This window comes from Gobius niger (genome assembly GCF_951799975.1).
Source record: "Gobius niger genome assembly, chromosome: 1".
NCBI classification, from domain to species: domain Eukaryota; kingdom Metazoa; phylum Chordata; class Actinopteri; order Gobiiformes; family Gobiidae; genus Gobius; species Gobius niger.
Window position 1 is genome coordinate 39,026,085 of NC_136852.1, and position 60,530 is coordinate 39,086,614.

General features: G+C 42.5%; 4 protein-coding genes across 6 annotated transcripts; 2 read left to right on the plus strand and 2 right to left on the minus strand.

Moving 5' to 3' along the window:
- Window positions 1-2,712: 2,712 nt before the first annotated feature.
- LOC306969803 (arrestin domain-containing protein 3-like) lies at window positions 2,713-5,743 on the plus strand (the record flags this gene model as incomplete). Its single annotated transcript, XM_079565491.1, has 2 exons — window positions 2,713-3,637; window positions 5,682-5,743. 2 exons carry the CDS (start codon window positions 2,713-2,715, stop codon window positions 5,741-5,743), a joined length of 987 nt encoding a protein of 328 aa, XP_079421617.1.
- Window positions 5,744-10,418: 4,675 nt separating this feature from the next.
- On the minus strand, window positions 10,419-17,881 carry LOC306969867 (natterin-3-like; the record flags this gene model as incomplete). Its single annotated transcript, XM_079565640.1, has 5 exons — window positions 10,419-10,675; window positions 10,763-10,857; window positions 13,798-14,142; window positions 15,951-16,373; window positions 17,776-17,881. 5 exons carry the CDS (start codon window positions 17,879-17,881, stop codon window positions 10,451-10,453), a joined length of 1,194 nt encoding a protein of 397 aa, XP_079421766.1. The 3' UTR covers window positions 10,419-10,450.
- A 9,477-nt stretch (window positions 17,882-27,358) lies between these two features.
- LOC306969452 (natterin-3-like) lies at window positions 27,359-47,895 on the minus strand. 2 transcript variants are annotated; one of them, XM_079565071.1, is made up of 5 exons: window positions 47,798-47,895; window positions 35,092-35,191; window positions 34,466-34,992; window positions 33,205-33,505; window positions 27,359-27,631 (listed from the first exon to the last, which is right to left on the minus strand). In XM_079565071.1, exons 2-5 carry the CDS (start codon window positions 35,189-35,191, stop codon window positions 27,372-27,374), a joined length of 1,188 nt encoding a protein of 395 aa, XP_079421197.1. In that variant the 5' UTR covers window positions 47,798-47,895; the 3' UTR covers window positions 27,359-27,371. The 2 variants fall into 2 exon arrangements, with proteins under 2 accessions (XP_079421197.1, XP_079421198.1); XM_079565072.1 differs by lacking the exon at window positions 47,798-47,895 and adding an exon at window positions 40,079-40,150.
- Window positions 47,896-51,606: 3,711 nt separating this feature from the next.
- fam163b (family with sequence similarity 163 member B) lies at window positions 51,607-57,024 on the plus strand. Of its 2 annotated transcripts, none has more exons than XM_079573036.1 (3): window positions 51,607-51,782; window positions 55,042-55,167; window positions 56,289-57,024. In XM_079573036.1, the coding sequence occupies exons 2-3, from the start codon at window positions 55,075-55,077 to the stop codon at window positions 56,958-56,960; spliced, it is 765 nt and encodes a 254-aa protein (XP_079429162.1). In that variant the 5' UTR covers window positions 51,607-51,782; window positions 55,042-55,074; the 3' UTR covers window positions 56,961-57,024. The 2 variants fall into 2 exon arrangements, with proteins under 2 accessions (XP_079429162.1, XP_079429163.1); XM_079573037.1 differs by having other exon boundaries at window positions 55,051-55,167.
- The last annotated feature ends 3,506 nt before the right edge of the window (window positions 57,025-60,530 follow it).

Below are 60,530 nucleotides of genomic sequence, written 5' to 3' on the forward strand. Positions count from 1 at the left end.
ATGTAGGAATTGCTCTCAGAGCTGCATTCACATCTTCTAGGAGACTTTCTGACAGTACTTCTCTCAGCCTCTGTAATTGGCTTCGGGGTTGCCTGCTGGACATTTTTGCCATGATCTTATTTTTCAGGTCAGTCGCTGCCTCGTTCAGCGTGATCGCGCTTATTGGGGCTTCGTACCCAATCTCCATTGGGAGGGCTGGTGTTAACTCCCCTCTGACCTGGTGTCCTGGCTCCCCGTTGCCGGAGCATTGGTGTTGTACCTCGTCAATCTCAAGTTGTGATAGCAGTTGCCGTTTGTGGATGTTGGAACACTGAGCTACTAGTTGTTTCGCCGTGAGTTTGGACTGTGGGTTTCGAAGTAACCATTTCTCCCACATCCTCTGCATGTAGCCCCTCTGGCTAGGGTTACTGGAGTAGTAGCATTCCATCAGAGCCCTGTTCTCGCATCTCTCCCATTTCCGCCTTGTTCCAGTAGCCCATTTTACATCGAGGTGCTCTGGTTCCCCAGCACCTGACGCAGACCTTGTTTGGCCGGGCGACGTCTGAGCCGGCATGTCATTCATTTCATTGTCTCTCATCATTGTATGAGGTAGGCAGTAGCGTGAAGGGTCTTGCCTAAGGACCCACACTGGCAGCCCATTCGAACCGGGGTCTACTGTGTGCAAGTCGGGTGACTTACCACTTGAGCTAGCCAGCCGCTAGCTGGCTAGCTGGCTATATATATATATATATATATATATATATATATATATATATATATTTGTAAGCGAAAACTCTACACAAATTAATATAATACAGAGCGTGGTAATGACAACTGGGAAGTAGCAAGATCACGGAGTATATGTGTACTGATGTGCCTCTTTAACCCTCGTGGTGCCTTCGCGGGTCTTTTTGACCCACTGGTATGTTCCTGGCATTTGGATGCAAGGTGACACAAGGGGGCGCCCTTCCAACCTTCTCTGTGTAAATGTGAGTTGACTTTCTTCAGAGTGAGACTTTAGGTCAGACACCATGAGTGACAGTAACATGACGCTAAATACAGTGAGCTCTTTGTTTCCAGTAAAAAGGCTGAGGCCTCATTGCTCTTCAGTCACAGACTGAGAAGTGAAGAAGGAAGTCATGGAGCTTCTGCTTTAGACAGAACTTCAGACTTCAGCTGCATGTAGGGGTCATATTATATCAAATCAAATGTTGTAATCTGTAAAGCACTTTGTGATGCCTTTTGGTATGAAAAGTGCTTTATAAATAAAGTTTGATTGATTCATATTCTGAAACACAAATATGTAGTAAATACATAATATAGGGAAAATAATTACAATTACAAAAATGCTGTATATAATAAAAAAATATATATATTTTTTTTAAATTTACTCTCATTCTAAAAGAAAACCCAAACAAACCCTAACCATTCATATCTGCTGTAAAGTCATGTTTGTCCCAGTTCCTCTGAGTCGTGGTGCAGCAGGACTGACTCATGAGGTTAATTTCTTCAACAGTTACTATAGTAACTATTTTCTCCAAAGTAAAAGTAGATCTACCACAGTCCTGTCCACATCTGTCATGGTCCACCATGACCCACCACGACTCAGAGGAACTGGGACAAACATGACTCTACAGCAGATACAAATGGTTACAGTTTGTTTGGGGGTTTTTTAGTTTTTTTTTTTTTAGAATGAGAGTAAATAAAACAATTTTTTTGATTAGATATATGATTTTCAAATATGTTTTCTTTATTATTATATTTTATTTTTGTAATTGTAATAATTATTTCCATATATTATGTTTTTACTACAGATTTGAGTTTCAGAATATGAGCAATCAATCTTTATTTATAAAGCGCTTCGCATACCGAAAGGTATCAAAAGTGCTTTCAGATTACAACATTTGATATGATATGATATGACCCCTACATGCAGTAGAAGTCTGAAGTTCTGTCTAAAGCAGAATCTCCATGACTTCCTTCTTCACTTCTCAGTCTGTGACTGAAGAGCAATGAGGCCTCTGACTTTTTACTGCAAACAAAGAGCTCACTGTATTTAGCGTCATGTTACTGTCACTCATGGTGTCTGACCTAAAGTCTCACTCTGAAGAAAGTCAACTCACATTCACACAGAGAAGGTTGGAAGGGCGCCCCCTTGTGTCACCTGCATCCAAATGCCCGGAACATGACAGCGGGTCAAAAAGACCCGCGAAGGCGACACGAGGGTTAACATAAAACTAGTGACTTTGGGTCATGTTGACGGTTGTCATTGTATGAGGCAAATGAAAACATGATTGTATTGAAAAATGACTATGGGATAAAGCTAAATCATAAACATGTATGTTGTGTGTATGTGTGCATGCTGTGTTCCTATGTTCCATGTACTATGTACTTTGTAATATGTGACTTTGTACTGTTGTGATATGAACATTTTGTATTGTAATGATTTTGGGGGTGGGCTCTCATAAGCTTTTGCTTCGGCCCACTCCTTTTGTGCAGAATGTTAACTGCTCAAATAAACAAATAAACTAAACTAAGTTTTCAAAAATGGTGGTAAGTTCTTCCTCTGAGAGTGAGTAAAAGACAAGAGAGAGGGAGAGAGTTTGGTGTGTATTGATTACAAACCGGTTTGACTGCTCGCGCTCAGAATCTTTGGTATAAAAGAAAGCGCTATATCTGTGTCAGATTTCCTCCTCCAGCATTATTCATTCTCTCATGCTGCTAAACAGAGCCATGCCTTCCATAACAAGCTTTTCTCTCTATTTTGACAAAGTAAATGATTCGGGAACGTTTTCAGAGGGAGACACCATCAGTGGGAAAGTTTCCTTGGAGCTGATCAAATGGACCCAGATCCTGAGTCTGTACGTCAAAGCTAAAGGAGACGCTGACACCGCGTTTAAGGCAGAAGTTAGTGATGGTGACACAGGCACATACGAAACTACCGTGACTGGTCACGAAAGGCTTTTTAAGGTAAAAGAATATTTCATTTCGACCAAAGTGAAGCTTTCTCCAGGGAGCTACTCGTTTCCGTTCAACCTCCGAATCCCTTCCAAGTGCATGCCTTCATGTTTCCACTGCGCCAACGGCTCCATCGTCTACACACTCGAGGCTAAACTCTGTCGGAGAATCCTGAGCGACCGCACGGTTCACCAGACCTTTGAGTTCCGCTCCAAGTGTGCTCCAAACTGCGTCCAGATGTGTCGCCAAATGGTGTCCATGACGGAGAGAGAAATTTGGTCTGATGAGAGCGGGACAGTTCAGATGGAGGTGCGGCTGCAGAAGAACTTTTTTTCTCCTGGTGAAATTGTTCCCATCACCACAAAAGTCATCAAATTCCCCAATCGCATCATGACACTGGAGTTCGTTTTGAGTTGTCTTGAACGCTACTGCGCAGTTGGATCGTATATACGTATCACAAGACAAATTATGAGCATCGACCGGGTACAGTCGGAAGAAGAATTAACGAATTGTCAGATTCTTATGCCCCAAACGCTGCCGTCTGTTCACAACTGTAAGATCATTTCAGTGGAGTACAAGCTGGAGGGGCAGCTGCGTTTTCACAGGAACATTTCTAAACTTCTAGGCAAGGCGCTCCCCGTGATGGTCGTCCACACAGACACTCCTTCAGGAGCACACTCCAAACCAACGGAGAGCAAAGGTTGGTGCAGAAAACTGACACGAAAAATGACAAATATTGTTTAAAAACAAGATGTTTGGATCCACTCACAGACAGTCTTTATCAAATCACAGCTGTGATTAGGCCTCCTCCCAACGCGCTGTGCTCTCTCTGAGAAACAGGTGAGGGAGGAGCGAGTTGGGCTCATGGGGCCGTTTCAGGGAGTGTGGGACGGCCAGTTGTCGTTGCACTTTGTCACTGTATTCTCTTGGTAGTGATGGGCTAGTGGAGCCTTGTAACACTTTGAGGCAAAAAAGTGTCATTCACTTCAAAGTCCCAGAGCTGTTTCATTCTGTTTGAACACCGACCTCTTGTGGACAAACTTTATTAGTGCAACTTCTCATAAACACGACTGAGGCACCAACACAATGAGAAGTTTCAAACAGACGTGTGGCAGTTTGATTATGACAGCCTCATGTTGATGTTTGAAAGATTAAATCAATCACAGGCCGATCAATAAGAGTCATTTTCTTTGTAACCTGGGTCCAGTGTTCATTTTGTCGACTAAAATATTTAGTCTTAATTTTAGTCAAAGTGTTATTTTTGACGACTAAAATTGAACTAAAACTAAATTAAAAGTTGTTCATGAGACTAAAACTATGACTAAAATGTCCAGATATTTTAGTCGACTAAAATAAGTCTAAATAAAAATGAAAAGGAGAGACTAAAATCATCCAAACTTCTATTGACCGTCTGAAAGAGCCTCATTCATGTAAATTCTCTGCCAAAGGATCAGCTCTGAGCTTTGTTCATGTGGAGCAGCTCCATGAAGCAGAGGAACAAGATTAAATATGATTATAATGAATATTATCAATGCAAAGTCCACTAAATTGGTCTTAAATTTAGTCGACTAAAAGTAGACTAAAATTGAAAAGATTTTTTCGACTAAATATCGACTAAAATTAAATTACATTTTAGTCAAAAGACTAAAACTAAAATAAAATATGATGTCAAAATTAACACTGCCTGGGTCTGTGGGCGGAGCTCCAGTGGGCGGGGCCTCAGTCACCTGTGGCTCTGCTGCTATAAAGCAGGACATCAATGTACGATCTTTCTACTTGATTCAGTCAGAGTTAATGTTGTCACTGTTTGCTGTAGATGGACTGTAGATTTACCTTATGTTTCCCTCGTCTGATCAGCTCCACGCCTTTAGTATCTGTTCAAAAGCAGGACTTTGTAAAGAATAAGAAAATATATGACATATAAAATATATTCTGGCCCACAGCCACTTTCTCCACATGAACGTGGTTAAATACAGCACATTTCTTTATCTTTCACTAATGATTTACATCACGACATGGACGTGGTTTAGCGCCTCGCTGCTAAAGGCGGCTCAGTGAGACACTCTGAGCCGATGACCCGCTTTGAGACACGATACACAACTCACAGAATGAAGCAGTTTTCCAGACAGTCACATGACCAGGCGTTACTGAAAGAGGCTCCAACGCAGTGTTTCCAAGCATCTGCTTCAGGAAGAGCGATACAAGCTCCGGAGCGCCCAGTTTTTTGGCCATGACTATCTCTTGGTCATTTCTTTCAAATCTGTTAGCCCTCTGGGGGCCCCTGCTGGCTTAGGGGCCTCAGGCAGCTGCCGGTCACGTTGACAAAATGAGACAGTCATGACAGTGTGAATACCTGACAGGGAATGACAGGCAAGTCTGAGACTCATTTTGAGGCTCATCCTGTGTCACTCCCTTTTCTTCTCGCTGCCTATTGAAGTTCTACTTTGAACTTTGTTAAGATCCACCAAAGATCCAATTTGTATTTTCATTTGAACTCATCTGAAGTGGAGATGTGAGGCCTGTGTGAACATTTCAAACACTTTTTGGAGAATGATCTTTTTAAATAGGTTTATGTCGGCGCTTAACTGTGTGAATAAACAAGTTTGACAGTTGTTTTTGCCTTTACGTGTCGTTTGTGCCTAAAGCAACGTCTGCAGGAAAAAAGGAAACTGAAGTGTTGAAAGTTAAATGCGATTAACTTCGATTCATATTTTCAATCGCACTAAACTGTCCCCTTCTGGTAGGAGCTGGAACTGCAGAGGCTTTGCTGGACCGCGCCACAGGCTTGCTCTACACCGACGTGTGACCCGGCTCTGCTCAGGCCTAAAAGAGGAGGTTCTTCTTGGATTTTCATTTTAATTGAGCAGACTCAGACGCCATGTTGTCAAAGTGTCTCACTTTCTTCTATAGCTGATATTGTCTGTGTTCATGCCAACACTTTAAGAGGGTCAGATGAAAGGGATTTTTTTTTTTTTTTACTGATCTCAGTGTGAACCTTTTGCAGTAGATTTCTGACATACATTTCAAATTAAAATAAGTCTTTAACTGAAGATGATTTTCCTGATTATCCTGCTCTAGTATGAGATTTTATGTAAATGTAACTTATGTACAGTGGATCTGTAAAGTTTTCACACCTCTACACTTTTCTCACATTTTATGTTACAGCCTCATTCCACCATTGATTATGTAGCGCCCTTAGAGTGGACCAGTATGAGAAGCACTAACATCTGCTAGGTACGTCCAAGAGAGAGATTGGAATGATTTGCCAAGATTTAAGAAAAGATGAACAACCTGTGGTTTATTGCTCAACCAATATGGCAACCACATTAACAGATACAATGTGTATACAATAAAATAAAACAAAGAAAAGAAAATAGAGCTCTTTCCCCCCCAAAAAGGTGTAAAGTTCAGTTTGTTTGGTTCTAAGGTTTGGTTGCAACGTTGCTACCCGGGTAGTGTTGTGACCAATGTTTCAGTCTTGTCTCAATCCAATGGATAGGGTCCAGTCTCGGTTCTTCTGCAGCGGAATGCGTCTGGCTGGCCACACCATCACACTCGCGTGCATGGATCATGGGCTGGGCTCGCCATCACTTTTCAGGGCTCACTATCAAACCAGTCTACACAAAGTGCAGAAAGTAAATTAATTCCTGTTCTTTTACCTACGAGACCTCATTCGATGTTCTCCAATAAAGGTCATTTCAATTCTTTACACAATTGCTAGGGACAAGTGCATTAAATGAACAATTTCTTTAGATTTTAGCTTAAAGGAACAGGCCACCGTTTTTACATACTAAGATATGTTCTTACCTAACCTTAGCCGAGTTAATATATCCCCGTCTGGTCTTTGTCCGTGCGCTCTGCCAGGCAAACGGAGCACATACGCAGCCTCTCCCACATGTCACATAGCTCCAAAAAAGCTCACGATAGAAGCTACCAAGCTCTTCCACGTGTTCCCTATTTAAATAAAGTTACGTGAAGTGTTTTCATGCGAAGTATATTTACACAGAAATGTAACATGTCGATTTTATAAGCAGATAAAAAGGGGGACTATATTGTGAGGCGTAATGATACGAGGAGTAAAATGTCCGCGCAGTAACTCCTAAAGACTTCCCCCGCTCACTTCCGTCAATAGAAGCTGCGTGACTTGTAGAGAGCTCACAGAGAACAGTTGAAGAAGCGTGGATAACTTGTGAACAATGCCTTTTACGTGCATCGTGCCGGGCTGTGATAACAAGCAGAAAGTATATAGTGTAGTAATGTTTCACAGATTTCCAACTCACCCCGGACGACGACACAGGACTCTGGTCCTCGACCATGAGGTAGGAATGCGCCAGCACTTTCCCAAAATATATATTTTCTGCTTGTTGTAAAAGGCTCTGTACAAGTCACGCAGCTTCTATTGACGGAAGTGAGCGGGGGAAGTCTTTAGGAGTTACTGCGCGGACGCTGTGCTCCTGTATCATTACGCCTCACAATATAGTCCCCCTTTTTATCTGCTTATAAAATCGACATGTTACATTTCTGTGTAAATATACTTCGCATGAAAACACTTCACGTAACTTTATTTAAATAGGGAACACGTGGAAGAGCTTGGTAGCTTCTATCGTGAGCTTTTTTGGAGCTATATGACATGTGGGAGAGGCTGCGTATGTGCTCCGTTTGCCTGGCAGAGCGCACGGACAAAGACCAGACGGGGATATATTAACTCGACTAAGGTTAGGTAAGAACATATCTCAGTATGTAAAAACGGTGGCCTATTCCTTTAAGCAGCCAATAAAGAATTACCACATTTTTAGCAGTAACACATAACAATGATGAAATTACATTTAAACACATGAACTTCTTTTTTAAAATAAAACATTCAAATGGTCAGCATTGCTTATATCTTTTTTAACTTGTATTTTTAATGTATTTATCAAAACTAATGAACTGACCTTTTAAACCAAAATTGTACAATGTTTGCCATTCTAAACCAAAATAATGTATTGTGATTTCAAATATGCAGTATTTATACCAAATACAAACATTTTGCTCCACTAAGAGCATGTGCTTTTGCAATGTAGTGCTAACACTGGCCAAGAAAACCATGACCACGTTAGCCGTTAGCAACAACAGCTAGCATTAGGCGCGTAGCATTTTCTAGAACATTCCGATGAATTGCAATGATACAAGTGTACCAAAGCAGGCAAAACATTGGGCTTACATCATAAAACACCCGACTGGTTTTTTATACGAAATATCTGGTTTCAGTGTTCTCAATTTATCTGACTGAGTACACATTAAAGCCTCAAGCTAAACATGAGCACTCACCGGGGTTTTCTTCATAGATTTTTCAAAGGAGTCACTCCTGCAGCACACAGACTTGTACCTTTAGCCTGTCATCATAATAATCATATTTAGTTGCTATTTTTAGTACTTACTCACACACGAGGAGCATGCTTTGAGTGAAGTGACAGTGACCGCATGGGTGAGGCTGAAGTTATTTGAGGCGCTGTGGCACACTCTAGTGGACAACTAGTGCAATTGCAGCTTAAACAACATGTCTAGTAGCCCATTGTTTCATGTGGGTTACAATTACATTTGTTTTTGTTTGTTTCATGGAATGTTTTGCAAATTTCTTCAAAATAAACTGAAAATGAAATATTGCATGTACATAAGTAGACACACCCTTCGCTGTGACGCTCAAAACTGAGCTCGGGTGCATCATGTTTCCATTGATCGTCCTTGAGATGTTTCTACAACTTGACTGGAGTCCACCTTTGCCAAGTGAAATGGAATTCACTTGATTTGGAAAGGTATTAAAGGTCCCAAAGAGCAGAATTCAATCAATTATAAATGGACGACGTTCAGGAGCCACCAGGATTCTCCGGACAACCATCACTCGCGCACTCTGCTGCCCTTCTACCCCAACGGCTCAGTTTGGACGGGCCCAGCTCCAGGAAGAGTCCTGGTGGTTCTGAGTTTCTTCCATTTATGAATGATTTGAAAGCTTCAAGGCTGCAACAGTTTTTCTGTACCTTCCCCAGATCTGTGCCTCGATACAAACCTGTCTCTGCTCTGGCATGCTCTGTCAGCTGTGGGACCCTATACACTGCGTTCCAAATTATTATGCAAATGACATTTTTCTAAGATTTTCTAAATTGTCAACTCAAATGAAAGTCTGCATCATTTTCAAGTCTTTAACTGGTAGAGGATCATTTAAATGTGGTATTTAAAAAGTATATATACTGTATATAGTAAAAGCCTCAAAATCCACTGTTCCAAATTATTATGCAACTCATCGTTTCAATACATTTTAAAGCTTGTAATTAACTGAAAATGGTCATTTGTTGAATTTGCAGCATTAGGAGGTCATATTTACTGAAATCAAAAGCTATTTCAATCCAAAAAATATTAACAGGTCAAGTTATATTTTAACATAGAGCCCTTGTGTGATAGCAGCTTCAAAATTCTTAAATCCATTAAACTTGTGAGTTTTTGGAGAGTTTCTGTTTGGATTTCTTTGTAGGATGTTAGAATAGCCTCCCAGAGCTGCTGTTTGGATGAAAACTGCCTCCCACCCTCAGAAGGTTTTTTTTGTTGAGGCTCCAAAGGTTCTCAATAGGGCTGAGGTCAGGGGAGGAGGGGGTCCACATCATGAGTTTCTCTCATTTTATGCCCATAGCAGCCAGTGATGCAGAGGTATTCTTTACAGCAGGACATGGTGCGTTGTCATGATGAAGAGGATGCTCTTCTTTTTGTAGCACAGAAACGTTGTTTTTCAAAGGTCATTTTCACAACTTCAGGGATCCGAAAGGGCCTAAAGGGGCCGGCCAGCTCTCTCCCCATGATTCTGGCCCAAGACATGACTCCGCCCCCTCCTTACTGACGTCACAGCCTTGTTGGGACATGGTGGCCATTCACCAACTCTCCACTACTCCATCCATCTGACCATCCAGGGTCACACGGCCTCATCAGTGAACAAGACTGTTTGAAAATGAGTCCTCATGTATTTCTGAGCCACTGCAGCCGTTTCTGTTCATCAGCTTCAATTAACCGTTTAGGGGAGGCCGGATAGAAGGTTTATGCACAACTGCAGCCTCTGGAGGGTCCTACACCTTGATGTTCGGGAGACTCCAGAGGCACCAGCAGCTTCAAATACATGCAGTCTGTTTGTAGAAACATCTCTTGACCAGCAGGAAAAGGATGCACCTGTTCTCAGTTTTGAGTGTCATGTGATATTTCAGAGTTTAATTTTTAACACATTTCTGTCCCAAAATTATGTCCGAAAGATGTTGTAGATGGCAGGACCTTAAAAACATATTAAGCACAATTCTCAATGAGTTTTATCCTGGTTAAATAAATAAATAAAACTTGCAATTTAACATAAATAAGCCATTGTAGGTGGATATTTTTGGACACACAATCTAAATAACAGACAGAGCCAGGTTTAAAGGTGTGGTTTTATTTTTTGCGTCACAAAGATGTGCTCAGAGGGATTTTGGATCTTGTGGAAGTATAGGTATCTGTTGGGTCAGTACTCCGGGGCGCAAGGCAGGGCGCCGGTCACTGGCTGGCATCTCTCCACCACGGCGTTGATCTCGCCCACGTTGACGCCGCCGTACGTCCCGGTGATGGACGTCCAGTGCGTGTCCCCGTTGTGGTTGGTGCGACTCAGGCGACCTTTGAAGGGGATGTCCGCCGTCATCTTCCGGCCCTCCATCCGCACGGCGCACGAGTGGTTCGGCGGCACCAGGATCTGCAGACGAGACAGCAGATGTTTGACGTCAGCTTCTTCAGGACTCGAGGTGGCGACTGCACCACATATTCAGCAGATCCTCCTCACCTGCACTTCCACCATGTGGCTGATGCTCTCGCTCGTCCGGGTGCCCTCGGAAAACGTCACCGTCTGCTCTTTGGTGAAGTCCACGTTCCCTGGACCTGAACACCACATTAATCAGAGTTAGAACATCCATCGGATTTCAGCTCAAACCACAACCGCCACTGATTTATACTTTAATATATAAGCCATGATCTCAAAAACAAAATGGCAGATATTAATGGACAGTGTGGTTTTATTTTGTGACATAACGTGAGAGTTAGAGAAACACATGAAACTTTTCACTATGGAGGAGAGGGGCACTTTTAAAACTCACCTCACTTTGGCTTTCACAGCAAAGACAGAGACCTGTATTATTACGAGACACCAGCTTTGTGCATATTTGGCTCTGTACCGCCGCGATTTACCACACAACACAGCAAAATGGATTTACCTTCGTAGCAGTTTGTGCTAACGCATAAAGAAAACAAAAGGAGAGAGCTCTGTGCTTCGTAGTCACGGTGATGCCCATGTTTTCATTATGTTCCTGATCTAATGCGAAGATGAGCCTCAGAGATGAGTGACACTAGCTGTGGAGTAGATGCTCCATGTGAGCGATGGTGTATGGCTGTATATATTTATTGTTTTGGTGGCTGCCAAAACAATAAATATATACAGAAATAAATAAATAAATGCAAAAATAAATAAATAAATAAATAGAGAAATAAATAAATAAATAAATAGAGAAATAAATACAAAAATAAATACAGAGATAGAGAAATAAATAGAGAAATGCAGAAATAAATGCACTTATTCTCATAATTGCATGCATTTCTTTGCAATTTTTTTCTTTTTTAAGTGTATTTATTTATTTATTTCTGTATATTCATTGTTTTGGCAGCCACGGTCCTCCATAATGGTATATTTTAATGGATGAAACAGACTCTAACTTCTGTTATTACTGATCGCTAAGGACTCCTAACTATAGAGCTCCACAGTCCCAACCACTCCTGGTCACATGTCGGGTCCGACACAAAAAAAAAGCATTGATTTTTCAAAAAAGTCAATGAAAGGGGGGGTATTATGCAAAATGGACTTTTTCAAGCTTTCCATCATGTTATTATGTCATTCCCTCATTAAAAACATGGCTGAAGTGTTGCCTTGGCACATTCATGTATTTTTGAGTAATCTGTAAAAACTCTGATGGCGGCCATTTTAGGGATAGGTTTGCCTGAGTCCTCCTAGGAACGCCCCCACCTCCTGGAGACGCCTCCGAGCTTTCGTCACCAGCCCAGTAACCAACCACTGCTCCTCAGCAGAACCCCCTCCCCACTGATGCCACAGACAGCGTGTGGAGGGGGCGTGTCCGAAAGAGTCAGAGGTTCTTAAAGAGACAGAGGCCTATTTCAAGACATTCACTACAGCCATTTTGAGAGAGACATTTTATACAAGGCAGTTATTCTAATTTACTGCATTTACAGACCAACAGAAGGTTTGGTCACCATTGTAGTGTGATATAGACTGGTGCAATGTGACTGAAAAAAGCATAATACCCCCTCTTTAAGTGTTTAATGGCACGCTATGTGCTAACTACCGACACTTGCGCGGGTATTTTTCAAGAAAGAAACAAACAATACTTGAAAATACAGCAAAATTACTTTTATAATTTTGCAGTTTATAACGTTTTAGACAAATCTTGAGTTTGACCTTGTATGTTTCATGTCCGTGAGTTTAGCTCATGGCTGATTATCTGGTGTTGTGTCATTAAACTCTTGATAATTTACTTTTTCGTAAAGTCACACTAAAAATACATGGGATTTTTCGGGTCAGACCCCGACACGTGACGGGACTGTGGAGCTCTATAGAATACTAGAAAACGTGCCTCCCCAGGTTAGTTAGTTTCATTTACGAGGCTTCTAAGAATCTGTTTTACTTCCAAAGATATAGTCACCATAGAACACCACAGTCACATGCACATAAGTGAAAGGTATTTAAATGATATAGTATATACAGAGATACAGTATAAAGAGAGATGGACAGATAGATTTATAGATGGATAAAATGTATTTGATACAAATCTAATGAAGGTATTCTAGTTTACTAATTAGTTGTTTTCAATGTATTGAAATAAATCGACAATACCGACTGATGGTCAATGCAATGAGTGCGTTAAGCAGAGTTTTAAACCTTGTATGAAACCTATATTTAGCTTGGAACATTAAAACAAGGCTATTATTGTGCAGAATTATAAAACTTGTAGTAAAAAGTACCATCTCTGGGTACGTGATCGCCTGAGACTAGGCAATACACACCCCTAATGGGAAGTAAAAAACTCAGTTTGACGACAATGCACAAAATTTGGCAGAAAATTCCATTTGTTTGTTCCGATCAATAAAGTCAATAACACCCATGTCATTTTGTTCATGGTGCTGCGATCGCAATGACCAGAACTCACACGTTTCTGCATGAACATCCCTTTGATCGTTAGGTTGTTCATTCCAGTCCAATGTACTCAGTCACTGTGAGCTGACTCTGTTCAGAGTTACCATGTAGGTCAGACCCCATGACTGACAAAAAGAAAGGCTTAGGCCTCATGCAAGGAACCCAGGGTGCTGAGGGCGCTGCAGCACCCCCTGGTGGATAGTTTGCGAACTGCAGGCAATATTAATAAATAGGAAATATGCACAGATATGGTGAATTTTGTCCCTCAGCACCCCCTAACTAAAATATCTTCCCACGGCTCTGGCCTCATGGCACTTCAGTCTGTCACTGATCGGCAGGTGAAGAAAGAAGTCATGGAAATTCTGCATTTGACTGAACTTCAAACTTCTGTTGGATATAAGAATTAAATATTGAACAAGTTTTTTTATTCAAAAACTTGTTGCAAGAGTGGAATGAAACTCCCATTTGGAGAAAATAACCAGAAAGTTTTGTAACATCTGAATATCCCTGCGGACTTTGGCGGTCTTTAGATTGTCGACAAAACGTCCTCAAACAAACATGGGGGAGTTTGTTCCGTTTTTTCTTCTGACTTTGAACCTCAGATGTTTTGCTGGACTCACCGAGGATGGGCACTTTGGCCTTCATGGTGCTGACAGAGCCGTTCCTCGTCTCGCGCCCGATGTCCCAGTGCTTCTCCAGCGCAGTGGTCTTCTCCAGCCGCACCGTCTTGGTCACGCTGCTGCACTCCAGGTTGGTGACGCGGGCCAGCTGCAGCGCCTCCGGGGGATGGTGGAAGAGCTCCATCTGGTCGATGCCGTACTCCACGTGGGAGATGTGTTGGCTGTAGCGCTCGCGGTTGATGGCCAGGACCTGGTAGCTCTTGTACCAGTACTCGTCTCCCTCCCACGGCAGGAAGAAGGCCTCGTGCTGCGTCACCACTTTGCCCAGGCCGTACTTGTTCTTACCTGTGGGCACCACATAGGAGCAAAAGTAAGGACACAAACACGTTAACATCAGTCCCATCAGTTTCAGATTCTTTTAATAAAAAAGATCCATCTATAAAAGGCACTTTTTGATTTAAATGAAAGCATTGAAGCATGTGTTGCCACAATGCCACAATGAATAAAAATAGGCGGCAACTGTCTAACAAATCATTTTAGTGCATTTAGCTTTGACTTTAGAGCAAAAAGCTTTCACTTGTGTCGCCTGCTCCGTTGCTGGGCTGATACTTGTGCTCGTTCAGAGGAATTCTGGGTAAAACTGACTGAAAGATCCGTCTCTTTTCACAACAGAGAACTGGTTCAAACCATTCCCCTTAAAGAGCCGTTCAAACGTCGCATCACAAGTATCGATAAGAGTAGTATCGATACATCCTTAACGATACCCAGTGAGTTCATTAAGCAGAGTTTTAAACCTTGTATGCAACCTATACTTAGCTTGGAACATTAAAACAAGCTAATTCCCACAATAAAATGTTAGTATTTGAGGTTATATATTAGGTTTGGGGTTACTTGTTGTAAAAAGTACCATCTCTGGCGATGCTTGTCATCAGAACAGGCGGAAGATGGGACATGGTGGGACAGGAGTAAATGAGCTGTAGAAATACTCAATTTATCATATTGGGTCACGCTGTGAATCCATACCATCTCCGTAGAACAGTCATGATAATGAATAAACAGGCTAATTGCAACACATTCGCTAATGCAAACGCGGCTAGTGCTAACGTCCACAGCAGCTTTTAAATCTGTACCTGCTGAAACATCATTATTGTTGGGAAAGACTTACCTTTGCAGTGCAAACATGTCGCCTTTAGAGCAGAGTCAGACTTTGGCAGAACTACGTTGATCTACATTCTTTAAGTAGCCATGTGAGCCTACAGCTGTTTATCTCGATTCTACCAAAGTTCTGTCGACTCTGCTCTAAAGGCGACATGTTTGCACTGCAAAGGTAAGTCTTTCCTCACAGTAATAATGTTTCTCAGTGAGAGGATTTATAAGCTGCTGTGGACGTTAGCACTAGCTAACTATTAGCAAACAGAGGCGTAGCTCGTGAACTGACCCATTTTTTATAAAATTGCATGAAACACTTGATATACACAGTCTTCCTAAGACTTTGGAGCTGCATTTACACCATGTGTCCACCAACACACTGTGGCGCTGTTTATCCCCATCCTGCTGCTGCTTTAGTGAGTCATGGTTCTCTAATGTTAAATTATAATGACCAGTGGACAGACTTTTTACTCATCTCTCCACCAGATTATATTTCTAAAGTGAAAGCAGTTTATTGTGACACTCATTATGACCTAAAGAACCTCAGCTTCTGTTCTGAGAGAAACTTATGCAGAGAACTGCATTGTGGGAGTTGTCAGGTGACCCGCTCCTGCCCACGAGACGTCCTCTCCCCCAGTGAGCAGTACACAGGGCGGCCACCAGAGGGCCCCCCACCGACATTCTTGCTTGGGGCCCCTTGGTACCTTTGCTACACCACTGTTAGCGAATGTTTAACGATTAGCCTGTTTATTTATGGAATCATGACTGTACTACGGAGACAGTATGGCCTTATGGCGTGACCCAATATGATTAATGAAGACTGTGATTCCCCTCACACAAATGTGTCTACAGTTCTGGCTCATTTACAATGATGTGAGACGGACGCCTGGTCCAACTTCCGGCCGTTCACACTTGTTTGAGGCTAGCTGCGCATGAGCAAAGTAACCTAATACACATTTCGGAAATGAGGAATGGGCCACCCTTGGTCTAACTTAACGACTGACCCACAAAGATGTCCACGTCGGGGCAGGTCCTCACGGAGAACTGCGGCGCGGCCCCGTACGAATCCTCCACCCACTCCAGGAACTCGAAGTGGTCCACGTTCACCAGCACCTCGAACGTGGCGGAGGCGTACTCGCTGTCGGCGTACGGGTAGAAGCAGAGCTCCCCCTTGGCGGCAGAGTAGAAGCCCGCCTCACAGTTGACTTTGCACACGTAGTCGGTGCGCTCCGTGTAGCCGTTGAAGATTCCCACGGCGCCGTTGGGGAGGGAGCCGTTAAAGCGCAGCCACTTCAGGTTCACGTGCTCGGCGAACATCGGCGAGTCCGGGAAGAGCGCCGCGTCTGGGAGGTCAAGGAGCTGAGGGGAGCTGGAGGGGGAGGAGCGAGAGGGGACGACTTCAGAGAGAGAGGGGTCCAGCCATGGCTCTGAGAGAGAGAGAGGGGGAGAGGAGAACAAAGGGTTAAGACGATTTCTAGAACTGCTACTATACATTCTCCGGATCCTGACATAGAAAGGTCATGGAGCACGGCCTGTTCTTCCCGGTTCAAAGCCACTATTTTGAGTTTGTCCGATAATATTAAAGTTTGTGGTACACTCTCTGCAGGCAAGAAAGAGCTATCTCGAAAACACATCAGATTTGAAGAAGCATTTGGAGTCACAGCACTGTCAAACTCACAGAGAAAGTCCCACCAGGAGGGGGCAGCAGAGAACTAATGTTGGAGGAGGCGGTTAATGATCTGAGCTGAGGAAAAATCTTGAATTTAGCCACAGCACAAGGTGAACATGAGCTGCGCATTAAACTGAATCAGACTCAGTCAGCAGTAATGCAGCGCCCTCTGGTGGTCATATACCCAAACTTCGGGAGCTTCATATGGACAAAAGACTGATCTCACAAAAGTTGCCGCTGACTGAACAAATATGTAACAAAAACGTGTAATCTAACTTAGTTACCTTTTAATATATAGTGATCAGCAAAGTAACTGCGTTTTAAAGGAGTAATCAGTAAACCGATTACTTTATCATGGTAACTGTGGCAACAGTATGACACACAAATTGAGAGCAGACAATGATTATCACGTTGTGGCCGTTAGATCAAGGCCGTGGGAACCCTGGGTGCTGAGGGCGCTGCAGCACCCCCTGGTGGATAGTTTGTGAACTGCAGGCAATATTAACCCCTTAACTCCCACCTGAACCGAGCACATTTTCTCCAGCTTTACCCCAAATAGCGACAAAACTGAGACGAAAACAAGGATGAAAATGTGAAAAAAGTGAGAAAACATTGGCGAAAACGTGACAAAAAATTTACAAAAAATGACAAAAATGGACAAAAATTTGACAAAACAGTGATACAAATTTGACGAAAAATTGCAAAAAAATGGACGAAAAAGTGATGAGAATTTGACAAAAAAAGGCGAATAATTTGACAAAAAAGTGACAAAAAAAAGTCACAAAAATTTGACAAAAATGAGACGAGTGCCCAATAAAAAATGTGAAAAATCTGATGTGAGGAAAAAGATCAATTTACTTTTGTAGGTCTTAGCTTTCAAATGAGGTGTTCCACTGGCCTACAGGATTTGGGTAAATCTGAACTGGAGAAAATGCTCTCGGTTCAGGCGGGAGTTAAGAGGTTAATAAATAGGATTTATGCACAGAAAAAGTATTTTGGGAGTAAATTTTGTCCCTCAGCGCCCCCTAACTAAAATATCTTCCCACGGCTCTGCGTTCGATGCACTAAAGTAGCTACAAACCCCCTTAATGATAGAAGGCATTTTATAAAGGCAGTATCCGAATGGTAATAAAGTAATCCCAGTAACCAGCAGAACTTACTGTGGGGCTGTTGGAGTCCGTCCTCAACCTGAGCCACATACAGCCGAGGCTCAGACCTGCAGTGCTGCAGAGCCACCAGCAGGAGGAGCACAGAGCGGCGCAGCATCTGGCACAACAACAACAGCAGAAGAAGAAGCTGTAAGTTCAATCGTTTGTTTTTACATTATATTCCCATGAAACATACAGACGTACAGCAACAATGGCCGACTTCAGCTGTTCTTAAAGTTAAAAAAGCTTCATGTCGACCTAAAATATCTGTAGTTTGTGTTTTATCCCTTTTTTTTATATCAGAAATATATATTTTAATACATTTTTATGGTATTATCTTTGGAAATATTCAGATTTTCACATCATTTCAGTTTTGTTTCTCATCATTTATGTCACAGCTGAAGCATAAATCAGACTGTTATGCTCAAACAGTTACTCAAGTAGCATTTTCACCAAGTACTTTTTGCACTTCACTTGAGTATTCATTTGGGTCACTACTTTTTTTTAACTTGTACTTGAGTAAAAATACTTCAAAGTAACGTTACTCTTACTTATTATGACTGAAGCGAAAGTATCAAAGTATTCGCTGTAGAAAAGACTTTTTAAAGTAGAAACTCCAAATCCATTTAAACAAGTGTCAGGAAAAACAACTCTGATGAAAATGTGCTTGAATTCCCCCTCTGTACGGCAACACGAGGGGGACAAGCTTCTTCCAGGACAAAATACAACAACTATCGAACCTCCTCAGTGCATTGTTTGAATCCTAATTTTAGTGGATTTTATCTGCAGTAATGTTTCCCCAGAGGATCTTACCTTGTCGTCCGTCGCTGCCTCAGAGACTGACTCGGGTTAAGCTCCTCCCACTGGGAACATCATCGTTATGACCCCAATAAACCACTGCAGAACCATGGGATGAAAACCGAGATTAAGACTGGACTCAGCTGGGACGGCAAACTCTTCAACGTCAGAGTGAAAAACAGACAGAGAGTTTGGGAAAGTTTGGAAGAGTTTTTATTTTATTTCTTGTTTCCACTAATTAGTTTTTTCCAAAATCCCTCTGAGCAAATATTTGTCACTCGTGGCTCTGTCCATGTGATAGATTTCATCTCTGAAGCCATTTCGCCCATTTCTCTTGGCAGTGATTCCGTCAGTAGAGTTGATTCTGCACTGCAGGGGGCGCTGTTTCTCCATCTCCCTCTCTCCTCTGTGTAAAATGTATCCAGACACTTTCTGCAGGGCTTTACTGCTTTGTCAAACTGATGAGCCGATGGCCTGACGTCCAAAGTGCTGCTGATAAACGCATCCGTGTAATCCCTGATCATTCCCTGATAACTGCTTGATAGCGCGGCGGTTATTGGGGAGTTATTCGTCACATAAGCCCCATAAACACGGAGGACTTCAGCAGAGTACGTGAGCCATATCAGCCCGGCCTTGACCTGAAGATACAACCTTTACTCAGACTGGACCAGGTCAAGGGTCCGAAGCTCTCCGATGTTCTGAAACTGTGAGCTGTGAGCAGATGTGTTTGGGAAGTTAGGAAAACTTAGGGTCCAATCGATGAGTTTTTCAGAGACAAAGATAATGGACAAAGCCAGGTTTAAATGTATGTACACTGCGTTCCAAAGTATTATGCAACTTGTATTTTTGTGTCAAAAAGGTAAAAAAAAAATAAAAAAAAATAATGAAACTCATGGATGGTATAGTGTCTCGGGGCTCGGGGCTGACATGAATCTCAGAGACCTGGGATGATTAGTTTTCAGGTTAAGCCCAGTTAAGGGAAAAACTACTGAAAAAGGGTGTTCCACTTTATTATGCAGATCATCATTTTCAAGCAATGTGGGAAAGAATAAAGATCTCTCTGCTGATGAAAAACGTGAAATAGTTGAATGCCTTGGTCTAGGTGTAAAAACCTTTGATATTTCATGAAAGATTAAGCTTAATCATCATGCTGTTAAAAGATTTGTGGATGATTCAGACACACTCGGGTTTGTGCAGATAAAGGCACAATATGGACGGTTTCTGCCAGACAAACACATCAGATTAGGAGAACAGATGCTACAAAGCAACAGACAGGTATTTGAAGCTGCTGGTGCCTCTGGAGTCTCCCGAACATCAAGGTGTAGGACCCTCCAGAGGCTGCAGTTGTGCATAAACCTTCTATCCGGGCCTCCCCTAAACTGTTAATTGAAGCTGATGAACAGAAACGGCTGCAGTGGCTCAGAAATACATGAGGACTCATTTTCAAACAGTCTTGTTCACTGATGAGGCCGTGTAGCCCTGGATGGTCAGATGGATGGAGTAGTGGATGGTTGGTGAATGGCCACAATGTCCCAACAAGGCTGTGACGTCAGTAAGAAGGGGGCGGAGTCATGTTTTGGGCCAGAATCATGGTGAGAGAGCTGGTCGGCCCCTTTAGGCCCTTTTAGGATCCCTGAAGGTGTGAAAATGACCTTTGAAAAATATGTGGAGTGAGAGGAAACTCATGATGTGGAGAAGAAACTCATGATGTGGAGAAGAAACTCATGATGTGGAGAAGAAACTCATGATGTGGACCCCCTCCTCCCCTGACCTCAACCCTGTTGAGAACCTTTGGAGCCTTTCTGAAGGTGGGAGGCAGTTTTTATCCAAACAGCAGCTCTGGGAGGCTATTTTAACATCCTGTAAACAAATCCAAGCAGAAACTGTCCAAAAACTCACAAGTTTAATGGATTTAAGAATTTTGAAGCTGCTATCACACAAGGGCTCCTTTGGTAAAATATAACTTGACCTGTTAATATTTTTTTGATTGAAGTAGCTTTTAATTTCAGTAAATATGACCTCCTAATGCTACAAATACAACAAATGACCATTTTCAGTTAATTACAAGCTTTAAAATGTATTGAAACGATGAGTTGCATGATAATTTGGAACAGTGGATTTTGAGGTTTTTATGGTTATGGTTATCAATGTGAGATTTTTTCAACCACATTTAAATGATCCTCTGGAAAATTATGCTGACTCTCATTCGAGTTGACAATTTAGAAAATCTTAGAAAAACGTCATTTGCATAATCATTTGGAACGCAGTGTATGTATGTGTATGTATGTATGTATGTATGTATGTATAGATACAGACGGCATCTCGTCATAGAAGGGGGCGTGGCTTCGCCGAGGGGGAAAATAGAATCTTTTGGGAAACACAATTTTCCCTCTTTTTAGCCATTTTCTGGTGGAATATCAACTTATTTATCACATAAATAAAGTCAAGTGTAAATCGGGCCCATATGGATATTTTCTCACAGCAGATTGTTCAGTAGAAGTGAAAAAACGGCAGTTGTAGCAAGCGCTAGCTAGCCGTTAGTATTAGCCCGATGCTAACATGTAGCATCAAGTTAGCATTGTCCGTTATTCATGTATTTATGGGCTTTTGAACCACTTTGCTCCTCCCCATGTCTTTGTATCATTATTTAGTAGAAACTATATTCATATTTCAGCATTTGTTACAGTAGTTTTTGAATAATTAGAGAAAATTTACATTTTTAAAAAATAGTTTTCCCCTTAACTGTTTTCAAAAATGACCATATATGGGCGATTCCAGAGATGTCATCTGTATCTATATATGTATGTATGTATGTATGTATGTATGTATGTATGTATGTATGTATGTATGTATGTATGTATGTATGTATGTATGTATGTATGTATGTATGTATGTATGTATGTATGTACTGTATGTATGTATGTATGTATGTATGTATGTATGTACTGTATGTATGTATGTATGTATGTATGTATGTATGTATGTATGTATGTATGTATGTACTGTATGTATGTATGTATGTATGTATGTATGTATGTATGTACTGTATGTACTGTATGTATGTATGTATGTATGTATGTATGTACTGTATGTACTGTATGTATGTATGTATGTATGTATGTATGTATGTATGTATGTATGTACAGAGGGATATTGGATCTTGTTTAGTTTTTCAACAGACTCTAATTTCTCCATAAATCAGGCAGGGATTGAATATTGGAAAATCCCTTTCAATAAACCTCCCAACCCTGTGAAGTGTGGCGTCTGTAGGAGCTGCTAAAGTGATGTTGCAAGAGTGGGATGAAAACGCACTCAAGATTGTGCGGCGTGGAGAGCCCTGCGCTCTTCAGACCAGAGCTATACCTATACTGTCGGTATATCCTCTTTCTCGGACAGTGTTTAACTCACAGTGGGATAAATAGAGTTTGTAATTTGTCCTGTGAGAGCGGAAAGAGGATGGAGCCTCATGGTGAATGAAGAACAGGAGGCACAACGTCAGATGAAAAGATGCTTTAGCTCCTGCAGCTCCTCAGTCCATCTCTTTACTAAGCGACTCCCTCTGGCCTCTGACCCGAGCACTGGACCAGCAGGTGTGTGCGCAATAGGGCGGTTCACAAAACTGAATTTGGCCAGACTTTGCCAGATCGCTTTTTACCTTGAGGCAATAGCTGCACATTTAGGGGTGGCACACTTTTTCACTGTGTTGATACTGTTCATCAAAGAGAACAAAGACAGCATAGATCGAATACAATGTAACTGTTCTAACTCTCTCACTTCTCTATTGTTAGGTTTAGGCCTAGAGTGATGGAAATTGTGAAAAAGTGTGCCAGAGGAACAAGGCGAAATGCGATCAATGCGATGGCAAAATCTGAAAAACTCATACTGACCATCATACTGTCGCCTGGACCGACGCTGTAGCTGCACCAGGCAGAAGATCAGGCCCTCTAAGTGTGTACATTATGACCATTGTACAACTCTGGGTTAAGCACGGGCGGCACGGTAGCGCAGTGGTTAGCGCTCTCGCTTCACAACTAGAAGGTCCCAGGTTCGATTCCAACCTGGACGGGGCCTTTCTGTGTGAAGTTTGCATGTTCTCCCCATGTCTGTGTAGGTTTTCTCCGGACACTCTGGTTACCACTAAAAACATGTACAATAGGCCAGGGTGAATGATGTGTGTGAGTGAATGTATGGTGGTGTCAGAGGGACCGTTGGCGCAGACGTGTGCAGTCGTGACAGCGCTTCTGTCAGTCTCCCCCAGAGGAAACTGAAGCTACAAACATAGTTCACCACCACCGAGTATGGAGTGAATGTACAACTGTCTCATGTAAAGCGCTTTGTGAACATGTCTGTGAAAGGTGCTATATAAATAAAGATCTTCTTCTTCTTCTCTTAAAACATTTAAAAATAACTTTTTATATCTCCCTAAATCGGCTGCACCCTCTGAAGTGTCCCCTGGACGAACCTTGACTGTTGACTGAGGCCACAATCAAAAGAACTGATGTATTTTCTGCTGATCTTCGTGCGTTTAACCTGAGACAGTATTTATGACTGTATTATTGTGTTCAGACAGGACTCTGTGACCCGTCCTGGCCTCGGACTTATCAATAACTGATTATTATCATCTGTTTGATAAGCTCCAGCTCTGTCAACTTCTTCCAAATGCAAGACCAAAGACGCCCGAGGGTGTCAAAGGTGAGTGTCAGGTGCAAAGAAGCTTGACAAATACTGCTCTACTACTTTTCTTAATTTAAGTCAATATTTCTGCTCCAGAGTATGTCACCAACTACAGTTTGTCCGTCAGTACATTCACATGTGAAGTCTAATGCATTTTTTTTTAAATCTTATTAAATGTCCGTGAGTAAATACTACACTGACAGTAAAGACAAAGGGAGAGAGGGATATTGTACATCCAATTACTAGATGGAGATCTTTTTTTTCTCTCAAACTTGGCTGTAAATACTGTTTAAGTGGCGCTAGCCCGCAGTTAGCTTTGCCCGTTTACCTGTTAGCTTCTTCTTTGTATTGTATTACCCTCAGAGGGAGTACGGAAAGGATTTAGTAAGGTAAACAAGTTACTTAGTATTGCTTTAAGCTCAAATCCACCTAAAACTCTGAAGCAGATGCTGATTAGCACCCGTGGTTAACCGTTATCGGCTAACTAGAGGCCAACGTAATATGATGCTATGCTACGATGTGCTGTGGCTCTCTGTTGATGAGAAATTGTGTAAGCTGCTTCAAATGTAGCCGATGGTTTCAGTGACTTTATTGGTGCTCATTTCTTGTTTTCATATGATCGATCAGTGCTAATGTTCGGCGCTGAAAAAAACAAAACAAATTGATGACTTCCAGAAGAATGAGAGATAGAATTGTCTATATTATATTGCATTACTTTTTACAAAAGGACTTTTTTTGACCACTTCAAAACACTGACTTTGTTACACTTGGCCAGTTTGTCAGTTTGATTTTGGGTCATTGTCCATTTGGAAAACCCATCTGTGCCCGAGCTTTAACTTCCTGGCTGATGTCTTGAGATGTTGCTCCAATATTTCCACATAGAGTTCTTTCTTCATGATGTCGTCTATTCTGTCCAGTCCCTCCCACAGCAAAACAACCCCACAGCATGATGCTGCCCCCCGTATTTCACAGTTGGGATGGTGTTCTCAGGCTTTTTCCTTCAAATGGTCATTATGGCCAAAACATTTTGATATTTCTTATCAGACCACAGGATATGTCTCAAAAAAGTCTCTATCCTTTTTTTATTTGCCAACTCCAAACTGGCATTGTTGTTTATTGCCATTATTTGAGACCAAATTCACAAACTAGGATTTTTTCTCTGTACAATCGTGCAACATAAAACTTAAAACACAGAATTTAGACAAAGAGCTAACAAAACTTTAAAACTATAAGGCTTTAAGGGCATGCATAAAGATCCCAGTTTTGATGCTGTTGGTCCAGGGACAGCGTTAAAGAAGTGACTTGGTTGTTTCAGCTCAAATATACAAATGTAAAAGAAAGTTTTTATGGAAGGAATTGTTCTGTTTTCAGGTTGTAGGTGACAAATTTCAATGTAGGTATCATTAAAGTATCGCTATTGACAGTCAAAATGTAACGGTACCGTGCCCTAGGCCCAGACCATGCTGTAGCCTGTCAGAGCCCCCCTTTTTTCTGACGATAATGTGACAGGGATGAGCTAAAGATAGTTCTCACTACAGTGAACGGTAAATGGTCACAGTTACTGTATTTAGAGCTTCTCTACCTTCATTAGGCTCACAAAACGCCAGTCACCCATAAACACCGTCATTCATACACCAACGTACACAGACATGCCCTTGATTCAAACAGGGATTGGTCTGGAAGAATCATAGCCTCGTCATCACTTATTTGCAATAAGCCGTATTATTCCTGTTTTTTGGCGACCAATTCAACACAATTTTCCATTGGCTTTTTTGTCAATGAATTCATTTTAAAATCAGATTGATGGCACTTTCGACATGTCAAAGCGTTCACTTCTTCAGTCGTGAAGATAAAAAGATGTACTTTTCTCCCCACAGTCTGTGAATCTGCAGTGACGTACGGTACAAGAGAGTGTCTTAACCCCTTAACTCCCACCTGAACCGAGCACATTTTCTCCAGTTTGGCTTTACCCCAATCCAAAAGCTTCTGGAAAAAAGCTGTGAAAAAAGCAACAAAACTGAGACGAACAAACAATGATGGAAATGTGACAAAAAAGTGAGAAAACATTGACAAAAAAGTGACAAAAAATGTATGAAAAAGTGGCAAAAATGTCACAAGAAATTGACAAAAAATGGACGAAAAAATGACAAAAATGTGACAAAATTGACCAAAAAATTGAAGAAATTTGACAAAAAAGTGACAAAAAAAATTACAAAAAATTGATAAAAAATTGACGAAAAAATGTGACTAAGAAATGACGAAAAATGTGACAAAATGTGACCAAATAAATTACAAAAATGTGATGAAAAATGAGTTGAATACCCAACAAAAAAATGATGGAAAAAAAATCTGATGACGTGAGGAAAAAGATCCTCTCGGTTCGGGCGGGAGTTAAGAGGTTAATATTTATGAAGGTAATGATGTTTCTGACACAAATAGTCAAACACCAGGTTGAACTTTATTGTCACTAATCACTTTAAAGGTCATTGTTCTGGTCATATTTACACTGTAACAGGGGTCGCATGGCTGTGGAAAACAGAAAGAACCAGCAGGAAAACAGTATAAATAATCACAAATATTCCCAATAAAATGGCGAATATAAATGAATAATACCATAGACGTTCTAAATATGTTTTATGTAGATCTGAAGTCCAGGGAGTTGAATGTTGTAGAAGTAATGCTTCATTTTGACAAAGCGTTGTTAAAAGATCCATTTGTTCTTTTTATGCTATTTTGGGCATTTATTTTGTTGTATCTGTATCAAGTTATTGAAGGTTTATTCATATATTTTTGTGCTTTCAAACACGTTTCCTATAAATTTAGTCTTCATCAGGTAAGTGTATATATCCTTTGGCTCTGTATAAACATACTTTAGATGCAGTCGGTGGCGCGCCATACAAAGGGGCGTGGCCTCGCCGAGGGGGAAGGAAGTAAAATGTTTCACTCTTTGTAGCCGTTTTCTGGCAGACTATAAATGTATTTACAACATACAAATAGTCTAAAACGGGTTCATATGGTTGGTTTTTCAGCAGATTGTTCAGTAGAAGCGAAAAACAGGCAGTCGCAGCTAGCATTAGCATGTAGCATGATGCTAACATAAAGCATCATGTTAGCATTCTCTGTTATTCATGTATTTATGGGCTGTTGAACTACTTTGCTCCTCTCCATGTCTTTAATTATTAGAAAACTATCTTCATAATTCAGCATCTGTTAACCTCTTAACTCCCACCTGAACCGAGCACATTTTTACATGTTTTGGCTTTACCCAAATCTAAAAGCTTCTTGAAAAAAAGTGTCAAAATAGAGAGTGCAACAAATGAGTGACAAAAAAAGTAAAATCGCGACTCGTTATGCTAACATGATGCTTTATGCTAGCTACGATTTTTCTCGTCTTTGTTTTCTCCCGCTGACTGCTTCAAACATGACCATATATGGGCGATTCCAGAGATGACGTCTGTATCTATACAGACGGCATCTCTGGCATCGCCCATATATGGTCATTTTGAAAACAGTTAAGGGGGAAAACAATTTTGAAAAAATTTAATTTTTCTCTAATTATTCAAAAACAACTGTAACAAATGCTGAAATATGAACATAGTTTCTTCTAAATAATGATACAAAGACATGGGGAGGAGCAAAGTGGTTCAACAGCCCATAAATACATGAATAACGGAGAATGCTAACTTGATGCTACATGTTAGCATCGGGCTAATGCTAACGGTTAGCTAGTGCTTGCTACAACTGCTGTTTTTTCACTTCTACTGAACAATCTGCTGTGAGAAAATATCTATATGGGCCCGATTTACACTTGACTTTATTTGTATGTGATAAATAAGTTCATATTCCACCAGAAAATGGCAAAAAAGAGTGAAAAATTGTGTTTCTCTAAAGATTCTTTTTTCCCCCTCGGCGAAGCCACGCCCCCTTCTATGACGAGATGCCGTCTGTATCTCATAGCGATCCAAATAATGACGCTTCTGAAACCACTCGTGCACCAGTTGTAGCTTTATTGTCACAGATCATTTGGCTCACAGATGTTCAAGTGTCTTGCTCATGGGCGTGGAGTGTGTTGCTCATTGGTCGGTGTCAGGGAGGTGCGGGTTTTGGCTTCAGGATAAGGGCGTTGGGTGCCTGGCTCACGGGCAGGGCTTGGCGTCGGGCACCGGCTCGCAGCGCTCCACCACCGCCCGCACCTCGCCGATGCTGACCCCGTCGTAGGTGCCCGAGATGGACGTCCACTGCGTCTCCCCGTTCCTGTAGGTGCGGCTGAGGCGGGCCGTGTACGGGACGTCGGCCTTGAACCGGCGACCCTCCATCCGCACGCGGCACGAGTGGTTGGGCGGCACCGTCAGCTCCACGGAGACGGAGTGGGAGATGGACTCCACGCGGGTCGTTCCTGCGGAGGAGACGCACAGGCATTATGCGGCGACGGCGTTTGACCTCACGGGAAATGGGATGGAGAAAACATCTGAGAAGAGGTCAAAAGTCAGAGGGACGCGGGTCAAAGGTCAAAACAATATCGGGATGTGACACAGCACCATCAAGCGTTTTGTTGCCGTAAGAAGTGAGTCGACAGAAAAAAGACGCAAAGTAAAGGGCTAGGACTTAACCCCTTAACTCCCACCTGAACCGAGCACATTTTCTCCAGTTTGGCTTTACCCCAGTCCAAAAGCTTCTGGAAAAAAGCTGTGAAAATAGCGACAAAACTGAGACGAAAACAATGATGGAAATGTGACAAAGAAGTGACGAAAAATTGATTCAAAAGTGGCAAAAATGTCACAAGAAATTGACAAAAAATGGAGGAAAAAATGACAAAAAATGGACAAAAAAATGACAAAAATCTGACAAAAATCTGACACAAATTTGACAAAAAAATGACAAAAATTTGATAAAAAATGTACAAAAAATGTACAAATAATTACACAAATGTGACAAAATGTGATACAAATTTGACAAAAAAATGACAAAAATTTGATAAAAAATTTACAAAAAAATGACAAAAATCTGACAAAAATCTGACACAAATTTGACAAAAAAATGACTAAAATTTGATAAAAAATGGACGAAAAAATGCCAAAAATGTGACAAAAAAAGGACACAAAAGCTACAAAAATTAGTTGAATACCCAACAAAAAAACGATGGAAAGAAAATCTAATGACGTGAGGAGAAAGATCCTCTCTGTTCAGGCGGGAGTTAAGAGCTTAAAGGAACAGGCCCCCGTTTTTACATACTGAGATATGTTCTTACCTTCGCTTTGACGAGTTCTTTAGGACCTGTCTGATCTTCCCCCGTGCCTTCAGTCACGTAAACACAGCGCAGACGGCGTTAGCATTTAGCCTCTCCCTCTCTCCTCTATAGCTCCAAAACAGGTCAAGATAGAAGCTACCAAGCTCTTCCACGTTTTCCCTATTTAAATATGGTTACGTGAAGTGTTCCACTACAAAGTATAATTACACAAAATTAAACAATGTGGATTTTCTAAGCGGATAAAAGGGGGAACTATATTGTAAGGCGGAATAATACCAGGAGTAATTTGGCGTCCGCACAGTAAAGTGAGGATTACTGCGCGGATTTCGAACTACTCCTGGTATTATTACACCTTACAATATAGTTCCCCCTTTTATCCGCTTAGAAAATCCACATTGTTTAATTTTGTGTAATTATACTTTGTAGTGGAGCTTGGTAGCTTCTATCTTGACCTGTTTTGGAGCTATAGAGGAGAGAGGGAGAGGCTAAATGCTAACGCCGTCTGCGCTGTGTTTACGTGACTGAAGGCACGGGGGAAGATCAGACAGGTCCTAAAGAACTCGTCAAAGCTCAGGTAAGAACATATCTCAGTGTGTAAAAACGGGGGCCTGTTCCTTTAAGAAAAATAAAGTCATCAGGAGTCCATTATCTCCCAGTGCTGTCATTGTCAGCAGCTGTACCTGACCTGAAGTGTCCAGAAGTACAAGATGTTCAGTGCTGATCACGACATTATGTGCCCCGTCGTGGATTCCAGGGACACAAGTCGGCAGCTCAAGTTTTCTTTTCCTTTTTGCAGAATCGTTCAGTTGAAGCCACGAAGAAGCCTCTCCATGTTTACGCTGCAGTACTGGTGTATTTAAAAGCGTAAACTTTTAGGTTCAAACTTTTATGTTGATTTGGGAGATGTCGGTGTGTATTTACAGATTGGGTAAGCACCGGGTCGTGTTGGATGGACAAAGATTGTATCAGACGAGCTGAACCGTGGACGTTTGGAAGTGGATTTCTTCCTCGCGGATTATGTGGCGCCGCTTCCTCATGAAGAGCCTTGAGAGCAAAGCAGCGACGGCGGGACGGAGACGCTGCTTTGCTCCCCAGACAGGACACCGCTTTCGTCACGCAGCTTCAGCGTTAAAAAAATAAATCTTCTGTAAAAGCACCAAACAGCAGGGGTGGACTGGGACTGAAAAACAGCCCTGGACTCTGACCAGCCTAGCCCAAATTAGCGTAATTGTGACACTTCCACAAATCCATATTATAACCTCTTACCCCCCGCCTTAACCGAATGCATTCTGTCCTCTTTTGGCTGTGTAACACCTCATTTGAAAGCTAAGACCCACAAAACTGACCTTTTTCCTCGTGTTGTTGCTGTGTTGTGTCACATTTTTGTTGAGTTTTTGTCATATTTTTGTTGAATTTTTGTCACATTTTTGTTGAATTTTTGTCACATTTTTGTTGAGTTTTTGTCACATTTTTGTTGAGTTTTTGTCACATTTTTGTTGAGTTTTTGTCATATTTTTGTTGAGTTTTTGTCATATTTTTGTTGAGTTTTTGTCACATTTTTGTTGAGTTTTTGTCACATTTTTGGTGAGTTTTTGTCACATTTTTGTTGAGTTTTTGTCACATTTTTGTTGAGTTTTTGTCACATTTTTGTTGAGTTTTTGTCACATTTTTGTTGAGTTTTTGTCATATTTTTGTTGAGTTTTTGTCATATTTTTGTTGAGTTTTTGTCACATTTTTGTTGAGTTTTTGTCACATTTTTGGTGAGTTTTTGTCACATTTTTGTTGAGTTTTTGTCATATTTTTGTTGAGTTTTTGTCATATTTTTGTTGAGTTTTTGTCACATTTTTGTTGAATTTTTGTCACATTTTTGTCGAATTTTTGTCACATTTTTGTTGAGTTTTTGTTGAATTTTTGTTGAATTTTTGTCACATTTTTGTTGAGTTTTTGTCATATTTTTGTTGAGTTTTTGTCATATTTTTGTTGAGTTTTTGTCATATTTTTGTTGAGTTTTTGTCACATTTTTGTTGAGTTTTTGTCACATTTTTGTTGAGTTTTTGTCATATTTTTGTTGAGTTTTTGTCATATTTTTGTTGAGTTTTTGTCATATTTTTGATGAGTTTTTGTCATATTTTTGATGAGTTTTTGTCACATTTTTGTTGAATTTTTGTCACATTTTTGTCGAATTTTTGTCACATTTTTGTTGAGTTTTTGTTGAATTTTTGTTGAATTTTTGTCACATTTTTGGTGCTTTTTTTCCCCAAGAATCTTTTTGATTAGGGTAAAGCCAAACTGGAGAAAATGGGATCCAATCAGGTTGGAGTTAAGAGGTTAACCTTTTACCCCCCGCCTTAACATTAACGAGTGCATTTTCCCCAGTTCGGCTTTTTATTATTATTTTTTTGACTGGCATCATCAGCAAAAAGAGCGGGAAAGGTGGTCGTAGAAACAGAAGCAAAATCATTCTTATAAATAATAAATAATAATGGTCCCAAAATTGAACCTTGTGGCACACCATGCTCCACGGAATTCCTTTTAGATTCATGTTTTTTATACTGGGCTTTACCCAAATCTAAAAGCTTCTCGACTGGAGATCAACATTGTAACGCCTCATTTGAAAGCTAAGACCTACAAAAGTGATGGAAACTTTTCGTCACGTCGCCACATCATCATTTTTGTTGTGTTTTTTGTCCGTGTTTTTCTCATGTTTTCATCCTCTTTTTCTCGCTATTTTGATGCTTTTCTTTTTAGCTTTTAGATTTGGGTAAAGCTCGGTTGAGGCGGGACCGGTGGCCCTAGAGCCGTTGGCCCTTCTGTGCTCTTCCAGAACGGACATATGGCCAGTCCGCCCCTGTCAAACAGTAGGTTTAGTATCTTTTTACGCTCGTCTCCTGTTTGCTGTTGTTGTTTGGGAGGAGGCGCCGCTGCTTTGGTTTGCGTTGTTGACACATCGTTTTGTGGACAAATGCCACAGTTTTATCCATACGCCTGTGGATCAGTTTCTGTGTTTGAGTGAGCGACTCTGAAAGCCCACACACATGACACCACAGGGGGAGCTGTACAGTCGTATGGCTTTATGTAAATGAGCCCTATTGTCACTCCCAGAGGGGTGAGAACAGCCCAAAGGTTTAGAGGCCGATTCCTCTCTTTGACATATTTCCAGTTCTTAAATTCAACTTAATAGCAGTGCATATGTGACCCTTCAGTGACCCGGCGGCTGCATGGTGGTTAGTATGGCGCCTTTGCTTTCCATCCATGGTCTCTATAAGCTCCAGGATACATTTTTTTCTGGGGTTCTGGCTGGTTTTCTGAATGGTTTGTATGTATAGGACCATCAGCAGTAAAAACCTACCAGAAACCTGAAAAAGAATTGACCCTGGAGCATCCTACAGGCCTGGCATGGAAGGTAAGGACACCAAGCTCACCACCATACGCTCTAATCTAAACTTTTTTTGCATAAAAGTTTCCTCACGAGGGCAATAAAGAGGTCTCGTCCGTATGATGTCATGTCACAGTTTATGTCATCATTATCAAAACACCAAATGACAGTGTTTTATTTTATAAATGATGTTCTGCAGAGAAAATAAATACTGTAAAGACGGACAGTATGTCTAGCACTTCAACAGGTATTTAATCTCTTATTTGCATAATAATATTTCTGAAAATCATCTTGGGGCCAGAGGCTCTGTGCGAGAGGGCTGAGTGTTCGGCGCAGCCCTGTGAGGCAACTCCTGTTGTGACATTGGGCTATTACAAAACCACTGATAGACGTTGCCAACCCCTGCTCTAAACAGTCTGGAGTCAGTTAGTCCTTTTCCACCAAGCCGGTGCTGGTTCTGGGCCAGTTCCAGTTTCAGAACCGGTTCTTTCGTTTTCCACTGAAAAAACGCTGGCTCTTGGTTCCAAAATCTGGTGCCGGTTGGGAACCAGTTAAAAGCTGGTCCAAGAAACGAGCACCAGTGATGTCAGCGGCTGGGGGCGTGGCTCTCTCCTCCAACAAACAATCAATATTAGTTAGTTTGTGCTTAGAACTTCCTGGAGAAGCCAAAACAGTCTCTGTGGAGGAAACTGTTGCTTTGCTTTATGCTCTTTAGCTAAAACAAGAGTTAGAAAGAAGAAATCAAAATGTTAACGGCTGCTGTGACTGAAACATAAACTTATTTTTCTGTATTTTATAACCAGAAGTGGCTGTAGTAAGATGTTACTATCCATGTTTTATGTTGACTTCCCAAAGCGTTGCTATGACAATAGGCACAGCTCTCATTTTGGTGGAAAACCAAGTCAGTATGGAACCAACCCGGCACCAGAACCAGCTCCTCGGTGGAAAAGCCCTAAGTGTAGCTTAGAATCCTACTGTGGTAACCACGGTAACAGTCAAAATGCTGAGCTTCGTACTTGGTTTATGGTTAATATCTCTGTAATGGCTGGACTTTTCCACATGAAACAAAAAGTCTCCCAAATTCTGCGTCTTCTCTCTCAGCACAGATGAACTGAGGTCATAAAGTCCAAAAGTGGAGACAATACTCCAAACTACGAAAGAAATTCTTTATAAAATCTTCACATTCTCTAACTTGAACTACTACCTTTATTTTTATTTATTTATTTAACCTTTATTTATCCAGGATAAACTGAGTGAGATTAAAAATCTCTTTTTGAAGAGCGTCCTGGCCAGGCTGCAGAGGAACACCTTCACACAAACCACACGATCTCCTTCTCTCCTGTACCTCTGTCGAACTGGAGCGTCTTCTCCCCGCCCAGCTCCACTCCGCCCTCGCCGATGAAGGGGATCTTGGCGGTGATGCTGCCGGTGATGCCCAGCATGGTGCCGCGGCCGATGTTCCAGGTGGTCTCCAGCTCGGACGTCTTGCTGAGCGTCACCGTCTTGGACACGCTCTGGCACTCGTTGTTGGTGACGCCGGAGATCTGCATGGTCTCCGGGGGGTACTGGAACAGCTCCGCCTCGTCGATGGCGTACTTCACGTCGCTGATGTGCTGCGTGTAGGCGTCTCTGTTGATGGTCAGCACCTTGAACGGGGAACGAGGGGCTCAGATGTTTACTGAGACCAACACACGCTGCAAGTTTTCACAAAACAAAAACGGCCAAATGGATGAAATGTTTCTAAATAAAGGACAGAGCCAGGTTTAAATATGTGGTTTGATCAGAGGGATTTTGGATCTTGTTTAGTTTTTGAATAAACTTGGTGAAATTTACACAGAATAAACTAGTTCGACTCAAAGAGGGTGAATCAAAACAACTGGACTTACTTTTATAAAAGCGCTGACAGTTTTGAGTGGATGTCCGTGGTGACCACACCCACCAGATATAGACACGGTGAGTGTGGACAGTGACACACACCAACTGTCAGCTCTTCTTTAAAAGTCCAGTTGTTTTGATTCACCCTTTTTTGAGTCTAGTTAACTCCCTGGAGGACTGAGAAACTACATTGTTTTTAACAAACTAGGTAAGTTATTAGTGAAAAACTTTGGCCTTGAGTTTTGGGTTCAAAGTTCAATAAATCAGGCAACAATTAGGTTTGAAAAATAGGTCTTAGGTCCAAGACTGCCACATCTGGAGTCTGAAGGAGCTACGAAAGTGCAGTGAAATGAATGTAAATGCCTCTTCTGAGCCTCTTCACACGAGTACATTTGTTATCCAATGGTGCCTTTAAATTGAGCCGTCTATACCCGTACAAATGAACAGGAAAGCTGGCGCAATACTTAAGTATGGCATGGAATGGACGGCACAGTAGTACAGCGGTCACTGCTCATGCTACACAGCAAGAAGGTCCCGGGTTCGATTCCCACCTGGACGGGGCCTTTCTGTGTGGAGTTTTTCTAACACGGCTTTGACCTAATCACCTAAATGTGGACAACAGCTGAAAACATCTGGATCGTTCAGAATTTGCGATGTTTGAGCTAGCAGCTATGGGGGGAAAACACTGAGCTGCTTGTTTTACACATTACGGTAATGAGAGCGTTTCTCACCTGGTATTTCTTGTACCAGTACTCATCGCCCTCCCAGGGTAAGAAGAAGGCTTCGAACTGCGGCACCACTTTCCCCAGGCCGTACTTGTTCTTGCCCACGTAGATGCCGGCGTCGCCGCAGGTCCGGACCGAGTCCTTGGGCACGCCGCCGTACGACTCGTCCCTCCACTCCAGGAACTCGAAGTTGTCCTTGTTGGTGAGGATGCGGAACTCGGGGGCGTAGTACTCGCGGTCGCCGTACGGGTAGCGGCAGTGGGGGCCCAGGGCGGGGTTGTAGAAGCCCGCCTGGCACTGGTGCTGGCACACGTAGTCGGTGCGCTCCGCGTAGCCGTTGTAGATGGACACGGCGCCGTCGGGGATCGAGCCGGCGAACTCCTTCCACTCCAGGTTGACGTTGTCCCCGAACAGGAAGTCGTCGGGCAGGATCTGGTCGGTGTTCAGGGCCGGGGGGGTCAGCGCCTCGGGGAGGGAGGGGCTCTGGGGCAGGTCAGGGACACGCCCCTCCAGCGCCGGGTTCAGCAGAGACGCTGTGGGGGAGGAGTCAAAGCCACAACACGTTTAATTTAAAAACGTAAAAACAAAATCTGAACCAATGAACGACCTCTGTGGCCTCTGCAGTTCCTCACCTCTCCTGACGGGGGCGCTCCTCCTCACGATGATGTCCTGGACTCTGGCGGAGCTCAGGGCCAAAGCGGCCAGCAGCAGGAGCCCAGTGCAGCAACGCATCTGAGAGACGGCAACAACAGGCACACGTTACCATGGAAACAGGGTCAGAAACACACCCGAATGAAGTGGAGGTCGACACAATTGAACCTCCTAAATCTTGCACCTTCAAAAAGATACACGCCTCATATTTGACTCACTTAATATTTGGTTTATTGACATCAGCTGTGCCAAGTTTGAAGAAGATAATAAGAAGTAGAAGTGTTGTCGGCCATAGTGGGCCATAGTGTCTGTTACGGGAGTTAGGGCGGGGCCACATCAGGTGGTGCACGGTTACACCAGGCTAATGTTTGGAGACCAGTGTGAACTGTAACTCCACTGTGATATATGTTGTTTTTTCAGCAGGAGATTCAGATAAAGTTGCATTTTTGCTGTTTATCGATCCAGAAGTTATGGAAGCCCGTTTCCGCCATGTTAAAAAATAAAACGGGAAGTCGAAATTACGAGATTTAAACTCGTCATTTTGTGTTTAAAACACAAAATTACGAGTTTAAATCTCAAAATTACGACTTTTAAAACTCAGAATTTTGAGATTTAAACTCGGAATTTCGAGTTTTTCAGATTTGTGATCATAGACGTGGGTACGGCGGGGACAGCAGAACCACTGGTGCAAATGTAAACAATCATGGAGGATTAGCTTCATCGTGTTGTGAACCGGAGCTACAGCAACTCTGGGACTTTTACAAAGACACACAGAAGTGTTTATTTTACCTCAACACCCAGGATTAAAAGCAGTGACAAGAAAAGTTATTAAAAATGACTGTATCCACGATAGGAATGTATTTAGACCTTGATGATGCAGGGCATTCCCAAAGCTAATGCTACGATCGTAGCATCATGAACTTCGGATGATCATGATCATGTGAAAATGCATGAATAAAGTCAATAAACCCACGTCTACATAAAGCATCACCTTAACAACGATCACACACTGAGCCGGGCAGGTTGATTTTGCAGTTTATTACTCACACTTCATGTACAATTGGCCGTAGCCGATTGCTTAGCACTCGGAGCTAACTAGCTTCTTAGCAGCTCTAGCATCAGCTCCAATAATGGATCTTGTGGAATTAAGTATTATACACTAAAAACGTCAATAAAGCCGTAACCACATAATGCAGCCTTGAAGATTATCACACACTGGGTCAGGATTGATGAATTGGTGGTTGATTGCAGACTTTTTTTTATCAACAATGAGCTGGATTGCACATGTATGCTAACCGGGCAAACTAGCCATTGTCCACCGGCATCGCCCTTTTATCAAACGGGGAGACCATAGGCAGGGGGTACCCAGAGGACATGGCAGAGGCAAAGAGGCACAAGTTTGCCCCAAAATGGCAGTTGTTTTTCAGGCATGATACGATTCCAAGATACGGCTCTGCCAGATCAAGTTCCACAGTTCAGACGCATCAGACAGGAAAGAGAACGGCAACAACATCCGGATTATCAAAATAAAATAGGGCTGACGTTTATGATTACGGATCTTAAATCTCGGAATTCCGAGTTGTAAAAGTCGTAATTTCAAGTTTAAATCTCAAAATTATGAGTTTTAAAACTCATAAAACTCAAAATTATGAGTTTTAAAACTCATAATTTTGAGTTTTAAACTCGTAATTTCGAGATTTAAACTCGTAGTATGAGTTTAAAAGTTGTAATTTCGAGATTTAAAGTCAAAAAGTCATTTAAAGTGTTTTAAACACAAAATTATGACTTTACATCTCGTAATTTCGACTTCCCGTTGGGCTTTTTTTTTTTTAACATGGCGGAAACGGGCTTCCATAAGAAGTAGCTTGTTAATTCTTTATTCTTTTATTTTGGATAGCCCCTTGAGGTGTGCCATCTCATTTTCGAGGGGATCCTTTCAATCACTGATTGAAAATAATAAAAGCCACACATGCACAAGGCATGACAGCACACGACAACACATGACAACATACGACAACACATGACAACATACGACAACACATGACAACATACGACAACACATGACAACATACGACAACACATGACAACATACGACAACACATGACAACATACGACAACACATGACAACATACGACAACACATGACAACATACGACAACACATGACAACACATGACAACATACGACAACACAACACATGTAAAAAGAAAGATAATACAAAACAAGACCAAACTCAACAAGACAACAAGTCTGCTCCCCCATATTACCCACCACCTCCCCAAATTATGCATTACATGGATTACATTGATTACATTGACAAAAATAAAGAAATCTAATTCTAATTCTAATGGGCCTATAATTTACATCATTACAATCAGAGAAGTGAAGAGAAGTCCTCTAGAAACAGGTACATGGTGTCTTTAAATATAACAATAGTGCCCGTCTAAAGAAATGCATAGATGTGATAGATTTCAGTGACAGTGGGAGGTTATTCCAGTCCGTGGGTGCTTTATGACAAAATGCTCTACGCCCAGTTTCCCGATGAGTTCTTGGTGTGTTAAAAAATGGATGTAACAAGTGTGGTATGGGACAGGCTGATGTGTGTCTGACAAAGTGTTGTTGGAGATACGGGGGGCATTTGTTGGCATAATTAATACAATAAAAAATAAACATATACCAGTGATACAATCAATCATTAATGCATGTGATGTCACACTTTGAATCCGCAGAAATATCATATTGTAACCAAACGTGTCACAAAAAGAGTGAAACTGCTTTAAATGAATTTGCCCAATATTTGATTAGTTATACCAGTGAATATATCGTTATTAGGATTCCTCCTTTACATTGTGATACAGGTCATGTCTCCCAAATGAAGGTTACTGTACTAGAGAAGTTTTCTATTTACAAATGAGACAATTATTTCATGTCACCCAGGAACCCCCACGCCGCTGTGTGCAGGACCACGGCTGAAATCTAAACGTGGATTTGGGACCAATCACAGAACGAGGAGGGACGGCGAGACGAGGGCGAGCTGTTCCACATACGGAAGCTTGTGATTTGTTTGCAGATAAAAATAAAAGTCTTTTATAGATCCAACATGACAACGATCAAGCTTTTGGCCGTGTTCTAAAAAGTTTAGCTTGAAAGTTTACTGCAGGTCCGTCATACGTCATGCGATGATACGATTGGCTGTGGCGACTGCAGACACATATGAGAGACATTCAGCACAATAAACGGCTATGGGCGATCGTAAACCACACCTCTGCTACCAGAAAATGAGCTGGTGGTCCTCAGACTAAATGGCGATAGAGGAATACGGAGAAAAACACAGAGAATTCCGCACTGTGAGTGACATTTTTGGAGCCGTTCGCTGGTAAATGGTCTGATGTTTGACATTTGACAACAGAAAGACACAAACCCCTCATGTCTCCTCTCATGTCAAGATTCTATGTTCCTAATGTCATTGTCCAGGGGCGGACTGGCCATATGTCCATTCTGGAGGAGCACAGAAGGGCCACTGGCTCTAGGGCCACCGGGCTGGCCTCTCACTTTACCTCACCCTTACCCCCGGGTGAAACCGAGCTTTACCCAAATCTAAAAGCTCAACCTCTTAACTCCCGCCTGAACCGAGAGGATCTTTTTCCTCACGTCATCAGATTTTTTTTCCATCATTTTTTTGTTGGATATTCAACTCATTTTTGGAACTTTTTAGTCATTTTTTAGTCATTTTTTTGTAATTTTTTTTGTCAAATTATTTTCAATTTTTTTGTCATTTTTTGTCACATTTCTGTCATTTTTTCGTCCATTTTTCGTCAATTTCTTGTGACATTTTTGCCACTTTTTCATCAATGTTTTCTCACTTTTTTGTCACATTTCCATCATTGTTTTCGTCTCAGTTTTGTTGCTTTTTTCCACTGCTTTTTTCCAGAAGCTTTTGGACTGGGCTAAGGCCAAACTGGAGAAAATGTGCTCTGTTCAGGTGGGAGTTAAGAAAAGCATCCAAAAACAAAAATGCGCTGGATAAGCGACAAAAAAGTGACAAAAACACAACAAAATGTGACGAAAACGTGACGACAAAGCAGTGAAAAAAGCGATGAAACCCCCCCCCCAGAAAAACAAGAGACGAAAACACGCCAAAAAGTCACAAAAAAGTAATGAAAAAGCAACAAAAAAAGACAAAAATGCAGCGATCACTTTTCTAGACTTTATCTTTCAAATGAGGTGTTACAGTGTTGCTCTCCAGTCAAGAAGCCTTTAGATTTGGGTAAAGCCGAACTGGAGAAAATGCTCTCGGTTAAGGCGGGGGGGGGGGTAAGAGGTTAACATACGTATTATCTGGAAGTGTCATATATACGCTGATTTGGGCCAGGCTGACCAGAGTCCAGGGCTGGTTTTCAGTCCCAGTCCAGCCCCTGCCATTGTCTGTGACTACAGCTATGGAGGACCGTGGCTGCCAAAACAATAAATATATACAGAAATAAATAAATAAATAAATAATAATACATTTAAAAAAGATAAAATTGGCAAAGAAATGCATGCAATTATGAGAATAAGTGCATTTATTTCTGTATTTATTTATTTATAGATTCATTTATTTAATTGTGTATTTATTTATACATTTATTTCTACATTTCTCTATTTATTTCTCTATTTCTGTATTTATTTCTGTATTTATTTATTTATTTATTTATTTATTTATTTCTGTATATATTTATTGTTTTGGCAGCCACGGTCCTCCATATACAGCCTCCCTTTTTACTCACTGACAACAATCTGTCGAGGAGTTGTTCTAGATCCAACACGGACTCAGAGTCAGGTAAACAAGCGGCACAGGCAAATCTGCTCACCCGTAAGAGCTGCCGAGATGTACTTTTATGTTTTTTTTTTTCATACCCTGACTATTTGCTGGACTATTGGCTCACTTGCCTGTCCCATAGCTCCTACCGTCCCACGAAGCGTGTACTCACCTTGAAGCCGCGGCGGTTCCTCTGACTCCACCGTCTCCGTGGGTTTTATAGGATCCTGTTTATGACGCTGTAAAGTCCATCGTGTCACAGGGGAAACTCTCTGTGCACATTCATGATCACACAGTTAGACAAAGCTGAAAGAGTTGTAGTAAGTGGTCAAGACAGGGGTTCACAAAGCGGGGCCGGGGATAAACGAATACATTTAAACGTGCATGAATCCTATCGGTTAAAGGAATTGAATATGGGACGACAGGATTGTTCAAAAAGAAGAAATAAAGAAGTCTAAATGAAAGACGTCTCCATCAGAATCCTCTTTTCCCACTTGAGCCGCAGTATTTTATTAAGCACAATGTGATGCTGTTCCCCCAGGCATCCACAAGGGGGAGACATTTTCTACTTCCATACTGCTGCACCTCTTGTCCCGGCAGGAGGCAGGACAAATCAGCCCTCACATGCAGAGCCGTGGGAAGATATTTTAGTTAGGGGGCGCCGAGGGACAAAATTTACCCCCAAAATACTTTTTCTGTGCTTAAATCCTATTTATGAACCTCTTAACTCCCGCCTGAACCGAGAGCATTTTCTCCAGTTCAGCTTTACCCAAATCCTGTAGGCCAGTGGAACGCCTCATTTGAAAGACCTACAAAACTAAGTGGATCTTTTTCCTCACGTCAGATTTTTTTTCATCACTTTTTTTGTTGGGCAGTCGTCTCATTTTTGTCAAATTTTCGTGACTTTTTTGTCACTTTTTCGTCAAATTATTCGCATTTTTTGGTCAAATTCTTATCACTTTTTGTCCATTTTTTCTCCATTTTTCATCAATTTTTTCTCAATTTTTCCTCAATTTTTCCTCAATTTTTTTTCCATTTTTTCTCAATTTTTTCTCAATTTTTCCTCAATTTTTTCTCAATTTTTCGTCAATTTTTCGTCAATTTTTTACCAATTTTTTATCAATTTTTCCTCAATTTTTTATCAATTTTTCCTCCATTTTTTCTAAATTTTTCCTCCATTTTTATCAATTTTTCCTCAATTTTTTCCTCCATTTTTCGTCACATTTTTCTCACTTTTTTGTCAAATATTTGTCCATTTTCGACATTTTTTTGTACATTTTTTGTCACTTTTTCGTCAAATTATTCACATTTTTTTGTCAAGTTCTTATCACTTTTTTTGTCAAATTATTGTCCATTTTTGTCATTTTTTTGGTCATATTTTCGTCCTTGTTTTCGTCTCAGTTTTGTTGCTATTTTCACACCTTTTTTCCAGAAGCTTTTGGACTGGGGGTGAAGCTGGAGAAAATGTGCTCGGTTCAGGTGGGAGTTAAGGGGTTAATATTGCCTGCAGTTCCCAAACTCTCCACCAGGGGGTGCTGCAGCGCCCTCAGCACCCTGGGTTCCCACAGCCTTGCTCACATGTTTTCTCTCCCTCGTCTCTCGCTTCTCTGCTCATGGCAACTCTATCTGAAACCTCACTGTTTTACCTTTTGTTCGGTGTTGTGATATTTGTATTTGCTGTGTGTGTTTATGTTCATATGGGAAAAAAACAAACTGTTTTCCTTATTTTGAGTAAAGGGGAAGAAGAGAAACGGCTCTGGAAGAGTCTGAGCCCCATTAGAGCCTCAATAAAACATGAGCCTCCATTTATCTGGACGCAGGAGCAGGACTGGGCCGGGCCGAGGACAGCACCTGCAGGTCAATGTACAACAAACCAAAGGAGCAGAATAAAGGAGCGAGGGGGCGGTGCTGGACGACGGCAGCGGTGGGTAAATGGTCAAACAACAATGGAGATTTCAACACAGTCAAATCGGCCCACACTGCCCACCAGGGGCGGACTGGCCATATGTCCATTCTGGAGGAGCACAGAGGGGCCACCGGCTCTCGGGCCACCGGTCTGGCCTCTCACTTTACCCTACCCTTACCCCCGGGCGAAACCGAGCTTTACCCAAATCTAAAAGCCTGACCTCTTAACTCCCGCCTGAACCGAGAGGATCTTTTTCCTCACGTCATCAGATGTTTTTTCCATCATTTTTTTGTTGGATATTCAACTCATTTTTGGAACTTTTTAGTCATTTTTTAGTCATTTTTGGTCACATTTTTGTCATTTTTTTGTCTAATTTTTGTCATTTTTTGGTCAAATTTGTATCATTTTTTGGTCATTTTTTGTCATTTTTTGTCATTTTTTGTCATTTTTTGTCATTTTTTGTCATTTTTTGGTCATTTTTGGTCATTTTTTGTCATTTTTTGTCATTTTTTTTGTCATTGTTTGGTCATTTTTTGTCATTTTTTTGCCACTTTTTTCTAAATTTTTCGCCACTTTTTTGTCACATTTTTTGTCATTTTTTGGTCTAATTTTTGTCATTTTTTTGTCAAATTTTTATCAAATTTTCGTCATTTGTTTGTCACTTTTTTGTCATTTCTTTTGTCATTTTTGTGACATTTTTGCCACTTTTTCCTCAATTTTTCATCATTGTTTTCGTCCCAGTTTTGTCGCTATTTTCACATCTTTTTTTCCAGAAGCTTTTGGACTGGGGTAAAGTCAAACTGGAGAAAATGTGCTCGGTTCAGGCGGGAGTTAAGGGGTTAAAAGAAAAGCATCCAAAAACAAAAAATGCGCTGGAAAAGCAACAAAAAAGTGACAAAAACACAACAAAATGTGACGAAAACGTGACAAAGCAATGAAAACAGCAATGAAAAAACAACAATAATATGAAAAAAAAAGCGGAAAAACAAGAGACGAAAACACAACGAAAAAGTGACAAAAATGTGACGAAAACACGCCAAAAAGCCACACAAAAAAAATAATGAAAAAGCAACAAAAACATGACAAAAATGCAGCGACAACGTGACAAAAAGTTACCATCACTTTTCTAGATTTTTGCTTTCAAATGAGGCGTTACAGTGTTACTCTCCAGTCAAAAAGCCTTTAGATTTGGGCAAAGCCGAACTGGAGAAAATGCTCTCGGTTAAGGCGGGGGGTAACTGGAACTCACTCCCCATCCACGTCAGAAACTCAGACTCCCTCCTGAATGTAAGTCAAGCTACTGTAAAGTCTGCTATATGCTTCTAAAACTCCATCATGGCACTCAGTTATTACATTTCAGCTTCATCAGCAACAAGATGCAAATCTGCGAGAGGCTAAGAGGCATTTGATGGAGTCGACAGGAGAGTTCCAGATCTTTCAGAGTCCGTGCACGATCGTTGAAACCAGGGATTGGAGAAAACCCACAGGAAACAATGACATGGGGCTAAATCAGGCAAGTACACAGGCCAGTTTACGTCCCCTCTCAAAAAAATCCACTGAAATCCCGGCAGTCGCGCTGACACCAGAGTCTTTGAGGTGTTTTCGCGGCTTTTGTACTTTCTGACCCTGAGCCGACGTCCTGACCCATCGCTTCATGCAAACGCCCTGACACTATGCTAATGAGCCACATGCTAATCCAGCCATGAATATTCACGGGGCTGGAAGAGCACACAGGACGACGGCCACAGCGGAGGATCGGAGACGTGTCCAAACTTACACTGAGAACCTCTAGACAATACATTTCCATATGTTCATGCTTTTGAAGTTATTTTCCCCTACAGTATTTACACAGATTTGAAGGTATTTTCTACAGCAAATACTACTTTCACTTCAGTAATAATCTGTTTACTTAATAATTTTTTTCTTTTACTTGAGTAATATCAGACGTGTCTGTACTTTTACTCATAGCCTTTAACAATGTCCTGGAGCATAGACTAAACTGCTCTACAAAAAAAGAAAACAAATAGACGGGAGAAAAATGAAAATGAAAATAAAATAAAACACAGGGAACAGAACAAAATCCCCCCCCCCCCCCAAAAAAAAAGTCACAAAACAGTAAAGTAGAGAGGGTCAAAAAAGAGAGAAATAGAGAATAATGACACAAACAAGAAAAAAAAAATGTATTGGGGGAAAGAGAAAGATCACAAATGTAAAAGACACAACAAAACAAAAAAGGATAAAAAAAAATCATGCAAGTCAGTCACAATAGAAAAGAAAAGTAAAATAGATAAAAACAAACATTGATAACAAAAAATGGGAGAATACAGAACACAACAAGAAAACAAGAAAATCTGTAAAAAAAAATACAAAAAATGAAGGAAAGCAAGACAGATATGCCGTAAAATTACAATAGAAAAATTGAAGTAAAGAAAAATTACAGATAAAGTAAACTAAAAGCCTTGATAATGGCCTGTTGGTCACACTGTGGCGCCCCCTACAGGCCGTCAGTGCGGTGTGGGGTCAGTGTTCTGGGTAAAAGCCTTGATAATGGCCTGTTCCTCACACTGTGGCGCCCCCTACAGGCCGTCAGTGCGGTGTGGGGTCAGTGTTCTGGGTAAAAGCCTTGATAATGGCCTGTTCCTCACACTGTGGCGCCCCCTACAGGCCGTCAGTGCGGTGTGGGGTCAGTGTTCTGGGTAAAAGCCTTGATAATGGCCTGTTCCTCACACTGTGGCGCCCCCTACAGGCCGTCAGTGTGGTGTGGGGTCAGTGTTCTGGGTAAAAGCCTTGATAATGGCCTGTTCCTCACACTGTGGCGCCCCCTACAGGCCGTCAGTGTGGTGTGGGGTCAGTGTTCTGAGTAAAAGCCTTGATAATGGCCTGTTGGTCACACTGTGGCGCCCCCTACAGGCCGTCAGTGCGGTGTGGGGTCAGTGTTCTGAGTAAAAGCCTTGATAATGGCCTGTTGGTCACACTGTGGCGCCCCCTACAGGCCGTCAGTGCGGTGTGGGGTCAGTGTTCTGAGTAAAAGCCTTGATAATGGCCTGTTGGTCACACTGTGGCGCCCCCTACAGGCCGTCAGTGTGGTGTGGGGTCAGTGCTCTGGGTAAAAGCCTTGATAATGGCCTGTTGGTCACACTGTGGCGCCCCCTACAGGCCGTCAGTGCGGTGTGGGGTCAGTGTTCTGAGTAAAAGCCTTGATAATGGCCTGTTGGTCACACTGTGGCGCCCCCTACAGGCCGTCAGTGCGGTGTGGGGTCAGTGTTCTGAGTAAAAGCCTTGATAATGGCCTGTTGGTCACACTGTGGCGCCCCCTACAGGCCGTCAGTGCAGTGTGGGGTCAGTGTTCTGAGTAAAAGCCTTGATAATGGCCTGTTCGTCACACTCCAGTGCTCTCGCTCTTGGTCACTCAGATAAAAACGTCTAAAAACAGCCCGAACCATCAGCGAAACACCGGCGTTTTATTATTCAACATGTGAGGCATCGCACGGCCGCGGAGAGCCGAGGAAGAGGAGGAAGGTCGCCACATTTCATCAGGAGTTTGGGCTTTAGGGCTCAGTGATGGAGACGTTTAGTCTCCAACACAAACGAGCTGCAGCACAGTGGGATGTCACAAGGACAACAGGGAGGATAACCACTCTGCCACAGGAACACAAGGACAACTACACTCAGACTAAAGTAGAGACAAATAAAGAAATCACAAGGAATGGAGAGAAAATTCGAAAAGAGAGAAAAAAATACAACCAAAAACAGAAAACATGAAGAAAAAAAGAGATAAAAGTGAAACAAATGCAAAAGACTAAAACATTAGATATAAAGAAAACAAAAAATGAGGGTTTTTTTGCATTTATAGAAAAAATACCAAAAAAATCAAGAAAAAATGACGAAAGAGTGGAAAAAAGAAATACAAAACCAAGATACATTTCTGTCTCCGTCCGTCCCTATACAAGCAGCAAACATTAGCATAACTACAAAACGATTATGGCTGTGGCCTCACACCGATCCTCCTTTAAAGGAATGGTTCACTGTTTTTCCAGACTGAGATATGTTCTTACCTGAGCTTAGACGAGTTGATACGTACCTGTCTGCTCCACCACCGCCCCCTCCCCTCACCTGGCCACGCCCCTCACTCCCTTCCACACTGTTTAGACCACACACTGCTTTGACTGCATTCAATGAGCTACAGAAATCTCATTCATCTTGTCTAAAACACAAATTCATCCACATAAACAAGATATGTTCAAGTAAATATTTTGAGATCTAGAACTAAGTTTACTGCGCCGTTCTTTTCCCCCGCAGCCCCTGAACGCCTCAGCCTCTCCTCCGGTGCTGCTTTGCTTTGTGAGGGAGAAAAAAGTAGGAAAAAGACCTGAGGCTCCTGCAGATGTTGGATTAATAAACATGTGGATTTCAGCTGCATCAGAGCAGGTCGCTCACATGTTTGTCAGTCCACCATCTTTTTGTAAATTTCTGCCATAATGCTAAAGCGTTAGCCGCTAACTGTTGCTCCGTCTTCTGCTTCGAACATGTGCGATCTCTCTCACGTGTTTGTGTTTACATGGTGCTAATCGTTTTACCCAGCTGTCCTTAGTTTGACCATTTTTGTTCATAGTTTCACTTCCTGATTGGACACTGACAGGAAGAGACACAGATAGAGGCAAACTATTTTAAACTGTTGCCGTGCCGACCATGTCAAACACAACAACTACAAAAGGCAAAACACAAAACAAGACACGGTTTCACCAAGAGAGAGTAATATTGTAAAACTGTAGCATGTTTGTGCATAAGAGTCGTCCTGGCTGTTTGTCTCCAGAAGAACCCGCTCAGCCAAGAACTTTGTGAATGTCAAAAATCTTCCGAAGAATGCCTTAACCTCTTAACTCCCGCCTGAACCGAGACGATTTTTCCTCACGTCATCAGATTTTTTTTCCATCATTTTTTTGTTGGGCGTTCAACTCATTTTTGTAACTTTTTTGTCATTTTTTTGTAATTTCTTGTCACATTTTTGTCATTTTTTTGTCAAATTTTTTCTTCCATTTTTGGAAAATTTCTTGTGACATTTTTGTGACATTTTTGCCACTTTTTCATCAATTTTTTGTCACTTTCTTGTCAATGTTTTTTTTCCATCATTGTTTTCATCAACGTTTTGTGTTTTTTTTGTAATTTTTTTTGTCACATTTCTGTCATTATTTTTGTCACATTTTTGTCATGTTTTGGTCACATTTTTATCACATTTTTGTCATTTTTTTTGTCACATTTCTGTCATTATTTTTGTCACATTTTTGTCATGTTTTGGTCACATTTTTATCACATTTTTGTCATTTTTTTTGTCACATTTCTGTCATTTTTTTTGTCACATTTCTGTCATTTTTTTTGTCACATTTCTGTCATTTTTTTTGTCACATTTCTGTCATTATTTTTGTCACATTTTTGTCATATTTTGGTCCAATTTTTATCACATTTTGTCACATTTTTGTCTTTTTTTTGGTCACATTTTTTCTTCCATTTTTGGTCAATTTCTTGTGACATTTTTGTGACATTTTTGGCACTTTTTCATCCATTTTTCGTCACTTTCTTGTCACATTTCCATAATTTTTTTCATCTCAGTGTTGTTGCTATTTCCACAGCTTTTTTCCTGAAGCTTTTGGACTGGGGTAAAGCCAAACTGGAGAAAATGTGCTCGGTTCAGGTGGGAGTTAAGGCCTTAAAGGGACTATTAAGAACCCACTTGTGCAGAAGAACTTTTAATGAATGAGGGCCATCGTTTGATTCAACAAAATAAACAAACCCGAGCGAGAGAAGTCCGTTTGACCTCAGAGCGAAGACGCCTGAGGCTCATTAACATTCCCTTTCTCCGTGACCTCTGCTCCGCCAGCTGCTGCACGGGCTAACCACTCTGCCACGCCGACAGGAGCGTAGCCACTCCACCGCGGCGGCACAGGGAGAACCACTCTGCCGCTGTGCAGGGGGGGGGGAGTGCATTACCGTCTGTTCACGCTCCGTTCGCTCTCGACAAGAATCTCCACAACCTCTGCCTTTGAATAATTCAGCCGCTAAAACCTGCCCCTCCGACGTCCGCCGCGGTGGAGTACGGCGGCTCGGAGGGACAAAACACTCGGGCCAGCGACGCTCACTGACCGGGGGGGGGGGGCGGATCTCTGGGATCTGGCATTTTTTAAATCTCACTTCTTCCTGATTTTAAGCCGTGAGAGTCGGAGGAAGTCGTGTGCAAAGTCTTCGCCCCAGCTCGTTCCTAACTCCCACAATACCTCCTGTTGATCCAGATTATTCATGAGGACACGGACTGTGGTGTACTGGGAGCAAAAGACAAACCAAATATTCCCTTTACGATGTTTATTTGATGACGTTTTGTCAACTCTCTGATTCTGTAATCCAAATATGGTCATTTCCTTTGTGGGAGACAGCACGGGGCAGGGCCATGGGAAGATATATTGGCTTGGGGGTGCTGAGAGACAACATTGTCCCCAAAAACGCTATTCTTATGTATTTAATATTGCCTGTAAGTTTCAAGTTTCAAGTTTAATGGTTTTGTATAGCCAAATATCACAACAGAAGTCGCCTCACAGCTGCACCAAACATTAAGGCAATAAAACAGAGAAACAAATATGACAATGTAAAGTTCAGGTGAATCCAGGCAAATATAATGTCCAACAGGAGGTAGCGACGAGCCGCGTGGGCGTCCCCCGTCCTTAGACTCTCCAGCACGGCAAGGAAAAACTCAAAAACCCGGCAGGAGAAAAGAGAAACCTTGGGGACAACCACAGAAGGAGAGATCCACTCCCATGGACGGACAGGCTATAGAGACCCAGGGCCGAAGGATCCCTCAGCAGACGGGCCAAGATCACAGACCGTCCAGTCCTCAGATTCCAGAATGCAGGTTCCTCCGTTCACCCAGGTTCCTCCGTTCGATCGAGACAGGCACTCCCGAGGGGGGGGGCAGGAGACACCATGTGAATAGTGATGAACAGACTACAGATAAATTAAATATTGTATCATAATAAGACAAAGTCTGCAGTAAGAAGAAGAGGATAGAGCTCAGTGGACTGTATTCCCACAGCAGTGTTTCTCCTGAGGCAGCTTAACTTCAGGCTGAGGGTCAGAGCTTTACTTCAGGCTGTGTATTACATCAATAACCCCCGCCGGAACCGAGTGCATTTTCTCCAATTTAGCTTTTGTCACATTTTTGAATTGCTTTTGTCGTGGCAGCTGAGAGGTACCGGCAGGCCAAGTGTGCTGCAGCTCGGGCGGTCGGGTCTGGGAGGAGTTCGGAGAAGCCATGGAGGAAGACTATCGGTCGGCCTCGAAGAGATTCTGGCAAACCATCCGGCGCCTCAGGAGGGGGAAGCAGTGCTTCACCAACACTGTGTACAGTGCGGGTGGGGGGCTGCTGACCTCGACTGGGGATGTCGTCGGGCGGTGGAAGGAGTACTTCGAGGACCTCCTCAATCCCGTCGTCACGTCTTCCAATGAGGAAGCAGAGGCTGGGGACTTGGAGGTGGGCTCGTCCATCACCGGGGCTGAAGTCACCGAGTTGGTGAGAAAGCTCCTCGGTGGCTCCGGGGGTGGATGAGATTCATCCTGAGTACCTTAAGTCTCTGGATGTTGTAGGACTGTCTTGGCTGACACGTCTCTGCAACATCGCGTGGCGGTCGGGGACAGTGCCCCTGAGTTGGCAGACCGGGGTGGTGGTCCGTCTCTTTAAGAAGGGAGACAGGAGGGTGTGTTCCAATTACAGAGGAATCACCCTCCTTAGCCTCCCCCGGTAAGGTCTACTCCAGGGTGCTGGAGAGGAGGATCCGGCCGATAGTCGAACCTTGGATCCAGGAGGAACAAAGCAGTTTTCGTCCTGGCCATGGCACACTGGACCAGCTCTATACCCTCCGTCGGGTGCTCGAGGGTTCGTGGGAGTTCGCCCAACCAGTCCACATGTGTTTTGTGGACTTGGAGAAAGCGTTCGACCGCGTCCCTCGTGGTGCCCTGTGGGGGGTGCTCCGGGAGTATGGGGTCCGGGGCCCTCTGTTAAGGGCTGTCCGTTCCCTGTATGACGCAGCAGGAGCTTGGTTCGCATTGCCGGCAGTAAGTCAGACCTGTTCCCGGTGCGTGTTGGTCTCCGCCAGGGCTGCCCTTTGTCACCGGTTCTGTTCATTACTTTTATGGACAGCATTTCTAGGGGCAGCCAGGGGCCGGGGGGTGTCCGGTTTGGGAGCCTCAGGAGCTCATCTCTGCTGTTTGCAGACGATGTTGTTCTGATGGCTTCAACGAACCAGGACCTTCAGCTGCTCTGGGGCTGTTTGCAGCCGAGTGTGTAGCGGCCGGGATGAGGATCAGCACCTCCAAATCTGAGGCCATGGTTCTCCACCGGATAAAGGTGCTTCCCCTCTTCAGGTTGGTGGGGAGTCCTTACCTCAAGTGGAGGAGTTCAAGTATCTCGGGGTCTTGTTCACGAGTGAGGGGCGGATGGAGCGTGAGATCGACAGACGGATCGGTGCGGCGTCAGCAGTGATACGGTCGCTGTATCGGTCTGTCGTGGTGAAGAGGGAGCTGAGTCGGGGCAAAGCTCTCGATTTACCGATCGATCTACGTTCCCGCCCTCACCTATGGTCATGAGATTTGGGTCATGACCGAAAGGACAAGATCGCGAATACAAGCGGCCGAAATGAGTTTCCTTCGCAGGGTAGCTGGGCGCACCCTCCGAGATCGGGTGAGGAGCTCAGTTACCCGGGAGGAGCTCGGAGTAGAGTCGCTGCTCCTTCACGTCGAAAGGAGTAGCTGAGGTGGCTCGGGCATCTGTTCCGGATGCCTCCTGGTCGCCTCCCGCGGGAGGTGTTCCAGGCATGTCCTAGTGGGACAAGGCCTCGTGGAAGACCCAGGACACGGTGGTGGGACTATGTCTCCGAGCTGGCCTGGTGTCGCCTCGGGGTCCCCCCAGAACAGCTGGAGGAGGTGTGTGTGGACCGGGAAGTTTGGGCATCTCTGCTGAGACTGCTGCCCCCGCGACCCGACCCCGGATAAAGCGGAAGAAAATGGATGGATGGTTTTCGGTGTTTTAGTCGGCATTTTTGTCAGCAAAGTAGCTACAATACAAGCTAGCAGTAAGCAAACAGTGGAGATGGTCCAGAACTGTGGAGGACCTTGAGTTTTTTAAGCAGATTTAGTAAACAATGACTTTATGCATTCACAAATCCATTTGGCAAAACATGTTGTAAACTGTACTCCTCAACATATGCTCAGTTACTTTGTTATTTTAGCGTTGTTGTTAGATAGGGTTAGGGTTAGAGATGAAGGTTCATATTGCTTTAGTCATAAAGGCATATTCAGAAAATAGTCATTTATTTCTACTGCGTTACATAATTGGTAGACAGTATGTGAAAAGTCATCTGTTGTAATGACCTTTTTGATTGAAACTGTAATTTTTTTTTAATAATTTATATAATTTTGCATATTTTGTTGAGTTTTTTGTGTTTTCTGAAAATCTTGAAAAAATGACGTAGGCCATTATTTTAAGAGGGTGTTGCTACGTTTTAGCATAAATTGCGTCTAATGAGTCACGTGCACTTTAAACTCGTATTTAAATGTTGTGAAAAGTCTGAACCTAAATGAATCCATCCGTTCCATCGAAGAGGAGAAAGAGCGATGTTTGAAGAGAGACTCTGAGACAGGACTAAATCTGGAGGCTTTTAAGGGTCTGCAGTGACATACACCCTCTCACGTACGCGCTCTCACGTGCACGCGCCTGAGAGCGGGGCACTCTCTCTCCCCCCCCCTCACAGCAGCATCGGGACGCTCCATCGGACTCGCACCGCTCTATCTCCGTCTTTCTCCCGGAGCCGGAGTCCTGTCCCACGGATTTTGATGGAGTCTGACGAGTATCGATGGATTTAACCTGGACGATCGAGCGCTGAGACCGAGAGGAGCGGGAGGGAGCGATGACCCTACAGCGTTTTAACAGGTGAGAGGAGAAAAAATAAAACTATTATCAATATGTGCACAATTAAAGGCCCGGCTTCAGTCCGTCAGTTTAGTGTCAAATCTGACCTTGTGAAGAAAAAAAAACGTGAGGAAAAATTACAAAACTCATGAAGAAATACAGAAAAAAATCAATAAAAAGTTAAAAAAAAAAAAAAAAGTGCAAATGCAACACAAAAAGTATAAATATCAGATAAAAAAAAAAAATCAATAAAATTATATCCCCGAAAAATAGTGTAAAATGCAGAACAAAAATGACCTAGGAAAAAATCAAGAAAAAAGGGGGAAAATATATATAAAATTGGCCAAGAATAAGTGGAAAAATTTAGTAAAAAAAAAAAAGAAAATTAAAAAAAACAGAAAATGCAAGAAATTTTGAGAAAAGGAAAAAAAAGACTGGAAAAAAATACATAAAAAACTGAACACTCTGCCCTGGAAGGATAGTTGAAGAGTTTGGGGAGTTTTTTGGGGGGTGGATGAACAATTATTGAGTTTATATTTAACCACTGATTATTTAATGAACCATAAAACATGTATTTGAGTGAAAAACTATAACTGCTCTTCATTATTATTATCTCAATGACAATCGTGACGAAACTCATGAACAAAATGCTAGAACAGCCACTGTAAATGCTGTGTATTCTAGTTTTTGTATGAGATAAAAAACTATCACTTTTGAGTTGACACAAAACTCTTCCTGGATTGTTAGTCCTCACTGTGTCCTTGACCTGTGGACTTAACATCACCAACTTTCACTTTCACAATCCTGAGAAAATTCGAGGACAAAATGCCTCTACATCAATGTTAATTCTCATTTATTTTGTATCGTGTGCTAATGTCCATGTATTCCCTTACATTCCTGTGAATCCCATTGAAATTGTTTGACCCGCTTGTGGAGATCTGGAACCAGAGCCGTAGACGGTGGTGTTCTCGTGGTAGGATTCATCCGCCTCATGTTTAATGCAGTGGCTTTGTTCCTGAACCAGGATTAAGTGCATTAGCGGCCACACAGGACTCGTCCACAGCGACGGTGTCAGGCAGTTTCTGAGATTACCCCCGGTAGGATCTGCCACCAGGGGGCACACGAGCTCATAGTCAGGCTTCTACTTTAGCATGAATTACTTATGAGAATAAAGGATTACTGTGCTTAAAGTTTGGAAGAGAATTAGTGTCGTCTTGAATTTGTTATTCCATGTTTCCAGGGAGAGATGCTCGTGTTTTGCTCCGTCCCAAACTGAACGGGCAAAATGACTAAACCCCCATTAAAAGTCCTGGAGAAAGTTCTTTGGCAGTCGTGATTTTCAGATATCGTCGACTGGATTGGGTTGATCGAGTAAGAATCTCCAGACGCTTAATCTTTCTTTCATGCTGTGTTCAAACGTCCACACAAAGAAGGAGTGCTGGGCGGTACCTGGTATTTTGGAAATCGAACGATATCAAGGAAATACTGGAGCCAGTATCGCCGATACCGATACTAAGTACTTTTGTTTTTATTGGAATATATGCCCTTCTGTGTAGTTTATGAATAATATATGCACTAATTCTCTACAGGGTTGTGCAGTTTACTGTAAAACAGTCTTTCACTATTTGGGGGAATTCAGCTCAGTCATAAAATAACTAGGTGAAAAAACAACTTCTTAAAGGAATAGGCCACCGTTTTTACATACTGAGATATGTTCTTACCTTAGCTTTGACGAGTTCTTTAGCACCTGTCTGGTCTTCCCCCCTAACGGCGTTAGCATTTAGCCTCCCCCTCTCTCCTCTATAGCTCCAAAACAGGTCAAGATAGAAGCTACCAAGCTCTTCCACGTTTTCCCTATTTAAATATGGTTACGTGAAGTGTTCCACTACAAAGTATAATTACACAAAATTAAACAATGTGGATTTTCTAAGCGGATAAAAGGGGGGACTATATTGTAAGGCGTAATAATACCAGGAGTAGTTTGGCATCCGCACAGTAAAGTGAAGATTACTGCGCGGATTTCGAAACCCACAGGACACTATACTTCTGTCCTACAGAGACCTACAGGACACTATACTTCTGTTCTACAGAGACCTACAGGACACTATACTTCTGTTCTACAGAGACCTACAGGACACTATACTTCTGTTCTACAGAGACCTACAGGACACTATACTTCTGTTCTACAGAGACCTACAGGACACTATACTTCTGTTCTACAGAGACCTACAGGACACTATACTTCTGTTCTACAGAGACCTACAGGACACTATACTTCTGTTCTACAGAGACCTACAGGACACTATACTTCTGTTCTACAGAGACCTACAGGACACTATACTTCTGTTCTACAGAGACCTACAGGACACTATACTTCTGTTCTACAGAGACCTACAGGACACTATACTTCTGTTCTACAGAGACCTACAGGACACTATACTTCTGTTCTACAGAGACCTACAGGACACTATACTTCTGTTCTACAGAGCCCTACAGGACACTATACTTCTGTTCTACAGAGACCTAGCGGTCTTGCAGGTTTCTATACGACAGAAGTTTAGTGTCCTGTAGGTCTCTAAATGACAGACATTTTGTGTCCTGTAGGTCTCTGTAGAACAGAAATTTTGTGTTTTGTAGGTCTCTGTGGGGCAGAAGTTAAGTGTCCTGAAGGTCTCTAAAGGACAGAAGTTGAGTACACTGTAAGTCTCTATAAGATAGAAGTTTAGCATCCTATAGGTCCCATAGGAGATTTAGTGTCTGATAGGTCTCTGTAGGACAGATGTTTAGTGTCCAGTAGGTCTCTGTAGAACAGAAGTTTAGTGTCCTGCAGGTCTCTGTAGGACAGATGTTTAGTGTCCTGTAGGTCTCTGTAGGACAGATGTTGTGTCCTGTGGGTTTGTCTCTTCTGTCTCTAAAGGACAGTTTAGTGAATGACGAACAGAAAGATGTTAAACTTCCCCGTATAAGATGCAGCAGCAAATCAAATGACTGGTATATAAGATCGTGCTAACCTCATCAGAACAAAACACGAGAGAATGGGGACAGGAAAGTAAAAAGAAATCTTTGACTGCTCTTTTGTTCAGTGGCATTATTACTATTTTCAGTTTCTATTTTGCCGTAAGTAACTCAAAGCAGTGTAACTCAGTTACATTTTTGAAACAGTACATTTTAATTTTATTTTTAGATATTTTCAAAGTACAAATTTAAAGTAAAGTTAGTTTTTGCCCAACAGTGTCCTCTGTTGCTGTAACTGTGATGACTGTAACTGATGATGCTTGAGTCTGTGCAGGTGGTGAATGGACCGGAGTCTCCTATGTCCGCCGGGACTGTGGTCATTGCTGGAGCCGTGCTGGCTGCGGTCATCCTGCTCACCATCGTCGGAGTGCTGTGTCTATGTAGACTGCAGGTGTGTTTTACTTTCATCTATGTAGACAACAGGTGTGTTTTATTTTCATCTATGTAGGCTGCAGGTGTGTTTTATTTTCATCTATGTAGACTACAGGTGTGTTTTACTTTCATCTATGTAGACTACAGGTGTGTTTTATTTTCATCTATGTAGACTGCAGGTGTGTTTTACTTTCATCTATGTAGACTACAGGTGTGTTTTACTTTCATCTATGTAGACTACAGGTGTGTTTTACTTTCATCTATGTAGACTACAGGTGTGTTTTACTTTCATCTATGTAGGCTGCAGGTGTGTTTTATTTTCATCTATGTAGACTACAGGTGTGTTTTACTTTCATCTATGTAGACTACAGGTGTGTTTTACTTTCATCTATGTAGACTGCAGGTGTGTTTTATTTTCATCTATGTAGACAACAGGTGTGTTTTATTTTCATCTATGTAGACTGCAGGTGTGTTTTATTTTCATCTATGTAGGCTGCAGGTGTGTTTTATTTTCATCTATGTAGGCTGCAGGTGTGTTTTATTTTCATCTATGTAGGCTGCAGGTGTGTTTTACTTTCATCTATGTAGGCTGCAGGTGTGTTTTACTTTCATCTATGTAGGCTGCAGGTGTGTTTTACTTTCATCTATGTAGGCTGCAGGTGTGTTTTACTTTCATCTATGTAGGCAACAGGTGTGTTTTATTTTCATCTATGTAGACAACAGGTGTGTTTTATTTTCATCTATGTAGACTACAGGTGTGTTTTACTTTCATCTATATGTTGGCTGCAGGTGTGTTTTATTTTGATCTATATGTAGGCTACAGGTGTGTTTTATTTTCATCTATGTAGGCTGCAGGAGCCGATTGCAGCCGCTGGGTAGAAGATGAGTCGGAACTAACTCATACCCTGAGTTTAGCTCTGTCGGACTCAGTGAAAGGAATTCACACCGAGTGCAGCAGCTGAACTTCTGTAGCAGCTGTGCCTGGTCTGAATCTGGTGGTCAAACCTTTCAAATTGAGTCTGACTTGAGACCAGTGGCTGCATCAGCCATGCTTTTGTTCATGTCTGAGCTCCAGCTGTGCAGTCAAATCTCACGGCTTCACAGAGCAGTTGCTGAATCGCCTGTTTGTGCTTGTTCCAGTACTACTGCTGTAAGAAGCAGGGGTCAGAGAAGGCTGAGGAGGACAAGGAGGCGGAGTTCAGCACCATGACCCGCCCCCTGGCTCTGTCAGCTCCGCCCACTCCTCCCACGCCGGACCTGCGCCTCGATCACGACCGCAGGAGCGAGCCCGACCGGCGCAGCGAGCACGACCGGCGCAGCGAGCACGACCGCAGGAGCGAGCACGACCGCAGGAGCGAGCCGGAGCGCCGCAGTAACGGCCCGGAGTACCGCCGCTTTACAGACACCGACCGCCGCAGCATCGAGCGAGACTTCCCCCACAGCAACACGCCGGACTGCCACAGCAACGGCCCCGAGTGTCACTGCGCCAACGAGGACTATCGCCACAGCAACACGCCGGACTCGTACCCGCCCACGTTCCTGACGGAGGCCAATGGTCCGAGCTGCTGCACTCCGCCCCCTCCTCCGCCCCCGCCCGCCTGCCACCGTGCACACTACTGCCCCACGTGCACGCGCCCCGTGCCCTTCTGTCTGCAGCGCCCCACCTGCTCCTGGGACGGACGCAACCTCTGCTACCGCTCCTTCCAACAGCACCACGTGGAGCTGCCGCTGGACATCAGCACGCTGTACCGCAAACTGCAGCTGCTGACCATGAGGGAGATGAGCCACCACAGCGTCAGCACCGACGTCTGATATCGATATGAAAGAACTTTATATAAACTGAAGAATATATATACAGTATATACTAACTGCAGGTTCTGACCATGAGGGAGATGAGCCACCACAGCGTCAGCACCGACGTCTGATACTGATATGAAAAAACTTTATATAAACTGAAGAATATATATACAGTATATACTAACTGCAGGTTCTGACCATGAGGGAGATGAGCCACCACAGCGTCAGCACCGACGTCTGATACTGATATGAAAAAACTTTATATAAACTGAAAAAAATATATACAGTATATACTAACTGCAGGTTCTGACCATGAGGGAGATGAGCCACCACAGCGTCAGCACCGACGTCTGATACTGATATGAAAAGACTTTATATAAACTGAAAAATATATATATACTAACTGCAGGTTCTGACCTTGAGGGAGATGAGCCACCACAGCGTCAGCACCGACGTCTGATACTGATATGAAAAAACTTTATATAAACTGAAGAAAAACCCAACACACTGTAGCAGCTGACCATGGAAATCATCAGTTGAATAATATGAATATTATTGTACTTTTATAATACTTTGAAGCAAAAACTATCAGTGAACTGCAGCTGAGACCAGCAGCAGTCAAAGAAGGAAGATGGAAGTGACTAACTTGAGTAGATTCTGGAGTAAATCAGAGAGAGAACTTTGATATTTTCATAGGGGTACCCCAGGGCTGTACTTTATCCCCTCTCCTATTCTGTCGTGTGGTTAACAACGGACTCTGTGCGACAAACATTGATATGGAAATCAGTGGAGCCAAGGACTATAACACGACCTGAACTGTTTCAGGACTCTGAAGCAGTTTTATCAGTTTATCCTGATGTTTATATGAAACGGCAAAAACAATACAGTGTCGTGGAGCTTAAATCAGCAACTGACCTGGGTTTGGTTGAGGATATTTCGCTTCTATTCACAGAAGCTTCTTCTTAGCTCTTGTGGTCGAATTCAACCGTGCACCCAATCTAAAGCGGTCTCATATAAGACAGGCACTTCCCAGGAGAAGGGGGACAAGACTGTCATAACCCATCTACTGAAGTCAAGTATCACTCAGTTGGTATCAACAAAGGAGGGTCGTTCACTTGCTCTCAATGGGGCGTTATGGAAAGACAAGGCATAACCTTGATGAGACTGGGCTTCTGTTGTTTCACAAAAACTGCCTCCTTTACTCCTCCATCACACCTTGCTAATTGAGACTTAACTTCAGTGGACGGGGTTATGTCAGTGTTGCTGAACCCATACCTGGACTGTGGACGGCAGGAAAGCAAGAGAGCCGAGGCATACAGCGTACAAAACAAGTGAAAAGTCCTTTATTAACTTGGACGACTTGCAAACCTTTTTCTGCTTTGGCAAACGTTTTGGCCTAATCCTTGAGAGCACCTGAGAGCCATTTGAAGCACTCAAATCTCCGTATTTCTCATATGTCAGTCTTGTTCCCTCCTCCTGGGAGGGGCCTGAGACCGTTCCAGCTTTGGGTACAGGGAACTAATAAGAAGCTTCTGTGAATAGAAGCGAAAGGTCCTCAAACCCAGTCCATTCGACAATTAAAGCTTCACTACGATGAATACTTTCTGGATAAATGAGATTCTTCACAAACAAAAACAAAAGAGTTGTGCACTGTTATTTTATGCTGTATTTTAAACTGTTTTTATGCACCAGTGTGAACTGCACCATCGCCACGTGACCAGACGTCCCTCAAATATTACAATTTTCCACACTTTCGAGCACCTGATAGAAAGGACGTATACAAGTAACAAAGGCATTCACTTTAACCTCACCTTAAAATCGACAAAATCCTTGGTGGAAATGTGTGGTACTACAAGAAAAAAAAGTCAAATTTGACATAAAAGCAGCGACCGTGTCTCGAGAGCCACATTTTCACCGTTCTCTCTTCTCTGACGTCAAGCCCAAACATTTATGTAACGTCCAGTCAATACATTTATGTAACCTCTGAAAGAAGAAATACAAGACAGACCTGTCATTGTATCTGTTTTACATTTGGAGACATTCATTCACAACTTATTTTTCCTATATTCTTGTGAAAACGGGACTAATTTCAACCTTGCACTTGGTTCTTTGATGAATCCGTTCCATCTTTGGTGCCGCATCGTGGAACAGGGCGGCCCCGGACCACTGGGCTGGACACATGAACGTTCACGAAGTCAGGCCTTCCTCCTGTGATTATCTGAGAGGGTGGGATGGAGCTTTAGGCCAGACTCCGAGTGTTTGAGTAAATATCATTTCTCTGTGTTTTTCACTGGTGACTGTTGCCACTTTTGTGTTTTGGTCAATTCAAAGTTGTGTTTTTGAAGAAAAGATGTTGCATTTGAATAAAAAGGGCTTTTCCAGAGCAGGAACTGGACTTTGATACATTGGGGCAAAACATTGTTTCGTCGGAGATATACAATGTGTGATGTTATAGTATTAATAAACTGGTTTCAGAAATATGATGTCGTGCCTATTTTCACAAAGAAGTCAATACGTAAGGATTAAACAACTCGGAGCCGCATTAGACGGTTATAATGCATGAGGCGGAGTCAAGAACACCACGACCTGCAGCGGAGCGGTGTTACTCCTGCATTATAGCGTCTAATGCGGCTCCTCGTTGTTTAATCCGCTTATACCAGGGTCCCACAAACGTAACATTTATAATAAATGTTTTTTTCCTTGACTAAACTCACTAAATCTGCCAGACTACGGGACTATTTTATGTGGGTTATTAGCCGGTCACTGAAGGCTGGTCTCAGAGCGAGTCATTCTCCGCAGCTATTACGAGGATCTCAGTCAGGCTCAACGACACAACATCAGCACAGAATCACAACACAACAGGACTAACCCGGAAACACTTTTCCGTGGAAGTAAACACCGATATGCGGCACTCGTGGGCAGGAGTTATTTCACGTTTACGCTGTTTAACCTGAAGCTAGCTAGCTAGCTCAACCAGCTCAACTGTTTATGGAAACAGCTGCGGTGGAGTCGCTCACACCTGGGCCCCCCCAACTGAAACTTTTATGTTTGACTTTACTAATCCAGACAAATATGCTTCAATGCAGGATCATTTTATGTACGCCTGAAAATGATGAATAGCCTTAACCGTTTTCAATAGAAATGTAAAGCTCATATGTTATTAACAGTAGCTAACCTAGCTGCTCACTCTCCTCTACAAACATTTATCAAGTTTTGTTTTGGCCAAAAACGTTGAAATTAAACAAAATCCATCTCATACGTTCCTGTCAGTCACTAATTACGCCTTTATCTGATTCAGCTGTGTCATGCGTTGCTATGGCGACGCCACAGCGGAGTGATATCCCAGTGATTTAACTACCGGACTACGTGTGCGGTTATACCAAAGTAATGCACCAGCCAATCAGAATCCAGTATTCACCCAGACCATGGTATAAATGGATATTAGACATTAAAGATTTATGCTGTATCCGAATGTCCACACTATCCCCTAACCCCTCATTCACTACATAGGCCCGCGTGAATGGCTTGGATTATTCGAGAGGAAGCTATCGGTCATTTAACAGCTCAAGCTAAAGGTTAGCAGCT

Coding starts and splice junctions, on each gene's coding strand:
- LOC306969452 (XM_079565071.1), bottom strand. CDS start 35,191: ATGCGTTGCTGCACTGGGCTCCTGCTGCTGGCCGCTTTGGCCCTGAGC. Junction 34,993..35,091: donor GAGCGCCCCCGTCAGGAGAG/GTGAGGAACTGC, acceptor CCTCCCCCACAG/CGTCTCTGCTGAACCCGGCG. Junction 33,506..34,465: donor ACTGGTACAAGAAATACCAG/GTGAGAAACGCT, acceptor TCCCCGTTCAAG/GTGCTGACCATCAACAGAGA.
- fam163b (XM_079573036.1), top strand. CDS start 55,075: ATGTCCGCCGGGACTGTGGTCATTGCTGGAGCCGTGCTGGCTGCGGTC. Junction 55,168..56,288: donor TGTGTCTATGTAGACTGCAG/GTGTGTTTTACT, acceptor TGCTTGTTCCAG/TACTACTGCTGTAAGAAGCA.